This window comes from Furipterus horrens, unplaced genomic scaffold (assembly GCF_987537825.1).
Source record: "Furipterus horrens unplaced genomic scaffold, mFurHor1.1.pri manual_scaffold_4, whole genome shotgun sequence".
Classification (NCBI taxonomy): domain Eukaryota; kingdom Metazoa; phylum Chordata; class Mammalia; order Chiroptera; family Furipteridae; genus Furipterus; species Furipterus horrens.
In genome coordinates, this window is record NW_028327174.1 from 61,243,032 (window position 1) to 61,315,120 (window position 72,089).

At 39.0% G+C, this 72,089-nt stretch overlaps 1 pseudogene; it reads right to left on the reverse strand.

Annotated features, from left to right (window-relative positions):
* Positions 1 to 6,033: 6,033 nt before the first annotated feature.
* LOC150012064 (ribosome biogenesis protein NSA2 homolog pseudogene) lies at positions 6,034 to 46,022 on the reverse strand (annotated as a pseudogene).
* Positions 46,023 to 72,089: the final 26,067 nt, after the last annotated feature.

Here is a 72,089-nt window from a genome sequence, read left to right on the forward strand (position 1 = left end):
TGATTTTGGGTTTGCTCTGGAGCTGCAAGAGGAGAAAGTGACACAGACGTTTGGAATGACCCACCACCACAAGTAAACAGCCAGCACTGCCAGAGAAGCCACACTCAAAACCAATCCCAGAAACCATCCCTGCAGACATGCCAGCAGACAGTTGATCAGAGGCCATTCCCCGCTCCAGACCAGCCACACTTGGTGCTCCCTGCATGTCTGGCATACAACTCTCCATGTCAGCTGGTTGTAACTACTCCCCAAATTTGTCCCAGTCTCCCTCAACTCCTCACCCTTGGACACAGACTCCATAGATGTTAGGTCATCTAATGGGGTTCTCTTACTGTGGCGGCCACTTTCCCGGTGACCACCTGAGATCATGGACTTGTACTGGAACGTCGCCGGCTTCAATATAGGTGTTCTCTTCTGGGCAGGCACACGCCTTGGTCGCCCAAACGGATGGCGGGTGACAGGCACCGCAGGGGCGATCAGGACCTCAAAACTGGTACACACCAGGAGATCATTGTTTAGGTCATCTCCAGTTTGTCCATCGTCTCGACGGAGCTTTTGGGCTGAAGCTGGCGCTGTGATGGGAGAAAGTGCACACACAGACATCTCGAATGACCTGCCACCAAAAGTAAACCACCAGCACTGCCAGTGAAGCCAAACTAACAACCCTACCTGGAACCCTCCCAGCAGACATTCCAGCACATGTGTGTTCAGAGGGCATTCCTCCACCCAGGCCAGCCACACTTCGTGCTCCCTGTCTGCCTGGCACGCAACTCTCTAGGTAGGCTGGTTGTAACTACTCCCACAATTTATCCCAATCTCCCTCCATTCCTCACCGTTGGACACAGACTCCTTACAGTGCAGGCCATCTGACTGGGTTCTCAAATATGGGTACTATGTTCTAGGTGACAGTTGGAGACAGTTGACTTACTGTGGGACCCAGGTGGCTTCAATAGTGGTGTACAGATCCGGCCAGGCACAAGTCCTGGTTGCCCACACTGCTGCGAGATGGCAGGAAGAGCAGGGGCTCTCAGGGCCTCAACAGTCGTGCCTGCCGGGTGGTCATTTTTCGAGATGTTGTTAGGTGGTCCGTTGTCAAGCCGGTGATTTTGGGTTTGCTCTGGAGCTGCGAGAGGAGAAAGTGACACAGACGTTTGGAATGACCCGCCAGCACAAGTAAACAGCCAGCACTGCCAGAGAAGCAACACTCAAAACCAATCCCAGAAACCATCCCTGCAGACATGCCAGCAGACAGTTGATCAGAGGCCATTCCCCGCTCCAGACCAGCCACACTTGGTGCTCCCTGCATGTCTGGCATGCAACTCTCCATGTCAGCTGGTTGTAACTACTCCCCAAATTTGTCCCAGTCTCCCTCAACTCCTCACCCTTGGACACAGACTCCATAGATGTTAGGTCATCTAATGGGGTTCTCTTACTGTGGCGGCCACTTTCCCGGTGACCACCTGAGTTCATCGACTTGTATTGGAACGTCGCCGGCTTCAATATAGGTGTTCTCTTCTGGGCAGGCACACAGCCTTGTCGCCCAAACGGATGGCGGGTGGCAGGCACCGCAGGGGCGATCAGGACCTCAAAACTGGTACCCACCAGGAGATCATTGTTTAGGTCATCTCCAGGTTGTCCATCGTCCCGACGGAGCTTTTGGGCTCTAGCTGGCGCTGTGATAGGACAAAGTGCACACACAGACATCTCCAATGACCTGCCACCAAAAGTAAACCACCAGCACTGCCAGTGAAGCCAAACTAACAACCCTACGTGGAACCCTCCCAGCAGACATTCCAGCACATGTGTGTTCAGAGGGCATTCCTCCACCCAGGCCAGCCACACTTCGTGCTCCCTGTCTGCCGGGCACGCAACACTCTAGGTAGGCTGGTTGCAACTACTCCCACAATTTATCCCAATCTCCCTCCATTCCTCACCCTTGGACACAGACTCCTTACAGTGCAGACCATCTGACTGGGTTCTCTTAATATGGGTACTACGTTCTAGGTGACAGTTGGAGATAGTTGACTTACTGTGGGACCCAGGTGGCTTCAATAGTGGTGTACAGATCCGGCCAGGCACAGGTCCTGGTTGCCCACACTGCTGCGAGATGGCAGGAAGAGCAGGGGCTCTCAGGGCCTCAACAGTGGTGCCTGCCAGGTGGTCATTGTTCTAGATGTTGTTACGTTGTCCATTGTCAAGCCGTTGATTTTGGGTTTTATCTGGAGCTGCGAGAGGAGAAAGTGACACAGACGTTTGGAATGACCCGCCACCACAAGTAAACAGCCAGCACTGCCAGAGAAGCCACACTCAAAACCAATCCCAGAAACCATCCCTGCAGACATGCCAGCAGACAGTTGATCAGAGGCCATTCCCCGCTCCAGGCCAGCCACACTTGGTGCTCCCTGCATGTCTGGCATGCAACTCTCCATGTCAGCTGGTTGTAACTACTCCCCAAATTTGTCCTGGTCTCCCTCAACTCCTCAGCCTTGGACACAGACTCCATAGATGTTAGGTCATCTAATGGGGTTCTCTTACTGTGGCGGCCACTTTCCCGGTGACCACCTGAGTTCATCGACTTGTATTGGAACGTCGCCGGCTTCAATATAGGTGTTCTCTTCTGGGCAGGCACACAGCCTGGTCGCCCAAACGGATGGTGGGTGGCAGGCACCGCAGGGGCGATCAGGACCTCAAAACTGGTACCCACCAGGAGATCATTGTTTAGGTCATCTCCAGGTTGTCCATCGTCCCGACGGAGCTTTTGGGCTCTAGCTGGCGCTGTGAGAGGACAAAGTGCACACACAGACATCTCGAATGACCCGCCACCAAAAGTAAACCACCAGCACTGCCAGTGAACCCAAATTAACAACCCTACCTGGAACCCTCCCAGCAGACATTCCAGCACATGTGTGTTCAGAGGGCATTCCTCCACCCAGGCCAGCCACACTTCGTGCTCCCTGTCTGCCTGGCACGCAACTCTCTAGGTAGGCTGGTTGCAACTACTCCCACAATTTATCCCAATCTCCCTCCATTCCTCACCCTTGGACACAGACTCCTTACAGTGCAGACCATCTGACTGGGTTCTCTTAATATGGGTACTACATTCTAGGTGACAGTTGGAGATAGTTGACTTACAGTGGGACCCAGGTGGCTTCAATAGTGGTGTACAGATCCGGCCAGGCACAGGTCCTGGTTGCCCACACTGCTGCGAGATGACAGGAAGAGCAGGGGCTCTCAGGGCCTCAACAGTGGTGCCTGCCGGGTGGTCATTTTTCGAGATGTTGTTAGGTGGTCCATTGTCAAGCCGGAGAGTACTTGACGTCTAAAATTATACCTAGTGTAGGCTAAACACCATCAAACCTATCATAGGGGGATTTGACTTCCTAATGTAGGAATAACTTTAGATAAACAAACTCATTGTGACACTTTTAGTACTGTACTCAACTCACTTTAGATAAATTCCATTAGAATAAATTATTTATTGAAACCCATCTGTGTACTTGACTCTGAACAGCCATAAATGAAAACCTAGGCCTTCCTCATGGGCCCCCAAGCTAGGTTCTGTTGGTTAATATCCTGGTATTATTGGACAATGGATTGGTCTACAGCTCAAAAAAAAAAAAAGAAAGAAAGAAAGAAAAGAAAACCAACTCTGAAGTTCACATTAATCAAAAACCTCGAAAAGTTATAATTTTTGTATTAGCTCTAAGCCAAAATTAGAATCACTTGTTTTTAAGTACCTACTATGGTTGATGGTAAAGCTCTTAGGTTATGCTTCAGAGTAATAATATACGGATAGTCTTGCTTTACTGATTAATGATTGATGATTAAATGAAAGTCATTTGCCTTCCCAAAGGACAACCACATTAGTGCTATGTCTATACTTTCAATGTATGCAATAAACTGGGCCACCAAGGACGTTTTGGTCAGTGTATCAATACTATAAAGCAAAACATTCCAAGTTCAAATGTGTTAACTTTGGCTTTGTGTCCCATCACCTGCAAAGCCACAGCACAGCAGTGTTCTGGGACTTGGCTATGAAAGTGTGGTCTGATTCACCAGCAACTTCAGCACCATCTGGGAGCTTGTGCAGGCCACCCCAGACCTGCTGAATCAGAATCTGTATTTTTAACAAGATCCCTAGATGATTCATATATACTTTCAAGTCTGAGAGATGGTGTGTCCAGTCAAACCTCAAACTGTTAGAGCTGCAAGAGCATGGAGGTCTCTCACCCTCGCTGCGTAGAAAACGAGGCCCAGAAGGCTTAAGATGTTTACTCAGTTACTATAGGCAGGTAATAAGTGGCAGATACATAGTCCAATCAAGTTCTGTGCCCTGTGCTGCTGACATCTGCTTTAATTGTCTGCCCTCGCAGGTCTTTCTCATCCCTCTGTAAGAGCCTCAGCCCTGCCTCTTTGGGGGAGGTCCCATCTGCATTGTCAGTCAAAGGAGACTTCCTCTCATCTCTCCGCTCCACCACCACCCACAGGGTGTGTGGCTTAAGATGGGTCAATCAATTTTTTTGTCTCCAGAGCATGAAATCTTGAGCCAGGACACAACAGGCTTCAAGGAGCTTGGAGTAAAAAAATCTCATGGCAACTCTGCAGAGAAAGGCTCAGGAGCTCTCTCCTCTTCCCCGGGCCCCAGAGGATGAGCTGGTTCCATCGATAATAGAGTTGTTCTACTCCTTAGAAATAATCAATGTAAATTCTTTCTTTATAAAACACATATATTCCTTTCAGAATTTCCAGTCATAAACCAGCATGGGTCTTCTTAAATTGTGCAAACTGGATCATCTTAACAGACCCTATTTTGCATCTTGTATGTTCACTTAGTGTAGACCATGATTCCTTGATGAGGGTCAGTTGAGTTTAGTAATTCAGAATCTTTTGGGTTTTAGAGTAGTGATGCCGTGCACATACCAAATATCACATAACACAGCTGGTGGAATCTGAGGCAGCTCTCCATAATTAAACACATTAAATTGTTTTTCACTGGAAGGAATGAATATTCTATTCACACCAAGTGAGATCAATTAAGACTACATATTTCATGCCAGGACAGGTAGATAGTTGCTGTCACACGAGTTTAGGACTGGTCAGGCTTTTCCACCAATTATGTCTCAAAAGAAGCTTTTAGTAGTTTCTGGAATGTTTTGGTTTTCGAATTGTGGATAAGAAACAGTAGAACATGTAATATATCTTGGAGAAATGACTTCAAAATTAGTACTTATAAACTTACTTCAATCTTTTTCATGTCTGCAGAAGTATTTCATTTTATGGATGCAGCATAATTTGATTTAGCTGTCTTTCCTTGGGTGAAAATTTGTTTGATCCTGTCATATCATTTAGAAAAGTCATAGCATGCAAATTTTATGCATTCTTGTAAAGTTCAAACACATTACCTTTTGTTGGCAGGTACTACTTTGTAGGAGGAAGGCAAAGGAAAAATGGATTCAAGTTACTTAAGTTCAGAAGCATTCTAATTAGTAGATCTCTAATTGGTTTTCCTTTTTTTCTTTCACTTTTGCCCTAGGTCTGTTGATTAGTTACAATTGCTTTGTTAAAGCGCATCTGAAGACGTATTATTGACCTGGGGGAGGAGAACTTGGTTTTGGGGTTTGGTCTTACAAGATGTGAAAACAGCACCATCTAATAGAAATGTAATGGGAGCCACACATGAAACTTTATTTTCTAGTAGTCACACTGAAAAAAAGTAAAAAGAAGTTACGGCAGAGATCACAGTGAGGAGCGGAGTGCGGCCTTCTCCTCTGAGCTCCTCTGGGCCCTCCAGGCCCTCTGGCCTCTGGCCGGCGGGTGAGCTGGGGGGCCCGGGGACAGGCAGCAGACTCTGTGCTGCCAAGACCCAGAGCCCTCCCTGCGGTTGCCCACTGGCTGGGCCCAGGCTTTGAAGCAGCAGCAGCGAACATCTCCCCCCCAACCCCCTCCTCCATCTCCACGACCTGATGACGGTGGCCTCCGAGCCCGCATCCTGCCGTGCGGACCACTGGGTGTCCAGGTCTACCCCTGCAGGGCCTAAGGGAAGCGGCCTCCCTGGCCAGCCACCGAGGGCTGGACCGCACTGCCTTTGAGCACAGGGCGTGGCGGAGCCGGAAGAATGGCAGCCCCTGGAATGCCGCGGAGGGCCCTTAGGGCCTTCCCGGGCGGCGGAGAAGGCGAGTCTACTTGGACGAAAGCTTGCCCACCCTTAGGCCTTGGAACCGCGGGGATGCGGCACCTGGGGTGACCCTTATGCCCCAGTTGGACGAGACCACCTGGTCCTGACAACGATGGACAAAGCCCTTAACAGGCCCGGAAGGTGAGCGGAGCCCCAGTCAGCGACTGGTGGAATGTTAGCCGGACATCGTGCGGTTGGTCTTCGTTCTACTACAGACCTTGATTTCGGAAGAGAGAAATGGCAGAAGAACATACCACATTTGGCTGAATAGGAAGCGCCCACCACCCTTTGGGAAGATTTACTGGCCATTTGTAGAAGGCCTGTGTATATAATATGAAAAAGCTGCTCTCAACTTTCCCCCTAACCTTTGAGAAGAAAACTTTGCTACATCTAGGCCTTCTAGATGTAAAAAGGTTGCCAACGTATGATAAAGTAGAGTTAGGAAACCACACGTCTTGCAAATGCTCATTTAAAAAAAAAAAAGGCAAAAGAAATGTCTTCTGGAAATGACTTTCAAATGGAATCGTTAGAAATCACATGATCATAGCAATAGATGCAGAAAAAGCATTTGATAAAGTACAACACCCATTTATGATGAAAACACTCAGCAAAATGGGAATAGAGGGAGCATACCTTAACATAATCAAGGCTATATATGAGAAGCCTGAGGCCAACATCATACTCAATGGACAAAGACTAAAAGCATTCCCCCTGAATTCAGGAACTAGACAAGGTTGTCCACTCTCTCCACTCCTATTCAACATAGTGTTGGAAGTCCTAGACACAGCAATGAGACAAGAAAAAGAAATAAAAGGCATCCAAATTGGGAAAGAAAAAGTAAAACTATCATTATATGCAGATGACATGATAGTATACCAAGAAAATCCTATAAACTCAACTAAAAGACTACTCGATATAATAAGTGAATTTGGCAAAATAGCAGGGTACAAAATAAATATACAGAAATCTAAGGCATTTCTGTACACCAACAGTAAAATATCAGAGACAGAGACAAAAAAGAAAATACCATTTACTATAGCAACAAGAAAAATAAAGTACCTAGGAGTAAACTTAACCAAAGAGATAAAAGACCTGTACTCTGAAAATTACATAACATTGAAGAAAGAAATTAAGGAAGATACAAATAAATGGAAGCAAATACCATGTTCTTGGATGGGAAGAATCAACATCATCAAAATGGCCATACTACCCAAAGCAATTTACAGATTCAATGCAATCCCTATTAAAATACCAATGACATATTTCACAGACCTAGAACAAATACTCCATAAATTCATATGGAACCAAAAAAGACCCTGAATAGCAAAAGCAATCTTGAGACAGAAGAACACAGCAGGAGGAATCACAACACCAGATGTCAAACAATACTACAAAGCCACTGTGATCAAAACAGTCTGGTACTGGCATAAGAACAGACATATAGATCAGTGGAACAGAATAGAGAGTCCAGAAATAAACCCAGGCCTCTATGGTCAACTAATATTTGATAAAGGAGGAAGGAACATAAAATGGAGTGAGCAGAGCCTCTTTAACAAATGGTGCTGGGAGAACTGGATTGGGACTTGCAAAAAAATGAAACTAGACCACCAACTTACACCACACACGAGAATAAACTCAAGATGGATCAAAGACTTAAATGTAAGCCATAACACCATAAAAGTCCTAGAGGAAAACATAGGCAAGAAAATTTCAGATATCTCATGTAACAATTTCTTCATGGATACATCTAAAGCAAGAGAAATAAAGGAAAAAATAAACAAATGGGATTACATCAAACTAAAGAGTTTCTGCTCAGCAAAAGAAAACATCAGCAAGATGAAAAGGAAACCAACCATATGGGAAAACATATTTGCCAATGACATCACAGACAGGGGACTGATTTCCAAAATATATAAAGAGCTTATACAACTCAACATCAAGAAAATAAACAACCCAATTAAAAAATGGGCAAAGGACCTGAACAAACACTTCTCCAAAGAGGACATACAGGAGGTCCATAGACACATGAAAAAATGCTCAACAACATTAGCCATCAGGGAGATGCAAATAAAAAACCACAATGAGATATCATTTTACACCAGTCAGAATGGCCATCATCAACAAATCAACAAACAACAAGTGCTGGCGAGGATGTGGAGAAACAGGAACCCTACTGCACTGTTGGTGGGAATGCAGACTGGTGCAGCCACTATGGAAAACAGTATGGAATTTCCTCAAAAAACTAAAAATGGAACTGCCTTTTGAACCAGCGATTCCACGACTAGGATTATACCCGAAGAATCTTGAAACACCAATTCAAAAGAACGTAAGCATCCCTATGTTCATTGCAGCACTGTTTACAATAGCTAAGTACTGGAAACAACCTAAGTGCCTGTCTGTAGATGAGTGGATCAAAAAACTGTGGTACATTTACACAATGGAATACTATGTAGCAGAAAGAAAGAAGGAACTCCTGCCATTTGCAACAACATGGATGGAACTAGAGAGAATTATGCTTAGTGAAATAAGCCAGTCAAAGAAAGAAAAATACCATATGATATCACCTAATACAGGAAACTAAACAACAACACAAACAAAAGAACTAAATAGAACAAAGAGCAGAATAGCAGTCAATAGGGGGGAGGGGGAGGGAGAGAAGGGGGATAAGTAAGGGAAGGGTTTAGTCAAAGAACGTGTATAAATGAGTCATGGATACGGACAACGGGGAGGGATATGATTGCGGGAGAGGGGGTGGGCTGGGTGGGGGAGAGAAATGGAAAAATGGGACAAGTGTAATTGAAAAACCAAAAAAAAAAAAAAAAAATTATTAAACAAAAAGAAAAGTAAAAAGAAATCAATTAGGTTAACTTTAATAATTGTATTTAAGCTGATATATCCAAAATATTTTATATGCAATCAACATAAGATTAATGAGATATTTAAAATTTTTAATACTGTCTTTGAAATCCAGTGTTTTACACTAACAGCGTAAATTCAATTCAGATGTTAATTTTTCAGTGATTAAAGAGAAATATAGTTCTTCCTAAATGATAAATTTATATTTAATGGAAACATTTTATACTATTTCAGTTTTTTAATTTAAATGTAAGTGAATTAAAATTAAGTGAAATAAAAATTCAGTTTCTCAGTCTGCACTAGCTCCATTGTGAGTGCTCGGTAGCCACCTGTGGCTAGTACTCATTGTATCAGAGAGGACAGCTTTAGACTGTAAGATTCATGAGACTTGAAACCAGGGTTCGATCTTCTGCCAAGGGAGTTCAACCTAACAGGGAATTTGATTATGAATAGCCCCACTCTGTTATTGCTTAAATGCCACTCAGGACTTTGCCTCTTGTGTCTCTCTCTTACCAGTGGTTATCTGGTCTGACCCTCCCACTGCAACTGGCCCCAGTCACCCTGCTGTAGTCTTCTCACCTGCACTAGGCTCTGCAGCTCTGCCCTGTGAGTCTATATCTTGCTCTGGTGCAGACTTCATTGTAGTTTGTTTCTCAGGCAATAATCCTGTGACATCCCCAAGGACCTTAAACTTGAAGATTAGCCTATTAAAGACTCTGAGAATTACTACAGCTAAGGCACTTGCTTTACGGTGCTTAACCCAATGTTTCCCAAATTTAGAAGACCTCAAGTTAAGCATCGTTCTGTCATTCAGACTGCAAAGGCCTTTGGACAATAATAGCCATGATTTCACTTCTGTCTCCCAAAACACAAGTTCTTTTAGTTCAGGCTAACTTGAAACCAAACAGGGCAAGAAATTCTGGAAAATGTAGTTTCTAGCTTCACTAGGTTGACTTTAGAACAACCCAACACAAGGTTCATCTCTGGGTGGTGATACCCAGGCCAACCATGAGCTTTCCACTAAAGGCAGCACCTAGTAACAAGGTACGATGTAGAAATGTCACAATTCTGTATTCTGACTCTTGGGGTCTTTAAGTAGATCCTCCATTTAGATTGTCACCACCACAAAGGAGTTTCTGATCCCACCTGTCACCTTGTTTTCTCTTTGTCATTGTATTGTTAAAGCTTGACATCTGGTTGCCTCCTTTTTGTAACAAAAAATTGTTCAGCAGTGATAACTTGCCCAAGCTCTAATCTAATCCTGTTGGTCCTAGTTGTTTAGTCTGGACCTAGAGAGGCTTGGGATTTCCAAGACTCCTGACAGTGGTTCGTGGCTAAATCCCAACCCCTTCCACAGCTATGACTATAGGGCTTTATCACCTCAGTTTCTGGGGAGGCCAGTCTTTCTTTAAGCTTACCCAATGAGTGTACCAACTTTGGTTTGTGTAGTAGCTTTGACATTGAAACCCTGGTATTATTAGTGATTTTTTCCTGTAGTTAGAACTAAGGAACAAAGGAGTATGAACTAAGTGGATTGATTTGAGGAACATTTGGAGCTGAGGAAAGTGTATGGATTTGGTGCCAACAGACTAACTTCCACATATGTATTATGGAAGTTAGGGAAACAAATAAACAAAAAATAAACAAAATGCAGGAACAATACTCAGCCTGGCTCTAGACCCACCCTTTAGATTATTAAGATATGAGTGAGAATTCAGGGGTGGGATTAGCCTTCTAATAGCAGAAGGTGAAGTAGGAAGGTTAAGGAGTAATATCTTGCTATCTTTCCAAGTAATTTGTACCTTCCTCACACACATTTTATTCAAACTAGACTAATGACTAGATTTGAATCACAATTCTAGCTTTTATTAGTATCACAATTTTGGATGCATCACTTAACCTCTCTAGTCTTAGTTTCTTTGTAGAAAATAAAAAGTTCTTACCTTTTGGCACTGTTGTAAATGTTAGATATTAGTACCAAAGCATCTGCAGTGCCAGGCTCCCAGTAGTTTGTGGCTAAGTTGAAGTCCTTATTGCACTGTCAAATTCTAGGGCCACATCCTTAGCTTGGCAAGTACTGAAACTTCATCACTCAATTTAAGGAAGCTTCTAAGACCTACAGCAACAAAAGTTAGTTCTGGCAGGTCTCTTGATTGTGTAGGCTTGTTTTTGTTGAATGTTCAGAGTCTGGAGTAGAATAAACTGCTCTAGTGAAACAAATAACAGAACTCAAAGCCCCATTTTGACATGAATACTCAAGACTTCATTTGAGCTAGTAAACCAAAGTCTAAGAATTAAATGTCATGATCTGGGGTCTCAGGACTTCCCATGTAAAAAACTCAACTATACTCAGAGTATTTCTCCCCACACTTAGCATGGATTGAGCAAAAGAGTCCCAGAGGACTTAATGACACTACAGTACCAACCCTAAAGGGTTACGTCTGGACTTCCTACAAGGAACTGGCTTAAGCCACTGTTTCCTCAAATTTTATTACAAGCAGCTGCACACAAATCCCACATACAAGATGCATGCTGCTGTGATCCTATATAAATTCTCTTATAGCAGCATTCTGGAGCTGAATTCTCCCATGTGGAAGAAATATCATTGCAACTGAACAACATCTGGATCCCAAAGGCTAAGAAAGAACCAGGCTCTGTAATAAATAGTCTACCATACCTATGTGGAACTTTGAGCATCTGTGTACCGTGTGCAAACTCACCCAGCCCTGACCAGTGTGGCTCATTTGGTTGGATGTCATCCTGCAAAGTGAAAGGTCACTGGTTCAATTCCTGGTCAGGGCACGTGCCTGGGTTGTGGGTTTGGTCCCCTGCTGGGGCACATGCAAAAGGCAACCAATTGATGTTTATCTCACGCATCAATGTTTCTCTTTTTCTTTCTCCCTCCTTTCCCCTCTCTCTAAAAATAAATAAATAAAACCTTAAAAAAAAAAAAAAAGCCTCAGTCAGTGTCAGGGTGACCTGTCCTCTGCCTTCAGAATCCAAATAAAAGTGGAATTCTTAACTTGGCCTGGAGAAACTCTGGCTTGATAATTTGGGCATCATCTAACACCTGCAGTACTGGGCAATTTCTCTAAAGGGATGATAGCAGAATGGCATTTATTCATGCCTAGTATTACTGCTTGATCTCATTGTCATTGAATTTTCAATTAATGCTAACTTTTTCTGCAGGACTATCAGAGGATTTTATTATAGGTGGATTGGCCATAAAATTATAAACTGTCATTTTTAGCTTTCAGTTACTCTTTTATGGTTGATACAATTAACTATAAAACAACTTAAAAATATATGACCTTCAAGTGATGGTGTATATGTCAGAAGGTTAGTAATAACTAATATCTAAAATATATATGTCTGTGGAAAATCTTTCAAATGAACACAGTTTCAATATCATGTTTAATAGATTTAAATTATATTCATTCTGGAACTAACAACAGCATTCTTGATAGGGGCTCACTATAAGATACTGTATTGGAAATTTGTAAATGAAGCAACTGTTTCTTATGATATGCATGATTTTCCTAGTTTGCATATTCATCCAGAGATTTCCTAATACAGTTCTTTCACCTGTCAATTTCTTCTCCAGTAATTTCAGTGATAGGGATGATAATGTTGGAACTACATTGTTTTCTCTGGAATCATGTTTTTTTTTTGTTGTTGTTTGTTTTTCAAATAAATGCAGAGAACATTTAGGACTCTGGAGTTGGTTCATCAGTACATGAAACTTATTTTGGGCATCTGTCAAATATACATAATTGTTCCAAGTTAAGGGTTTAATGTTATAAATGCATAATCTGCTATTGTAAGTTTTGCATAAGAAATTTGACCTAGCAAATAGGATTTTCCAGCATTTGAAAATTCCACTAGGTCTACATCAGCTATAAGTTTTAGATCAAGGTGAACTATTCATTTCTGGCTTTTCAATGGTAAGAAATTTGTAAGAAATTTTCCATAACAAAAATTTAAGGTTCTGGAACATTCTGTTTTCTCATTCTAAAGCAAGGTCTATTGACCTGGTTTAATCTGTCTTCCCATTGTCTGATGATGATTCTGTTGACAAAATCAATAGAAATTATCAGGTTAAGTAGTAGGGCTCTTTCCTTTCTTTCTCTAAATAAAATTATAGTGTACTTGTCAGACTTCAAAGATATGATGGAACATGATATAAGTGTTCCCTAGATAATTGTACTGTGGAAAATAAAAGGTCTAGACAATCAAAGGTAAGAGCCAGAAATATTTTGAACCCAAAATGGATAGGGATATTTTTATAATGTAGGTAGTAGCTAGAAACGGATGGGAAGGAACTCCAGGCATAGCCTAGAATTGGGCTGGCCTGGCAGAGGGTGGCAAATTTATTCTTTGGGTATTCTAGAGGGAACAGGCTCTGAGGCAGGAGCCTGCCATTCTTCCAAAACTGTGTAGCTTTTGTATCTTATGATGTTTCAGTTTATAAACTAACTCTATTGAAATAAGATAATTAAAACTAACAGGGGGGAAATGCTAGGAGAACCCGGGTGTTAGAGTTTCACCTTAATTGATAGGCTTAAGTAATTAAAGTTGTATCTAAACAGAGTTTTGCCTTAATTATAGGCCTAAGTGACTAATTCATGTGGAAAGCTATTATTCCAAAACTTCACAGTGTTGTAAGGACTCCTTTCCTTTATCACCAAACCTTTGCCTCTGGAATTCTGCCTAGAGGGTGGAGGCAGGCAACGGGACCCCAATTTCTGTTTGGTAACATGGAACAACGCTCCAACCCACTGAGCAACATGGCCAGGGCTGATGTTATCCTCTTGAGCCTCATCACTTAGATCAAATTATGTTCCCACACAAACATATTTATTGATTACCCATTGCCCTCAAGATGAAACCCAAACTTGGTCTGACATCAGGGTATATACCATTATTGTGAGCATTATATAAGATAACATAAATTGATTCATTAATTCACTCATTCTGTATAGATTTATTGACATCTTGCTGGCCCATTCCTTGTGCTAAACTTTAGGCATACATAGAGTTCATGGTTCCTGCCCACCAAGCAAAGTGTTCACTTTTTACAGAGGGAGAGAGATGAGCAAAACATTGTTCCCAATACAATGTGGTAAGGATGTAATAAAAGTTAACTGAGGATACTGTGGCAGTTCAGAGGAAAGATACCAGCTTTTCTAACTTAACTCCCATTACTTCTTTATTCAAACTCTCTGTGCTACATCAATCTATTTGCAGTTCTCCTAAACACTATGCACACTCCCACCTCTCTGACTTTGATAATACTGTGTTTTTCACACTCCAGCTCTCCATTTTCTGTTTATTCAGTCAACCAACATGGACTGAAAGTGCCTTGCATGCTAGAACCTGTGTGCTATGTGCTCTGCTCTCAGTATTGCCAATGGGAGAAGCACAGCCCTGCCCTTACACAGCTGGCAGTGCTGCCTTTCCCAGCCTTTCCCTCCCCCTCTCCACCCTCCTCCCCGGACCACTCACTCAGCCATGTGAACTCTTTCTTCCTGAGCGCCAGTAAACTTACTGTCTGTCACACATCAAATCTTATAGTTATGGGCAGATCAATCAGTATTTACTAGTTGATTGTGCGTAGTAATAGAAGATGCAAGTATCATGGGGGTAATGAAAATTTTAGATTACTTAAAAACTCTGTTTTTATTCCTTTAGTTGAATGATGGTTGTCAATACTTGTGAGACTCAGCCTTCTCATCTGTTAATGAGTGGAATGAACTGGAAATTTAAGTTCTCTTTCAAGTATGCAATTAAATATTTTTTAATCTACAATTTTTGTATGGAGTTAATAAACTAGATTGAATTTCTTTCCTTTTTATTTTTAACGCTCATGGGGAAGAGCAAGGGGAAGGAGGCCAAGGTGGATGAGAAAGAAGATGAAAAAAAGGAGAAGCAGCAAGGGCTCCATCAGGAAGAGGGTTGGGAACTTACTGAAAAAAGAGACTATTTCCTTTTCAGGGTTTTCTTTTTCGTATTCCTCATGTCATATCCTGATAAACAGCTGTATTTGTAGAAGCTCCCAGTCAAGATGGCAGCATTGGTAAATGCAGTACTTAGAACTTCCCACAACCATATCAGAATTACAGAATGAAGAAGCCACATGGAGACTAGTGAGAGGGGCAGAGACTTGGGATGGGCTGGTACCAAGCCCATGTGTGGCAGATAAAAATGGGAGAAATATGATGGCTGCTGAGGTCCCCTTGAGCAAGGAGGGGTCCCAGTCTAACACCAGAACATCCAGCCCAAGGCTCCAGTGCTGGGAAGAGAAGTCCCCATAACTTCTAGCTGTGAAAATGAGTCAGAATTGTGGCAAGTGAAAACATAGGGCTGTGGGAGTCCAAGGCGTTCCTCTTATATGGTCCATGCAGGGACATACTAGGACTCACTCACTCTGAGCTCCCATGCTTGGACAGCAACTCTAAAGGTGTCTGGGACACTGGGGGTGGGGGTAGGGACTGAATTGTCTGGCTTCAGGTTAAGAGCTGGAGGGGCAGCTTTCTCCCAGACTGAAGTACTGGCTGAATTCATTGTTCCGTTTTGAGCCCTCTTTCCACAGAGCCAGCAGGTGGGTGCTATATCTGAGTCTCCATTAACCTGGCTATCACTGTTATCCCTGCCTTGGTGATTCCCTGAGACTCACCCCTCTCCAACTTGCCGGCCCACCTGAACTGTTTCCAGTGGTTTTCATACAAATGGCCTCTCTTGGATTATGCTTTGGACTTCCCTAAAATCTCTCAGACAAGCAGCATCTGGCCTCAGCATACCCCATATCTCTTGCCAAGTGGCCCCAGCCATGGCACTAGTGGCAGCCAGCCCCAGTTTATAGCTTAGCCTCTCCTAGGCATCTCTAAACCCAGCACAAGTATCAGCCATCTGCAGATCTCTGTAGCTCATGCTACAGTGGCTGACTTTGCACCTCTCAGGAGGCCCCAGAGCCAGGGTACCCAGTGGACAGCTTCAGATCATGCCAGATCACAATTCAACCACCTCCATGAGCAACACACTCAAAGGGTTAACTCAGTGGGCATTTAAACCCCACTGAAGCAAGTCCTACTCCACAGGGTTGGCCTCTGCAGAGCAGTTCCTCCACAGTAGTCACAGTTGGTCCTCTAAATCAATTGGTCTTGGGTGACATGCCAACAGCAATCAAGGCTCAGCTGCAACAGGACAGTGCACATAGCTGACACAGGGATGTATCTTGGAGCACTTAGTTCAGTTGACAGGGAAGGCTGTACACTGGGCCCTACAGAACACCTGCTATATAAGGTCACTATACCAAGCCCAGGAGATGTAGAAGCTCTACCTAGTACATAGAAACCAACACAGAGAGGCTGCCAAAATTAGAAGACAAAGAAACATGCCCCATACAAAAGAACAGGAGAAGTCTCCAGAAAAAAAATGAAATGAAATGGAGGCAAGCAAACAACCAGGTACAGAATGAGAAACAATGGTTATAAGGATGCCCAAAGAAATTTGTGAGAACTTCAGCATAAAAAAGGACATAAAAACCATACAAAGGGACCAGTCAGAAATTAAGGATACACTAACTAGCATGAAGAATAATTTACAGGGATTCAACAATAGAGCAGACAAAGCTGAGAATCAAATCAGTTATTTGGAATATAAGGAAGCAGCAAAAACCCAATCAGAAATGCAAGAAGAAAAAGAATCTGAAAAAAGGAAGATAGTTTAAGGACCCTCTAGAACAATTTCAAGCATACCAACATTCACATCATGGGAATGCTGGAAGGAAAACATAGAGAAGAAATTGAAAACCTATTTTAAAAAAATAATGACAGAAAACTTTCCCAACCTGGTGAAGGAAATAGATACACAAGTTCAGGAAGCACAGAGAGTCCCAAACAACATGAACCTGAAGAGGACCACACCAAGACACATCATAATTAAAATGCAAAAGGTAAAAGGCAAAGAGAGTATTTTCAAAGTAGCAAAAGAAAAGCAGTTATTTACCTACAAGGGAGCTCCCATAAGGCCATTGGCTGATTTCTCAACAGAAACTTTGCAGGGTAGAAGGAAGTGGCAAGAAATATTCAAAGTGATTGAGAAAACAAGGGCCTACAACCAAGATTACTGTACCCAGCAAAGCTATCATTTAGAATTGAAGGATAGATAAAGAGCTTCCCAAATCAAGGAAAAGCTAAAGGAGTTAATCACCACCAAACCAGCACAGTATTACAAAAAATGTTAAAGGGTCATGTTAAAGAATAAATAGAAAAAGAAGATTTAAAAAAATGAATAATAAAATGGCAATAAATACACATCTATCAACAATTACTTTATTTTTTTTTGATAGTTCATTTTTTATTTGCATTTTATAATACATGTGAGATTGATTTTTATACGTTAATTAGCTATTCAAAAATGCTATTCTATGATTGGTTGGTACATATTAGTATTTTCTGTTTTTCTATTTCAACATTTTTCCTTAATCTTTTTTTTTTTTTTTGGTTTTTCAATTACAGTTGTCCCCTTTTTCCCCTAATTTCTCTCCCCCACCCAACCCACCCCCTCAACAATTACTTTAAATGCAAATGAATTAAATCCTTTAATTGAAAGATATATGGTGAATGCATGGATAACACAACAAGACACACACATAAGCTGTCTACAAGTCTCACTTCAGATTGAAAGGCATACAGACTGAAAATAAAGGGATGGAAAAAGATATTTCATGAAAATGGAAATCGAACTAAGATAGCTGGGTTACCAATACTTATACCATACAAAATGGACTTTAAAACAAAGGCTGTAACAAGAGATAAAGAAGAACCCAGAAACTCTACTGGGTATTGATCCAAAGGAACCCAAAACAATAAATCTAAAAGACTTATATATCCATATATTTAGTGCAACATTATTTACAAAAGCCAGGATATGAAAGCAACTTAAGTGCCCATCAATAGATGACTATATAAAGAAGTGGTGCATATATACAGTGGAATATGACTCAGCCATTTAAAAAAAATGAAACCTTGCCATCTGCAACAACATGGATGGACCTAGAGGATATTGTGTTGAATGAAATAAGTCAGACAGAGAAAGACAAATGCCAGATGATTTTACTTATATGTGGAACCTAAAAAACAAAATAAACCAACAAGCAGAACAGAAACAAATTCATAGATACAGAGAACATTTTTATGGTTATCAGATGGGAGAGGGGTTGGGGAATGGGTGAAGAAGATGAAGGATTAAGAAATAAAATTGGTAGTTAAAGAATAGTCATAGGGAATACAGGTACTAATATTGTAATGACTATATGGTGTCAGATGGGTACTAGATTTATTGGGATGATCACTTCATATGTTATATAAATGTTTAATCATCTAAAAGTAAAATAATATTGTATGTCAATGGTAATTTAAAATTAAAAATAAAAACAATGGACTTCCGGCCAAGATGGAGGCTTAGACGGACACGCTAGGTCTCCCTCTACAACTAGAGAGGAATACAACTACTTCAAAACAAAGGATAACTAGAAATTCCAGAAAATAAAACTACACGGAAGCCCAACATATGAAGTTATAAACCAGCGGTGCCATTTGGGCAGGTAAGAGTTAAAGAGGGCAGCGCTGTTTGCGGTCGCACCTGGGACAGTGGTGGGGCGGTGAAAAATCCCGGCTGCAGTCAAGCCCCTGGCAGTGCGCGACCCCAGCGCTGGGGAAAGCAGCCACTGCATCGCCTTGAACAGTGAGGCCCAGGGGGGCGGGAGGACGGATCCCGGTCTCCTAGCTGAATAACTGTGTGAATCCATCTTGGACCCCCGCCCCCAAAGAAAGCACCACAGGGCTGCGAAATAGGTCGCGGACAGGCGCCGGTCGCTGAATTGTGACGCATACACAGGCACTGCCCCGGACAGCCGGCCCAAGAAAACAAAACGCATCTGTCAAAATGAGGCAGACAACTATAGAAATCCCGGTGGCACAGCTCACCAGGCAACAGATAGAGAACCTGACAGATGAACAGATAAGAAACCTGTCAGAGGCTCAGTTCTGGGCCATTGTTATCAGGTGGCTTACAGAATTCACAAAAGAGCAGGAAAAAGATAAGAAAGAAGCGAAAAACTTTCATAACGAAAGGAACAAAGCCACATACGAGACAGATGGTGAGGAAAAAAAATCCAGAGTTCATTTCAACAAACTGGAATATGGAGAAGGAACAAGCAGTCAACCAATGCAGAGAGAGGAAATGGGAAGCAACAATGAGAGGATCAGAAACCTCTGGGACAGCTATAAAAGGCCCAACATAAGAATCATTGGTTTGCCAGAGAGTGAGGAAGATGAACTAGAACTTGAAAAATTGAGTGAAAATATAATAAAGGAGAACTTCCCAGACTTGGGGAAGGGAATAGACTTGCAGGTCCAGGAAGCAAGGAGAGTTCCCAAGAGACTGGACCCAGGGAGAACCACTCCAAGACACATTATAATCAAAATGTCAAAAATTAAAGATAAAGAGAGAATCTTAAAAGCAGCAAGAGAGAAGAAAAGAATTATGTACAAAGGGGTCCCAATTAGACTATCAGCTGACTTCTCAAGGGAGACCCTACAGGCAAGAAATATTCAAAGTAATGAAAATCCAAAACCTACAACCACGAATACTCTATCCAGCGAAATTGTCATTCAGAATAGAAGGACAGAGAAAGTGTTTCCAGGACAAAATAAAACTGAAAGAGTTCATTAGATCCAAACCACTGTTATATGAGATGTTAAAGGGACTGGTTTAAAAAACAGAAGCTAGGGAGATGAAACAAAGGCAAACTAAACAGGCAGCGAGAGTGGAAAAGGAACTGTGGGTACGGGAAGCATATTGGGGGGAGGTCAACAGGGAGGGGGAGTGGGGAGAGGGAGGGAGATGATATAGGAATTGGGGATCATGGTAGGAGGGAATGGAATAGACAGAGAGAGGTTGGGAGGAACTGTATGCACAACTAATGGACATAATCTAAAAGGGGGGGACAACGGGAGGGAGGGGGGCCACCAGGTGGAGGGGAGCAGAGGGAAGGGAAATTGGCACAAATGTAATATTTTAATCAATAAAACACATTAAATCTGAAAAAAAAATAAAATAAAAACAATAAATGTTTAAGAAGCTGTATTTGTTGTTAACCCTTTGTACAGAGTTAATATATTGAAAAGCGATGCCTGGATTGTGGAGTGGTAATTGTATGACTGATCTCCTAAGTCATCCCGCATTTCCCATGCGGCTAAGTGAAAGGCGGCTTTTAAGAGACACCCAGAGTATAGCTTTATAAATATATTTCAATAAGATTCCATTGTAAAACCCTTAAAAACAAATAAACAAAATGTTTTGTGTTCTAACATGTTTCTGATATTAAAATAAAAGTTGCCTTCCATCACCATTTATCCCTGCTATATCCTCCTCCACCGCTTTCCACTCTCCTCCCCAGCAATCACCACAGTGTTGTCCATGTCCATGAGTGCCTTTCTTTTTCTTTTTCTTTTTTCTTTTATGCTCAAACCCTCCCTCTCATCTCCTCACCCAGCCTCCCTAACCCCACCCCTGACTTGGGGTGGTGAACACACAATACAGGGCACAGATGATGTCTTGTGGGATGGTGCACCTGAAACCTGTATAATTTAGTTAACCAGTGTTACCCCCAAAATTCTATAAAAAGGAAAAATAAATAAAATCAAAGGATCATGAACAAATTCCATTTTTTCTTAGATGTATTATTTTAGACGGGATCTACTGGGTAATTCATTTTATTTTAAAGTTTATTTTATTGAGCACTATTTGCTAGGCAAGGTGTTTATATAACTGGCAAATGAAATGTACTTTCTGTTCTCAAGATGTTTATAATCATTGGGAGGACCTATTAGTCATAAAAACAAGAATGTTATAATTTTATATGTCACGCATATTTACAATTATTTTAAATTTCTTCACGTTTCATGTGTATATATATGCACATACTCACATAGACATATACTCATACATGCATAACATTCTAGTGTACATATGCATACACACATATAAGCATGGAGAAAAAGATTTATTTGTGTATATTTATAAACACCATTCTACATGCCACACAAAAAGACAATTTTCATACTTAAGAGAGATTATATCAGCGAGGAAAGTTCTGAAAGTTATAAATGGTGTTATTCAAGATTCTATGTATTTTGAATTATGCCCTCTTTGCAAATTTGATGACAGCTATGAAACCTCTCCTAAGAAAGTACCTAATGATGGGAAAATTTAGAAGGTTGTGGACACCTTGAAGTCTACCTTTGTACTCTGGGTTTGCGACCTCAGACAGAGGCAAGAGCAGTTTCCTAGAAGAAATTTTGAAATTGAAAGGTATTGTCCTGTACAACAGCTCGATGCCAGCTTTTAAAAATAAAATGTTCTCAAATCCCTATTAAAATACAGATGGAACACCTAAACCCTGCACAGTTTTAAAGTTCTGGATGTAAATAGCCTAATAAATTGATCATTCACAGGTATATTTAATATTATGTAGATCAGTACATGTAAATCTTATTTTTTCCTGTAGCAAATCAGGTGGACTCATATAGTTGGAAAAATTTGTCTCCTTAGGGGAGAGGTAATTTCACTTGATGGAATTTTGAGAAGTTGATTTATTGCTTGCTATTTTACAGACCCCTTTCTCATAAATTTCCCTGTATCAGATCTAAGCCCTGGAAATCAAGTAGTTTGTCTTCTGTTTTTGATAGCAGCAACTGCTTTTTTGAACTGTCATTTTAGCAGCTTCGTCCTGGTCTCTGATGTTATGCAAAACACACCTGCCTTTTAACTTGCTTGATCTAAACCTCACTTGCCATATTCATTTTCTACTCTTTGATCCCCCTCTGCATTGCTATTTATCAGTATCAAAAAGCTGGAGCTGACTTGTGGGCAAATTCAAAGGCGCCCAAGATTGCTTTGGGCCCTGGATGCACAAAATCAAGTCAGTCACGCGTCTGGTGTGTTTTCTGTACTTAGACTTCATGCATCACAAAAGCATAGCTTTCCTCTTTATTTACTGAGTCAGGTAAAGGATTGAATGTGAGTTTTACCTTTAAGATAATACGTAACTTTCCCCTACTCATAGCACACAGCAACTTAGTCTTATATATGAGATTCTTTTCAAAATATCACTGTATAAGTTTCCTTAACAATTATCACGGTTTTAATTTTACATTATATTTGTGCAATTATTTCAGTAATAACTGTCTGTAAGCATCATGTGTTGGGAAGCACGTCTAGATGGCTCATCTTTACATTCCTAGCACTGAGCACAGTGCTGGCATAGAATAGGACAATAGGTGATGATTATTATGTGCTGAATGAATTTAGCTTTACTCAAATATTTTGGAAGTTTCTCCTCTGGAATTTTCTTCAGAGCCTGTATCCCAGAAACAAAAGAACGGCTTTCTTGATTTTCTTTGAAGAACATCAAAGCATCCTGGTCTGCCTGCTGTTTTCTCTCTCTTTTTCCTTTGCTCCACTTGGCTCCTCCCATTGGCCTCCTTTCCCTCCCCTTGCAGTGTTGTTGAATCAACCACTGCTGCTTACCTGGCACAGCTGTGCTGATGCTGACCGGGACCCCAGTGAGGGAGGGACCCTGGGCCAGACTGATGGATGCAGGTCACATAAAGCCCTCGGTGAAATGCTCATTGCACTGACTGAATTCATCTGCGTGCTGCCTACCTGCTGTCATTGCTGAAAAGCCTTAAGGGGGTGCAATTAGCCAAACATTGTAAATGTGCATTGCTGAAGGTTTAGGACTCAAATTTAAGTGAGTTCATTATAATTGAGATTGTTTAAAATGAGTTGATGGTGTTAATAGTAATTATGGCGCAGAGTGGCTGAATTTACTCAGGACTGTACAGTAATTGTCTTTTTTATATATTTATATGCCTCATGTATATTTAATGTTAATTTTTTTACACCAGGGTTATGTTCGCTTTAGTAATTAAAAAGATATATAACTATTTTTTAAATGTTATAGGGACTTGATGCCCTTAAGCCATTTAAAGAATTTATCAATTAAAAACATCTTTAATGGCATAATATAAAGTTGAATAAATTTATAATAAAATATATACAGATAATTAAAGTTACTGAGCTGTCACTATGTTACTATTGTTATTGGTTATTTTATATTTCAAACTATATATGCATAGAGATTTCAAAATGTTAATTATCTCTCATAGCTTATTTCTTATATATACACTTTATAGTTGAAAATAAGGAATGATAACTTTCTTGATATCTATAAAGTTTGTCCTTGTCCCATGATTATAGACATCCTTTATTAAGTAGTACTTCAACATATATATTTAATTGTGGTGTCTACAAATATTTGATCAAAGGAATGGCATAGAGGTTAATCATGTACTCAGAGAAAAAATAGTGGTCTGGCATGATGATGATCACAATGATGATGGCAATGATGACATGAGAGGTTAGATGCCACCTCTACTACTTCTGTACTAGCTGTGTGACCTTGGGCAGATCACTCAGTCTCTCTGAGCCCCTTTTCTCATCTCTGAGACCAAGATATTCTCTATTTCATTCAGCTGCTGTGAAGCGATGTCTGTAAAAGTGCTTTGTGAAGTTTTTATTTCTTAGATTCAGTATGCCTATTCCACCTTAGGAGCCACGTGCCCCCTGTTTTTCTCTAGTCCTGTCACCTACATGTCGCCTTTCCCTTTTCTCCCCTAACCTTTCCCTACTTGTCCTTGTCCTCTTTGAAGTTGTATATTTATTTCAGCCCAAGGCATACAATCATGTATTGATGTAATTTGTCCCAATTTTCTTTCTTACTGGTTCTACCACTAGTTTAAGATGTCAAAAGCCAGGGAAGAAGAAACCGTTTAAAAATTCATTGAAACACACCTTTAGACAAGATGACCTATCTTGTTAACTGGAAAACAATCATGGCAACAATCACTTCTTTATGAGCTAAATGTAACAGTGTTCTCTTTAAGTGAAAGCAATATGCAAACATGGATCTTTAAGAGTTATGAACATCTGTGGGCTTTTCAATATTGACATTAGTTTTATTATTCAGGAAATATTTATCCAACAGTCATGATGGTTCCAGGCAGGGGGATCAAATAGAGAAAACTTAGTCATTTGTGCCTTTTAGTATCCTATATTCAGGTGTAATATTTAGAGACACAAATTCGGGTTCACTGTAGAAAGGGCTGTTAGCATATCAGTACACACAGACACACACACTCATATTATTGTTTTTGGAAAACAAAGCCATGTGAACATGTGGCGATGCTTTTGAGTTCTATAAATATTGTTTAACTCCTTGAACTGGTGGTTTACTTTGCATGCAGTACATAGTACAGGTAAAATGAGTCCAAGTTAAAATGCAAAAGAACGTTTTAAAATAGAAAATACTAACTTTGAAAACCTCATATACAGTTTTCTCATTGTCACAACTTAGTCATTAAGATTGCTTAGACTGTATTCCCAAAATAACCTACTTCACAGGCACTTCTTTTACTTAAAAAAACGTTTATAAATTAAAGGTCCTTGCTCTCTGAGCCTCTGGCCGTACTTACTTACCATTCAAACATAAAGACCCTGAATTTTTTAAATAGTCCATCACAAACGAGACACATAATATTTAAGCTTTCTAACACACACACACATACACACATATTTTCAGAATTCTAAAACCCATCAGAACACCCAGAAGTAATGTCCCATTGCACATTTCCAACTTAAAGGGTCTTATAGTTCATTCTCTTGTAAAGTATGCACCACATTATGTGGCTCACTAGTTTCGCTATTTCGTTTCTTTTTTTAGGTGACCAGGAGTCCACACACATTGTTTCTCTGCATCTCCTTAATCAGCCTTAGAGACTGAAATGACCTGGGGCCCAAGAACACCCAGAGACTGCTTGTGACTTGTCCCGTGGTTTGTGAGTTCCGGTTAATAGATTGTCTTCCTCTTTTTAGTAGATATTCAGAAATTTTTTGCTTAGTAAATTGACAATCCTTGAGGAAATAAGTATAGTTTAGATCAAAATCCAGGCTAAGATGATAAAGAAACACTCCCTGACCAGGAGAGCTAGCTAAGAGATAATAGTTGTGTTAGTGAAGTAAAAGAATGGTTTAAAAAATTCTCTCAAATGATACTGGCAAATGTGTCAAGTTTCAAAAGGATTGGTTTAATTCTACTACTTGGTGGGAGCTATAGATATCTGGTTAAAGGCTGAGTCTGTTAGCGTTGCTGGACAAGCAGCTGTGGTTGGATATTTTTTAGCTCATCTGAGTCAGTATTATGAAGAATAAAAAGAACCATTAATGTGAAGTGTACTTTCTAAGAAACTCTTCAGAAGCAGGGGGGAGGGGGGGACAGGGGGGGGAGAGAGAGAGAGTGAGAGAGAGAGAGAGAGAGAGAGAGAGAAGGGGCACGAATCAATGAGTGCTCCATGGCTGAAAATGGATAGAGTAAAAGCAGTTGCTCCTTAAGATGACAGCATCTAAATGAGCTTCTAAATGTTGATTTCTCTTTGTGTGGTTAGTGAGCTGATGAATCAGGACACATTGCTATTACTACTAGTGTTCTATTTTTCCAGCTCAAGGTATCTAGTCTGGTTATTCATGCTTTCTTCTTCTCACTTTTTTATTTTTATTTTTATTTTTGGCCTGTAACAATGGAAATGAAGGTCAAAATCAATACATTTTTTTTTTCATTGTTAGCAAGCTTGTAAATATTTGCAGAGGAGGAGATAAAAACTAACTAAAATAAGGTTTTTCAATTATATCTGACATTATTTGCCAATATATTTTCCAATTATAAACTAGTGGATCACTGTAAGTAGTAGTTTGTGGTTTAATATTTGAGTATATGATATTGGTGTGTCCCAATCATACTACTTACTATTGCTTCAGAGGATCACACAACCCTGCAAAATAGTCTCAAAACAAAATTTAAATTAAACTTATTGAATTACTGTACAACCTAAAAGGCATGGCCTATATCTTATAGTACCTTCCCAACCCCTCTGGTTCTTTTGGAATGGGGCTGAATGAAAGAAGACTGTCATGATGTGAACTCAATTTTGTTTTTCCTTCTAGACCATAGAAACCCTTTATTGAAAATCTCCCATGTGCCTGGCAATGTAAGTACATGAGAGATACAGTAACCCTATAACAGAATTTATAAATGAAGAATCTGACACTATGAAACATCCAGACCTCTGGCCCAGGTCATGTAGCTTTAAAGAGCAGTTCTAGAATTTTAACCTAGTTTCTACAATAAAAGTCTTTACTTTTTTTCTAGTACACCATATTCATTCTCTAGCAACTTAAGTTCAGGGACTATGTATATCCCACAGTATAGAAGTGGAAACCCAGATTCAAAGGCAATTTTAAGTAACTGCTTGAGTAAATCACATGGCATCTCTGGGTCTCATATGCTTCATTTATGGCCAGATCACAATAGTTAACATCTATAGACTACTTACTACTCTACAGCATGTATTGTTAAGCACATTACATACATTAGCTTAATTAACCCTCCTGACACTCAATATGTGTCACAGATATAATTAAACTTTTTATACAGAAGACGAATAAAAGACTGGGAGAGCTAATAGTTTGGACAAATTTGCAGAACTAAAATTGTGGGATTTTAATTCAAGTGTAGGCTCTGTGGCCCTAGTCTAGAGCATGGACCCTTAACCACTGTCTCTTACAGCTTTTTGTTTAAGACAGTCTGTGGCCTCTTCCAGCTCTTCAATCTATGGCTACATAGCTGAAGGCACTCTCATCTTTTGATTCCCTAACCCTTGCTTTTTCAAAACATTTAACTGCAATAATTTTAGAGTGTGGAATCCTCTACAATTAAAAGAATTCTCCACAGGTTAACCCCTAGTGCTGCTCTTACATGGCTATCTCATAGTTCCTATCTAGCACAATTTGCTGTTCTCTCCAAATGACCCACACAAGCTGAGTCTTATATTTGTACCATGTTTCTCAGTCTGCAATGCCCCTTTGAAACACATGACACCTGTACCTCCTATCTTTAAAAAAATATGACCCATTGCAGCACAAAGTGTTGCTTTATATCATATCGAGAGACCACATCAGAACTCCTGTTTTTACATTGACAGGCTGTGACACTGCACCATTAGATTATGCTTTAAAGGTGAGGAGTAAGCACTAGGAAAAGATGATGACTTAACAAACAACAGTCCTGTTTTTATTCCATCTGTGTTAAAATCATCTGTCTTAAGAGCAAAAGCAACTGAAAAAATGATAAAAAATAAAAGACTATGCAAGCCAAATATTTATTCCTTCCCTTTAGTGACTGTAAATATACATACTAATTAGCATTTTAAATATTGAAGACACTTGGCAAATAATACTTTATATTGATGTTTCCAACTAAATGTCTGGTCTTAATTTCCAGGATAAGTACAATTATCTAATTAGAGATGATGAAAACACAGACAAATAGTGGAAGAGAAAAACAATAAAACAGTGGGTAGATGATGAAAAATCGTTTTTGTCGAACTAAATGTTCTATATAATTTATTGAGATTCCTTATTAAACAATTGAACATCATTTCTTACATTTAGGATGTTTATTTTAATGGTTAAAATTTAAAAGATGAAAATTTACAAGTATATTCATAAATATACTACATTATGTTTTATGGCTCATTTTGTTAAATGCTGCCTTTTTCTAGCAACGTATCTGAAGTCAAGGAATTTATGGGGAAAAATACAAGCAAAATTAGAGCATTTACATTTGTAAAAGACAAACAATACTAGGAAATAATGTTTTTCATATTCAATATTTGTCCTTATTTACTATTTATCAACTTAGCTCTTGCTGGTGTGGCTCAGTGGATTGAGTGCCTGCCTGCAAATTCAAAGGTCGTTCATTTGGTTCCCAGTCAGGGCACATGCCTGCATTGCAGGCCAGGTCCCCAGTTGGGGGCATGTGAGTGGCAATGGATCAATTATCTCTTGTATGTTTCCCTCTCTCTCTTTCTCACTCCATTCCCCTCTCTCTAAAAATAAATAAATAACACAATTTAATACTATTTATCAACTTAAAAATAATACTGAGAAACTGACAACCTCGTTTAGTTCCTAAATATTTCATATTGTTTAAAACTGGTCTTTTTCTTTTTACTGGAGCATCTGGTAACGTTCATTTTATATGATCAAACATTTAAAAAAGAAATATCATGGAGAATATTTTTCAGGAGAGCAACAAATTATTAGAATGGGAGAGTCAAGTCCAGGTGAGAAGTGATGTTGTCTTACCCAGGGCTTTGGTTAGAGGAAAAGCAGAAAAATGGATGCTCTGGAAATGATTTGATAGAGAAGACAGGATCAGCAGATAGTGGACACGGAGGGTAATTTTTGGCTGGAGAAACTAGAAGGATGATGGTGCCTTTTGCTGGGATGGGTAAAACTGGAGGAAAATTGGTTTGGGGAAGAGCTGTGGAGTCAAGGGTTGTTTTAATCATGTTGTTTCTGAGACAGCTAAGTGGAGATGTCCAGCAGGCCATTGGATGTGTAAATCTAAGAACTTGAATTTCATGACTAAGACAAACCTAGAGATTTGTTTTGGTTTTCATTATCTTGCAGGTGTAATTTGAGCTGTTGGATTGGATGAGATCTAAGGGGGTTTGATATATAGCCCTAGTGCATGCCAGTATTTAATGTTGGGGAGAAGAGGAATAGTCAGCAAAGGTGTCTAAAATATAGTGGCAAAGTGAGATAAAAGGAGAACCAGAAGGGTGTGATGTCATGGAAGCCAAGAAAGGAGGTATTTCAAGGATGGAGTGGGCAACTGTGTGGACTGCTGCTGAAAAGGAAGGAGACGTGACCTACGGCTTTGGCAAAGTATAGATCGCAGTGGAACCATCTTTGTGATATGGTGCAAGCTAGGCCTACTAGAGTAGGTTAAGAATGTGGAAGTAGAGTTCTTAACTAGAGGCAACTCTCCTAGGAGGTTTAAACTCAAAGGAGTTGTTCATTTTACAAAAAGATTATTTTGCTATTTACTTTTAGAGAGAGGGGAAGGGAGGGAGAAAGAGAGGGAAAGAAACACCAGTGTGCGGTTGCCTCCCACACGACCCCAGCTGGGGACCTGGCCTGCAACCCAGGCATGTGTCCTGACTTGGAACCAGACCGGAGGCCCTTTGGTTCACAGGCCACAGCACTCAGTCTGCTGAGCCACACCAGCCGGGGGGAGTTGTTCATGTTTAAATTAGGAGATTAGCAGTACAGTCGTGCCCCATTTTCCAATGTTTTGCTTACCTTGATTTCAGTTACCTGCCGACATTCACGGTCCAAAATTATTAAATGGAAAATTCTGGAAATAAATAATTTATAATTTTAAATTGCACATTTTCCTGAGTAGTGTGATAAAATATCACACTGTTTTGCTCCTCCCGGACCAGGGCATGAATTATCCCTTTGTCAGCATCTCTAGGCTGTAGAGGCTCCTCCCCTACCCCTAGTTACTCAATAGCTGTCTGGGTTATCAGATTTATTGTTGCTGTATTGCAGTGCTTGTGTTCAAGTAACCCTTATAGTAATCTAACCTAACACTACGTCACAATGCCTGTGTCACCTACCTCACGTCTTCTCATCATGTAGGCATTGTATCATCTCATAGCATCACAAGCAGGGGGAATACAGTACAGTAAGATGTTTTGAGAGAGAGATACCACATTCATATAACCTTTATTATAATATAGTGTTATAAATGTTCTATTTTATTATTGGTTATTGCTGTTAATCTCTACTGTGCCTAATTTATAAATTAAACGTTATCCTAGGTATGTAAGTATAGCAAAAAACATTATATGTGGAGTTTGGTACTATCTGAGGTTTCAGGTATCCACTGGGGTTCTTGGGAACATATCCCCTTCAGATACGTTTATTTGTACATTTGTAAACCAATGGCTGTGTAAAGTAAAATTCAGTACAGCAGACCCTCGAGTAACGTTTTGTTCAAAGTTGTTCCTTTGTAATGTTCATAAGAGAAAAAAATGACTCCCAGCTGGGGCCACCGTCTGTATGGAATTTGCACATTCCCTCTGTGTTTGTGTGGGATTATTCCATGTACATGGTTTCCTTGTGTTTCCCAAAGATATGCACGCAAGGTGAACTGGTGTGTCTACATATTCCGTGTCTGCGTGTGCGTGTGTGTGTGTGTGTGTGTGTGTGTGTGTATGAATACACCCCGTGGTAGAAGGGCATTCTGTCCAGGGTTGGTTTCCACCTTGTGCCCCAGCTGCCGGGATTGACTCTGGTTACCGCCATGATCCTGAACTGGGACAAGTGGGTTGAAAATAATAATCTTACTTATTTTTAGTTATCTTTCTTAAATGCTTGTGGAGCTCACATTACTTCAATCTTTAACATTACAAGTGTTTGGGGTCTTATTTGGTGGCACTTTTGTGCCCAGAAATATGTCCTAGGAATTTAACTCTTATTTATATCAATCAGCCTATGGTAAAATTGGTTCATTATATGTTGTTTTGCTTAAAGTTGCAGTTTTCAAGAACCTATTGATGACGTTAAGTGAGGACTTACAATATTTGGAAACATAGCTTTTGTAGAAATACTTGGACATTTAAAATTCCACTTGATCTCCAGTGAATTAACATTTTTTGGTGGAATTTGTCTCTTTTCAGATGTAAAGAGTTTATTAGTTCTCAAGAAGGTTGAAGCCAAAAAAATACCTTGTGAGAGTATATTTGAAGGATGAGGCTTGGAAGTTCACAGTAGAAAGTAGTTTTTTACACAGATAACAGAAAGAATGGAAGGCTCTAATACTTTTTAAAGATTATGCAGAACTGTAGACACTGAAAAAAGAAAGACGACATTTTCACAAGCAAATCTCTAAAGAGGTTTCCAATTCAAAACCTGGGAAAAGGTACAAATAAATCTAACTTATTTATTTATTTATTTTATTTTTTGGTGGGGAGGGGGCATTTGCTGGCTCATTTACTAATTTATTTTGCTTTCATTTTTTTTCCCCACTAAAAATTTTTGTTTTTCTATTACAGTTGTCCCACTTTTTCCCCCATTGCTTCCCTGCACCCTGCCCACCCCTTCTCCCACAGTCAGTCCCCATCCTGTTGTTCACGTCCATGGGTCATTTATATATGTGCTTTGACTAGACCCTTCCCCTCCTTCCCCTCCTCCCCCCCCCCCTTGTCAGTGTTAGTCTACTCCTTGTTTATGTGCCTCTGGTTCAATTTTGCTCATTTGTTTGTGTTGTTCATTAGTCTCCTGTAATAGGTGATAGCATAAGGTAGTTTCCTTTCTGGTTTATTTCGCTAAGCATAATTCTCTCTAGTTGCATCCATGTTGCTGCAAATGGTAGAAGTTCCTTCTTTCTTTCTGCTACATAGTACTCCATTGTGTAAATGTACCATAGTTTTTTGATCCACTCATCTACAGATGGGCACTTAGGTTGTTTCCAGCACTTAGCTATTGTAAATAGTGCTGCTATGAACATAGGGGTGCATGGGTTCTTTCGAATTGGTGTTTCAGAGTTCTTTGGATATAATCCTAGCAATGGAATTGCTGGTTCAAAAGGCAGCTCCATTTTTAGTTTTTTGAGGAAATTCCATACTGTTCTCCATAGTGGCTGCACCAGTCTGCATTCCCACCAACAGTGCAGTAGGGTTCCCATTTCTCCACATCCTCGCCTGCACTTGTTTTTTGTTGATTTGTTGATGATGGCCATTCTGACTGGTGTGAGGTGGTATCTCATTGTAGTTTTTTATTTGCATCTCTCTGATGGCTAGTGATGTTGAGCATTCTTTCATATGTCTTTGGATCCTCTGTATGTCCTCTTCGGAGAAGTGTTTGTTCAGGTCCTTTGCCCATTTTTTGGTTGGGTTGTGTGTCTTCTTGATGTTGAGTTATATAAGTTCTTTATATATTTTGGAGATCAATCCCTTGCCTGAGGTATCATTGGCAAATATATTTTCCCATATGGTTGGTTCCCTTTTTATCTTGCTGATGTTTTCTTTTGCTGAGCAGAAACTCTTTAGTTTGATGTAGTCCCATTTGTTTGTTCTTTCCTTTATTTCTCTTGCCTTAGGAGATGTATCCATGAAGATATTGTTATGTGGGATATCTGAAATTTTCCTGCTTATGTTTTCCTCTAGGACTTTTATGGTGTCACGGCTTACATTTAAGTCTTTGATTCATCTTGAGTGTCCCAGTCCAGTTCTCCCAACACCATTTGTTGAAGAGGCTCTTTTCACTCCATTTTATGTTCCTTAACTTATTTGTTTTTAAAAAATGAACATATATGTTAAATCTTCTCGATAGATGAGGGAAGGCAAAAGTGAGGCACTGAAGAAGCAGATATTACAGACAGGTGCAGAGAATCAATAGACCTTGGAAAGTGATGAATGAGGGTAAGTCAAATATCTAGGCGGCATGACCAAAACCAGAAAACCATTAGTATTGCATTATTTAGGAGAATGGTGGGTTGTCAAGATTGACTGCAGCATAGGGACTGTTAGGAAGTATGTATAGGAAAATAAGTTTGGGCAGTGGTGTAGTTGGTTTAAATGCCAAGGCAAGAATTTAATTTTGCAAGAATTTTGCACAGCTGAAAGTTTTTGAACAGAGAAGTAGCTTTTTTGATATTAAAATACATACTCTGGCTTAGACTCTCTCTAAGCATTTCATAATACAAGCCTTTAAAGTGATCAAACTCACAAGTGTCTTGGAGAATATAAAAGCTAAAATAATAATAATACTGGCCACCATCTGTTTTTAGAATTATTATATGGAAGGTACTGTGCTTGGTGGTTTACATGTAGCCATCATATCAATCCTGTGATATAAGCATTGCTTTTTTCATTTTAGAGATAAGGAGAAAGGCTCAGTGATGTATAGTAGCTTGCCTATTAAACATAGAGAAGCCAGTATGAAAATTTAGCTGGCCCTGCCTAAAAAGCTGACCCTGTCCTTGAAAAGTTTATACTTTTGTTGGGGAGGTAAGAGATACCTGTATGAAATGGTAATAACTTCCACACTTACTGTTTTTGTTTATTTTTTAATTTGTTTGTAACTTAACAGGCACTACCTGTGTCTCTACTGAGTCAAACTGTGTATTTACTGTTGGCCTTTCTACTTGATTTTGGTCTTAATTTTTAGTTTAAGACTGTTTCTTTATGGACTGAGATACCACCTTAAAATTAGCACACTCTGCTAGGATCTTAATATCTTGTCCAGGCTCATTAGATTCCTCTTGTTCCTTATCAACTCTGTGTGTCTGATCACAGGCAACCACAATGCTCAGGCCAGGCCACTACTTTACAAATCCAGGGAGCATCAGTCACATGGTGGTCAATGCAGTTGATACCAAATTGTTCAGTTTGTTGGCCCCACTTCAGGTATCTTGTGCAGAGATTGGACCCCCACAGATACTGAGGCCCAGAAGCCCCAACCCAAGTTTTCTGTGATCTTTTGGGACCCTTACTTTGTACTGTTGACTTCATATTGGAGCCCCTATGGCCCAGTTTTTCCCCCTTTTTAGGTCATTTCTATGTCCTTGAGCTACTGAGAGCTTAGTATGCCTCCCACCTGAATGTAATTTAATGAATAAGAAAATGCTTTAGGAACCTGAGCAGCTCATTCATATGGAAGTAATCAGAAAGCAATTCAAAGAGATGCATTCACTCACTCAGTCACTCACTCATTCATTAAATATTTATTGAGCACCTAGGTGGGCTAGACAGACCCAGCATCATGGGTAGGTGACCTGTCTTGTTATAGAGGCTCCCATGCTCAGGAGGACTTGCACTTAATTTAATGCTTCGCTATTGTCATCCTGAAGTTCTTAATAATTTTATGGTTGAATATGTGTTTTGTAAGTGAAGTCTGATGGGATAATAAAGCACACACATGAGAAGAAAAAATATACACACACAACATGTGTGTCTCCCTCATTCCTTACTTCCCTGTTTCTACACAGCATACATGATGCCCATGAGTACAGAATTCCAGGAGACCCATATTGAATAGGAGTTCAGTGAGACTTGAAGCAAGTGCAAGGGAAGCATGTTACATCCAGGATAAAGTATGCACAGTGCTCACAGCTCCAAGAGGCCATACATTCAAACCAGAACTTTCAAAGACACATAGACGATCCAGGAAACTTATCATATTCTTTATGAGTTTTGTTTCACTGAAAATGATGATATAGAAAGAGAAAGATAGACCTTTTTCCTTTCAGCCATTCCCTACTCTTCAGTAAACTCAGGTTAGATGGTGTTAGTAGGATGGGCATATATAAAGGAGTGAATTAAGAGTTGAGTTAGTTGTGTGCAGCATTTCTACTATTCTGGAAAGAATATACATTTGTACTTGGGAGCTACAAAATACAATTGTTGCTTTGATGATTCCACATATGCCTCAGATGAATTTATATTTGCATTTAAAGCTGGCAACGCATGATATAAAGATGAATGGTAAAAATTTATCCTAACAAATTCCAGTTTGAATTTTTCTTTGAACAATCATAAATAGCAAATAAAAACACCATGACAAGTTGAGAGAGGGAGAACATGGAAAGAAAACACTTTATAATTTAATACTTTTAATAGTACTTCTGTCCTGCATTTTGAACAAGGAGCCCTGCTTGCCATTTTGCATGGGTCCTACAAATTATGTAGCTGGGCCTGGGGCCAGGCATTGTGCTAAGAAGCAGAAGTATAATGATGGACAAGTAAGATAGACTTTGCCTTCATGAAGTTTACATTTCAAAGAGGTTAATTACATAATAGCAGTTGTTATAAGAAGTACGAAGGAGAGGTACAGGGTATTATCATAAGGACATATAAATGGAAGAACCTGCTGTGGTGGGCATTGTTGATTGCCTGCTCAACAGCCCTTCTCCTTTGCTAAAAACATTGGCCTACTTTGGAGACTAAAACTGCCAGACCCCCACTTCCCTGGCATATAGGGTGTGGGCATATGATTACATCCTGTTCAATGCTGTCTGAGTGGAAGTTTGCAGGGACAGAGACACTTTGGGGAAAGATTTTCTTGCCTGATAAAGAGAGAAACACGTTAGAGAAAACCCTTCCCTTTTTTCCTACTTTAGATATTGTTGTGTGAGAACATGATGCTTGGAGCTGTGGTAGCCACCTGTAACAACGAGGGAAAAGTGAAGAAAATGGCAGAAGCTCACCCCTGGCTCTAACATAACTTGGAACCTCTGAGTCCATCCAGAACTACATGCCTATGGAATATTGTTAGGTAAGGAAAGTCAGTTCTCATTGTTAAGGACACTTTTACTCGGGCATTCTGTTGCCTGCAGCCAAGACTTCCTAGATGCTCAGAAATTAAGTTTTCATGGATTTGAGAAGATCAAGTTCCAGGCAGACAGAAAATAAGCATTTTGGAAGGACCTGAATTAGGAAGGTACTTGGCATGTTTGAGATGTGAAGATCCCAGAGTAGGTGTTCAGCATCCTGGACATCAGTTTCTAGGATACTCCAGTGGTTACATGACTCCACCCCTGACTTCTGACAGATGGTGATCAGTGTGCTGCTGCTACTCTATAAACTGTCTGAAAAACCTCAGGCTCCGGCACTCACTGTATTAGCTTTCCCACAACTGACTGGTAGCAAAGTTTTCATTTTCACTGACCGTCCCACTTGTGGGAAGTGGATGCCTTGTCTGAATAGCTACTGTGAGGAGTGCACAGAAGTTATCAGAATTTTTAGCAAACTGAAAACCCTTTGGCACATACCCTTCCTTGTTCTGGTAAATAAGCCAAACAACGTGGAGGCGACAGAAAGCAGAGTAAAATCTGTGGAGGTATGCATCAGCAGATATACTTACAATATTTTAACAAAACACTTGAATGAGTCCCCATATGATAAAAATAATGAGAATAACCAAGTCATCAGGAGTGTTTGTATAACTGCAGTGTTAACGGTTAGAATGCAATCAGCCTCTGTGACTAAGGTGTGGCCTGGGTGCCTGCTGATTCCTGCAGTAATGACACCTAACAGAATAGGCTCTTGGAGCCATTATCATTATCGTGCTTACCAACATATCCCTTAGTTCAGTGTCAGGAGACAGGGAGAGCTGTGGTTTACAAAACAGGCACTTACCTCCAAGACCCATTGACATTGCAATTATATAATGGTGGTGATTTTCTGTCATTTGTGGGAGGGAGGAGATGAAACCCTGGACCCTGTATTAGAAACAATAACAAAGAAGAAAAAAAAAACAAACAAGAAGAAAAGAAAACAATATTTTCATTATGTTTTAAAAAATTATATGGTACCTGTCAGCATTATAGAAACATGATGTCATTAACACTCTTAATAGCCGTATCAATGCTACAACTTGAGAAGAAGAAAGTGGAGTAGTGGGGTGTCTAAGAGGCTGGTCTGCGGCATGAATGGACTAGACAACAGGGAAATAAAACTGGAACTGTTGATTTAATGAGTGGTCTCTCTCATCTTTTCTTCTGGTTTTTCAACCTTGACCCAGATTGGGCAGGAAATAAAAGAGAATGCACTGAGGCAAAAACTGCTGTTGGCCTTGTGATATTCCAGTAGAAAAATCCAGCATGATTTAGTCACTTAATAATCTTTAAAAGAATAGAATACTGAGTCTATTCCAGTATTTCAGTGAATTTTCAAAGAAAATTCCATGGAAGTGTCTAACTTGAGCTTCAACAGGCATTTTCAGTCTTTCTATGTTAGTGTTCTCTCTCTCTCTCTCTCTCATTCATTCATTCATTCATTCATTCAACAAATATTGATTGAGTGCCTGTTGTGTGCCGGGCAAAGTGCTAGGCACTAATAGCAGTGACTGAACAAGGCAAGGTTCTGTTCTCATGGAGCTCACCATCTACAGGGAAGGAGACAGTCAATATACAAGTAAAAAATAAATGAAAAAGAGAATACCAGGGAGTGATGTATGCTAAAGGAAATGGAACAAGAAAAAACTAAAGAATGTGAGTCTGGAAGGTGGGGTTTCTTTGGATAAGGGAGCCAGGGAAGGAAATTTTAAAATGCGAAATAGTGAGTGGAGACCTGTGGGCAAATTGGGAACAGATTTTTGGTGCAGAGTCTGGAAGTGCAAAGGCCCTGAGGGAGGAACATGAAAGGCCAAAAGAAACCAGTGTGACTGGATTGTAAGGAGAAAGGGTGAGTTGTAGAAAAATCAGTTGGAGAACCATTCATTCATTCATTCATTCATTCAAAAAAGGTTGAATACTACATGTCAGTGCACTAGGTGGTGCTTCAGAGGAAAGTTCTACACCTTTTTGTAGGCTCTTTTTGCAAGATTCCCAGAATTATAAAATTGAAGAGAGACAATGCCCTGCCCAGTGGGCCTTAGTCTCTTGTTTCTCGCCTGCCTGTTTTGCAGTGAGGTGCTTAATGCCCTTCTTTTGCCTTAATGTACTTTCATAGGAAAAAACATATTCCATGTCTGTTTTTAAGGTAGTTTATGAAATAGGAATAAATACCAGCACACTTTGTTCCAGTGAGTCTCTAATAATCAAATGTTCCCTTACTTGGGATATTTTGGTTTCTACACGAGGATTTTAATTGGGAGGATTTTTTTGCCAAATCAGATTTGATGTTCTAAAATACTCATTCAGCAAATGCTTTATTAGTATAATAGACTTCGATGTATAAAGTAATTTGAAGAGTGGTTCTGGAAAAAGACTCCAACCACTCTCTGTGTGAATCCTGAGAAATGATACTGCAGAAAGTGTCCATCCAAATGGAATCAGCATATACTTGTGCATTTATGGAATTAGTTTCTGTGTATAAATTCAAACCACTTAACTTAAATCTTGGATCAAAGGATACATATGACGTCTTATTTTTGCTATGGTCAAAGCATTGGTCATGTACTAAAATTCAGAAATCTCAAAAAAGCTGACAAATCAAATATTTGCTTCTTGTTCCATTCCTTTTTGGTTTAGATTTTATGTTCGCTTGAGCCCATGGGGGTAATGCTAGCTGCACCTATATTATTTTAGCCTAGCTGCATGGGAAGGTTTGCTAGGAGGAGGTGAGGAAGGTTAGCATAGCTGATTGATTATCACACTGGATTTGCAGATATCAATGTGCACTTAATTAATTTTTTTAGTGCTACTTGAAAACAAATTATGTCTGTCTTGTTGGGATTACAGATGTGTGGAGAGTCACATTACTTCATTGTATAGCACATTTGCTAGTCTCCATTTCCCACTACTGTCAATGCCTTGGGTAGACAGAGGCCATATCTTATTCACAGCATGTAGTATACTGCCTGGCATACAGTAGGTGCTCCTTAAATATTTGTTAAATGAGTGAAATGTCAATAAAAATAGGAACCGTGGCGAATTCATTATAATTATGACAATTTTCTCTTTGTGTGGGATTAAACAGTTTAAAATTTTTCTGGTATATTCTTTAGTATTTATTTATTTTTACTAGTAAAAATGGCTTTATATACATACACTAATATTACAAATGTGTAAATTTGATGATATTATAATATTTTCTTCATTCAGCCATTTTTTTCTAAATTCATTTAACTTCTTCCTCCTTCCACCCTCCAGCTCTCTGCTTTCACCTCCAAATCATATTAATAACCTAGTCATGTGTATAATTTAGAGCATGAATATAAGAGGCAATATCAGCTGTGTGATGTTGGGGGAGTTTTATAAGCTTTCTGTGACTCAGTTTTTTATCTATAAAAAGAAGATCATCAAACTTATCTCAAAGAGGTATGAGAATTAGATGAACTGAAGTAGGTAAAGCTCTTAGAAGAGCGTCTGTCACCTGCTCACATACATATGTATGAACTGGCTGGGTGGAAGTCTGCAGTTCCTCTCCATGTGGGTCTCTCACAGCGTGGCAGCGAAGGCCCTCAGAGTGAGTGACCTGAGAGATGGAGAGGAGGAAGTTGCAGAATATTTAATGACCCAGTCTCTAATCTTTATAACATTAAAGTTTTAAATTTTCTCATATTTACTTGTAATTGGCTACATTTAAAATATCTTCAGAGTTTCAAGTCTTGATTAAAAAGTAAATTTGCGTATATACTCACCAACACTTCTTACAAGATTTGTTGCTTTAAAACCAACTCTTTAATCCACCTGCAATTCACTACTGTGTATGACATAAGGGTCTAATTTTATTTCTCCTTAATGGCTAGACAGTTAAATAGCCAAAATTAATTTTATAATCTATTCATTTTTCTTTTTTGGCAAAAAAAAAATCACATCATTAATTTATATTAATCATAGAGATTATTTGAACATATTTATTGAACACAGTACCTGTTAGACACTGTAAAGCTAATCACTTTACATATATTAATTGCCTCATTAATTTCTTTTTATTTTTTAAATATATTTTATTGACTATATTGTTAGAGTAGTCCCAATTTTTTTCCCTTTGCTCCCCTCTGCCCAGTACCCCTCTTCCCTCTAGCAACCCCACCCCCGTAGTTCATGTCCATGTGTTGTGCATATGAGTTCTTTGGCTTCACCCTTTCCTATATTATTCTTACCACTTTGAGTGCCATGTGTAATTTGAAATTTGGATCAACATGAGAAAAAGTTATATCAATATATAACCTGAGGTACAAAAAAAAGAGAACAAAACATAAAATATGAATTATTCCATTGTTATTTACATTTATAGGCACTGAAAAAAGAGTCGCTGGAAGCAACGCTGGCACTTTTGGGAAAATTTGTTAGCACTGTTCACAGCGATGTTGGCACTGAAAGGGTTAACTCCCTCCTGTCTATTTTGTATTAACCAATTATGCTTCTTAATCCCTGTACCATTGCCCCATTTCTTCCTCTTCCCCCTCCCAGCTGATAACCCTCTAAATGATCCCCATACCTATGAATCTGTTCCTAGTCTGGTTTGCTTAGTTGGATTTCGTTTTTATTTTTTAGATTCAGTTATTGATAATTGTGACTATGTTGTCATTTTAATGTTCATAATTTTGATCTTCTTTTTCTTAAGTAAGTTCCTTTGACATTTCATATAATAATAACTTGGTGATGATGAACTCCTTTAGCTTTACCTTGCCTAGGAAGCACTTCACCTGCCCTTCCATTCTAAATGATAGTTTTGATGGATAGGGTAATCTTGGTTGTAGGCCCCTGCTTTTCACCACTTTGAATACTTCTTGCCAGTCCCTTCTTGCCTGCAAAGTTTCTTTTGAGAAATTAGCTGACAGTCTTATAGGCACCCCTTTGTAGGTAACTCTCTGCTTTTTTCTTGCTGCTTTTAAGTTTCTCTCTTTATCTTAACCTTTGGCATTTTAATTATGATGTGTCTTGGTGTGGTCCTCTTTGGGTCTAGCTTGTTTGGGACTCTGTGCTTCTGGGACTTGTATGTCTATTTCCTTTACCAAATTTAGGAAGCTTTCCTTCATTATTTTTTCACTTAAGCTTTCAATTTCTTGCTCTTCCTCTTCTCCTTCTGGCACCCCTATGATTCGGATATTGGTATGTTTAAAGTTGTCCCAGAGGTTCCTAAGCCTCTCATTTTTTTCAATTTTTGTTTCCTCACTCTGTACTGTTTGACTCGTTTTTTCTTCCTTATGTTCCAAATCATTGATTTGAACCTTGGTTTTCTTCCCTTCACCATTGGTTTTGTGTGGATTTTCCTTCATTTCATTTAGCATAGCCTTCACTTCTTCCTTTATGCATCTGCCATACTTAAGCATATCTGTCAAGCCTGTGAGCATCTTTATCAGCAGTGTTTTGAACTCTACATCTGTTAGGTTGGCTATCTTCTTGTTGCTTAGTTCTCCCACTGGAATCTTGATCTGTTCCCCCTTTTGGGCCATACTTCTCTGTCTCCTCATCTTGACAGGCTACTGTGTTTGTTTGCCTCTGTGTTTTAGATAGAGCTGTGTGCACCTGATACAGTTAAGGGGGGAAGAGCCTTAGGTATTCGTCAGTACTGGGTGACCCATTTCACCATGTTGTGGCACTGTGTGTGGGAGTGGTCTGAGGAAACAATGCCACTTGCTCAGCACTTGCCCCTATTCCAGGAGCTTCTCCCACTTTTGTATGGGACTGGTGCCCCTCTAGTTGTTGCCCTGGCTTTTGTTCCCAGGGTGGGTGGGTCTGCAGATGTTCTAGGACATGGGGGCCCTTTAAACAAGTGGACTCTGCTGAGAGACCAGCATTTTCTTCCTCCACTCCAACCCCCACTGGTTTTCACAGTCAGAAGCAATGAGGTTTTTTTTTCTCCAGAGCTGAACTGTGAGCTGTGGGGTCTGGTCTGGCACTGGGAGTGCTCCCCAGGTGTCTCTTCCCACTTTTTAAAATGTGTGACTGCACTTTCCACTAGCCTGCCGCTGCTGTGCTGCTGCCACTACCACACCGCATCCTCTCTGCCCTGGCTCGATCCCTCTTACCTGCCTGGATGACTACTTCTCTTTATATCTTTGTTTGTTGGTCTTCCATACAGCTCAATTTTCTGGAACTTCTGATTGTCTCTAGTTTTGAGGTAGTTGTATTCCTTCTTAGTTGTGGAGTATAATCTATACTTCATTCTCAATTGCATTTGTATCTTTATCACTAACTGCTGTAAAATATACATATCCCCCAATTTCAAAGGCTTAAAATTATAAAAGATTATTTCCTCCTTGCTAAACTCCCTAACGGGGGTGTTTCTGGGTGGAAGCTCTCATGGATTGCCTCTTTCAAGCAATGATTTAGGGACCCAGAGTCCTTCCATTTTGTGGCCTCTCCATCTTTAACCTTAGGCTTCTAAGTCTGCCTTAGATTTTTATTTCTTAATCTTGCCTAATCGCTGTGTCTAGAACCTCTGGTGTAATGGCAAATAGAAGTGTTAAGATGGAACATTCTTGTCTTTGATCTTAGGGAGAGAATTTTCAATCTTTCACCCTTAAATACAGTGTTAGCTGTGGGATTTTTGTACATGCCTTTGATCAGGTTGAGAAAACTCTCTTCTCTTACAAGTTGGCTGAGTGTTTTTTATGATGAAAGAGTGTTGGAGTTCATCAAGTGCATTTTCTATGACTATTGATACAATAATGTAATTTTTGTTCTTTATTCTACTAACATTGTATATTATTATACATTGATTGGTTTTTGAATGTTGTCCCAATCTTACATTCCTGGGTAAGTTCTACTTGTCATTATTTTTATTATTATTTAAAATATTTTAAATTTTATTTTAAAATTACAGTTTATGTTGAATATTATTTTATGTTAGTTTCAGGTGTATAAAATAGTGGTTAGATAATCATATACTTTACAAAGTGTTCCCCTTGATATTTTCAGTACCTACCTGGCACCATACATAGTTATTACAAAATTATTGAGTATATTCCTTATGCTGTACTTTATCACCCCATGACTATTTTGTAAGTACCAATACTTGTCACTGTTTTAAAACATAGGTTTTATTATTCAGGGTGATAAGACCAATAGACCAGGAGACAATTGCCATTGAAAAGGTAGTTTTCCCAGTTAGAAGCAGCGTGCTATGCCATGGGGGGAGGGATGGCACATGGGGGAAGCACCACGGTGAGTCAGGAGATAGAAAAAGGGGAAAATGTGGGCAAGACTCTATATTGAGGTTTCCATGGGAAGGAATGGAAAAGGCAGGGCAAGCAGGTTTAGGGCTGGCTAATTTGAATAATTTAGTGGGCCTGGGGTGTAGAGTCTATTGTTAGTACCAGGCTGAGTATTTGGGGTAGGTGAATAGTGGCCCAGAGTACAGAGCCCTGTGAGAGCTGGATAAAGGAGGTGGTAGACATGTAGCCTGGGTTCCTTGGTTTGTATGTCAAAGGAGCACTAACAGATGTGTTGTTTACTATCTCTAGGATTTGGCTAGCTCTGGGAAGGACAGCCTTTCCAGAGTCAGCAAATCCTCAGATGTCAAAGAATCAGGATAAAAAGGCATACTTCATACAGTTATGGTGCATCATTCTTTTCATATGTTGCTGGATTCATTTTGCTAGTGATATGATATGGGTTTTTGCGTCTATATTCATAGGGGATATTGGACTATATATTTTTTTCTTGTGTTCCCCCTTCTATTTTTGGGAAGAATTTGTAAAAAAAAAAAAAGGTGTTACTTACTTTTTAAAAGTTTGTTAAAATTCACTAGTAAATCCAACTGGTCCTGGACTTTTATTTCCGGTGAATTTTTTGATTATTAATTTAATCTCTTTACCTATTAAAGGTCAATTCAAATTTTCTTTTACTTCTTTAGTCCATTTCAGTAGTTTTTTTCTTTCTAGGAATTTACAGTATTCCTTTCATCCAGGTATCTAATATTTTGGCATACAATTTTTACATTTTATTATTTAGATACAACTTTTTATCAACACACATTTTATAAAATGAATCAAAATCACATGAAAGTCCATGGGCTGTCATCGCAAAATAAATCCTACTGTTTGTGAGGACAAAAACAAAAAAATTAAATTATCACAGTTGATCTGTTTTTTAAGGATCATTTGGTTATCAGAAACCCACTAAAACTGACTCAAGTGAAAAGATGAGACATTGCAAATATAACAGTAAATTAAAATAAAAATTCCAAACACTACAGGATATAAAGTTTAAGGTGCTGAAAATTCAGGAGCCAGAATTTGTGAAAAGTGTTCCTTAGAGCTGTGCTATGTGCTTTGTTCCTCTTGCCCCACTAAGGATAGAAGTAGGTGGTTTCTGCTTCTCCCTTCAAGCCTAGGACAGGCAGTTTCAACAGGATTAACTGATAGAGCAGGACACTGACCATTGGTGTCTGGACTGACTAGTGCCAGAGCAGAATGAGAGGCAGTTAGTTGTTCTGGTGTTAGTCTGCACTCTACAAATTTGCCAGGGCAAAGGTGCACACATGTCTTCTGAGGGTCAAGGGTGAACCCTACACAGACGAGAGGCAGTGTGATGTTGGATTAGGTTCTGTTCAGCAGGACCATCACAATGGGAGATAGGATTGCAGTGGGTAGAGGCTAAAGGTGGACAACAGGATACTTTGGAGCTGAGAAAAAAAAGTAGTGGTGTAATCCTGTTGAGAGATGCATTTATCTGAATCAGAGAAACTGCAGGAAGAGCTGTCTAACTGTCCAGCTTTTTTTTTTTTTTTTTTGGTAAAACCGGGCCATTTTAATGCTCTCTACAATACAATAAATAGTTCTCTTGATAACTGCAGATACGTAAGCTGCTTGATAGCACTCAGAAACATCACAGTAAAGGAGTTTTCCTGATCGATGTGTAGTCTTCAATAATTATAAGGAGTTACTTGTATGAAACTGCTGTCTAACCAGTAAGACTGCATTTATGCATCTACCATTTTCAGAATTAGTAAGCTGGGCACATTTTCCCCAAATAACCTTGCCTCCTTGTGTCACAAGGCCCAACTTGTTAGTACCTTTGGTAATAACCCATGAAGTTGTATAAAGTGGGGGTTGGGGGCTCTCCTTTACACCAAGTCTTGGCAGGAAAAGGTGGCTTTTAGTTCAGGATGTGTGACATGGGCCTTCTTGAAATGTAAGCCCAGTCTTCTAATGAATCTTATTTAGGTGGGTTTCCAGTAGAACAGACTTTAGTAACCATCTCTTCCATACTTCTCTTCCTTCTCTTCCCTGTTTGAATAACTTTTAGTACCTCTATTTCTCCCTGGGCATGAACTTTGGGCAGAGGGACTTGCCATTTTCATGCTTTCTCTTTTTGTTTGTGTTTAATCATATTGGAAAGTACTTCAGCTCAGGACTGGCCCTCTCTGTCCAATAGATATGCAGGTACTGCTCCCTGTGGAGTCTTTTCATTGTTCTTTTGATTTTCATGCATCTTGGTCTTTTTCATTTGCATTTTCTCAGCATGGTGTTGTTTATGGTAGAGCTTAGCCTTCAAACCGATCATCTTTTTTGCCTTCTTTGAATGTTCATGAGCCTCTCAACTTTCCTTCTTTCTGTTTTTCTCGTGGTAATCTAAACAATATCCATAGCACCAAAGGTGACACACAACTTACTCTTTACAGTAATGGTACTTTTATGATAGTTCGCTGAGCCTTAGTTTCCACAGGGTGATGCAAAGAGGGCCGATTTCACCTGAACATGTAGTAGATTATAGAAGAAAAACTCTAAATTGAAGGAGCCTGAATATTTTCTCATAGGCAGCAAACATGCCTGCCCTTTTCTCCAGAGGTAGACATTATCTTTATTATACTGGATAGCCATCAGTCTGCTCTTCTTCAGGGAGACACTATCTCAGTCTTTGAAGTCTGTTCACTAGACAAAGATTCTTGAAAAGATAGTACAGAACAAAGGAAAGTCAGTGCCCCTCTAGCAAGATATGCAGAAACATGGGAGGCCCACGGAGAAGAACCATTTCCTCATCACACAGGAGGCAGCTATAAAACTTTGAGTGAGTTGGAAGCTTTGTCCCTCACTTGGAACAGGACTTTCTAAATAGCAATATTTGAGACTTTTGTTTACTATTTGAGTTGACTATAAGATGTTATATTATATAAAAAGGAGCAGGAAAGATATTTCAAACTGAGATAGTAAGGAACTCTCCCACCCCAAATAAAATGTAGGGGGGAAGCAGGAGAAAAAAATTAAGTTACAATTAATTCCTGAGAGTTATGTTTGATTAGTACACGCATTGCATATAAGACCTTGATAAATAATCCTAAAGTCATCTGTGATCTAGAAATCTGAAAATAACATATAGCCAAACATTTTGCAAACTAAAAAGAATTGCAATGTCAGGATTAGATCAATTCTACCTTCTCTCTTATTTCTTTTTCTCCTTCTGTTTGGTCTCTTATCTCTGTTTTGTTTTACTTTTGGTAGGTTACCCTCCTCTGCTCACTCATATTTTGCAAACTTTCATAATGTCAGTGTGTGACATTGCCCTAAATCTGGCTTTACCTCTACATGAGCTTTCAGTGCTAGATCTCTGTACCATTTTCCAATAGGCATTTTGCTTCTTGATTCAAATTCTCTGGAGAGGGAATCATAGTTATTGTTCAGCCAATGGATTAAATTCCTCTAGTCAAGTGTCTAATTTTATCCAATAACTTGGTGATGAGGCTGGAACTGGGCTCTGGAGAGGTCATGAGGCAACAATAAGGCCACAGCAGCTGCAAACATGGGTATGTCCTGAGAAAAGATAGCTGAGGGAGGGGCAAGAGGCCCAAAACACATTTCTAAATTCTGCCTTGAATATGATATGGATTCAGAAGAACTTCTAGGTGTATTATATACAATATAATCTTAAATAGAAAGTCTAAATTCTTTGTTGATGATAACTATAAAATTTGTAATTGAATTGTAAGTGAATTCTATAAATGACTGATACTTGTCATAAGAGCTTGGTGAGTAGAACTGGGTCAAGTCAAAGTCATCCAACTCATAGAAAACCCAGAAAAGCACATGTGCAATTGATGGGAGTTATGTTATCCCTCATAACAAAGAGCAAATGGCCTAAAACAAGTGAGATGGACATTTAGCCACCATGCCTAAAATGTACACCAAGGACATTTAAAAAATATATATATATTTTATTTATTTCACTACTACAGTTGTCCCAATATTTTGCTCCCCTCCACCTGGTACTCTCAGTTCCCTCCAGAATTCCCACTTAGTTCACGTCCATGGGTTGTACATATGTTTTTTGGCTAGTTCCTTTCCTATACTGTCTTTTAAAAAAAGTATATTTTATTGATTATGTTGTTACAGTATTTCCATTTTTTCCCAATTGCTCCCCTCTGCCCAGTACCCCCCTTCCCTCCAGCAGTCCCACCACCCTTAGTTCATGTCCATGGGTTGTGCATATAAGTTCTTTGGCTTCAACCTTTCCTATATTATTCTTAACTTCCCCCTGTCTATTTTGTACCAACCGATTGTACTTCTTAATTCCTGCACAATATCGTCATTTCTCCCACTCCCCCTCCCAGCTGATAACCCTCCAAATGATCCCCATACCTATGATTCTGTTCCTATTCTGGTTTGCTTAGTTGAGTTTTGTTTTTATTTTTTAGATTCAGTTGTTGATAGTTGTGAGTGTGTTGTCATTTCAGTGTTCATAGTTTTGATCTTCTATTTCGTTAAGTGAGTCCCTCAGACATTTCATATAATAATGGCTTGGTGACGATGAACTCCTTTAGCTTTACCTTGTCTGGGAAGCGCTTCATCTGCCCTTCCACTTCAAATGATAGCCTCGCTGGATAGAGTAGTCCTGGTTGTAGGTTGCTTTTCATCACATTGAATACTTCTTGCCAGTCCCTTCCTGCCTGCAAAGTGTCCTCTGAGAAATCAGCTGATAGTCCTATAGGCACCCCCCTGTAGGCAACTCTCTGCCTCTCTCTTGCTGCCCTTAGGACTCTCTCCTTATCTTTCCCCTTTGGACTTGCAATCATGATGCTTCCTATTGTGGTTCCCTCTGGGTCCAGCTCGCCTGGGACCTTCCGTGCTTCATAGACCTGTATGTCCATCTCCTTCCCAAAATTTGGGAAGTTTTCCTCACTTTTTTTCAGTTCTTGCTTTCTCATTTTGCACTGGTTGACTGTTTTATTTTCTTCCTTATGTTCCAAATTATTGATTTGAACCCCAGTTTCCTTCCCTTCACCATTGGTTTTGTGTAGATTTTCCTTCATTTCACTTAGCATAGCCTTCACTTCTCTTATGTTTTTCCCATACTCAAGCATATCTGTCAAGCCTGTGAGCATCTTCATCACTAGTGTTTTGAATTCTGCATCTGTTAGGTTGTCTGTCTCATCTGTGAGGTTGGCTATTTCCTCGTTGCTTAGTTCTGCCCCTGGAACCTTGATGCATTCCCCCTTTTGGGCCATACTTCTCTGTCTCCTCATTCTGACAGGCTCCTGTGTTTGTTTGCCTTCATGTCCCAGGTAGAACTGTCGCTCCTGTTACGTGATAAGGGGCGAAGCCTTAGGGAATCGTTAGTACAGGGCGACTTGTTTCACCACATTGTGGCGCTGTGTGGGGGAGGGGTCCAAGTGGTAACAACGCTGCCTGCCCAGCACTTGCCCCTTTTTCAGGCACCTCTTCCACTTCTGTATGGGACTGGCGCCTCTCTAGCTGCTGCCCTGGCCGTTGTTCCCAGAGTGGGTGGGACTGGGGACACTCCAGGACCATGGGTACCCTTTAAACAAGCAGACTCTGCTGAGAGACCGGCAGGTTCTGCCTCTACCCCAACCCCCCACTGGTTTGCACAGTCAGAAGCAATGAGGCTTGATTTTCCCTGGTGCTGGGACCATGAGCTTCAAGGTCCAGTGAGGAGCTGGGAACACTCCCCAGGTGTCCCTCCTGACTTTTAAAAATGTGTGACTGTGCTTTCTGCCAGCCTTCTGCTGCCACTGCTGGTGCCACCACCATACCGTGTCCTCTCCACCCCAGCTCCATCCCGCCTATCTGTGTGGATGAGTATTTCTTCTTTATATCTTTGTTTGCTGGACTTCCATGTAGTTTGATTTTTTGGAACTTCTGGTTGTTTCCAGTTTTGAGGTAGTTGTATTCCTTCTTCGTTGTGGAGGGAGAGGCAGCCTGTCTGGCTATGCCTCCGTCTTGGCTGGAAGTCTCCTATTAAGGACATTTTTCAAGGTAGTTTACTTATTGTGGATTAATCTAATATGATTATGTCATTAATGTTACTTTTATAATAATCTAAATCTCTTTAAAAGCTATCAAACACGAAAAGACAGGCATGTTTTTATTCTTGGGTAAGAATTGAAAATTTGGGGTAATCCTAAATTCTCTTATTAACAAAATAAATTTTTATTAGCACATGTTACTATTGGCTTAAGGAAGATTGTAGCTTCTTAAATAACATAAGACAGAACTAGGAGTAAAGATCAGGCTAAAGGTAAAGTAATAGAATGAGACAGGGTGCCAGTTTTGCTAATTCTTCTTAGAATTCTTTTTTATCCCCTATGATTCCCATCTAGTTTTTAAAAATAGTGTAGCAAATCAAACTCGCAGATTGATCTAAAAGAGAAAAAAAAGCTTTGAGAAGCTCATAAATTTGCAAATGTTGGCTTGTATATTCCTATTTTAATCTTTCTTCCAGAGAAAAGCCTTTTTATTGTAAGAGACTATGGTTGAAATTGTTATATTTATTATTATATAAAGGAACAAGCATTTCTTAAAACATTAGGAATCCATTCTCTTGCTTTGGGGTGAATGTTTGTCAGTTCAATATTCTTTTTCATGTCTGTCTGAAGAGTCTACAAGACAGTTTTTCAGGAGAATGACAATCAGTTATGAAGGCATTTTCTAAAATGGTGAAATGTGTAGTTAGCGAATATTTTCTCCAGAGGAAGAATTCTTTTGTTGTTTTGTTTTCTCTCTTCTTGAAAAGAGCTTCTTCTCTGGTATCATATTGTGGTTCACATAAGACCAAGCTGCTTCAGGCCATTTTCCATTTTCTTATAGATTTGTTGGCTATTTTATTTGTTTGTCCAGAAAGAGATTTTGTTCTTTGTCCTAGGGCTGAGTCTGCAAAGGAAGCTAATCACATAAGTAAGAATAATCAATTATACTCATTGGCTAAATCCAATATATTGTTCATTTCTCCACTGCTTAGACTGGCTGTAATACTCCAAATCAAGAGCAGATGTGTGTAAGGAATTTTTGCATGGCTCTGCTGTGTGTGCATATGTGTGAATGTGTGCGTGTGTATGTGAGAGAGAGAGAGAGAGAGAGAGAGAGAGAAAGACTGAGAAGCAGACTCTCAGAAAAATTACAGAATGCAGAACAGCTCCAAATGTAGAATTTCATTTATAAACAAACAATAAATAAAGACAATTAAAATATGCTGAATTAAAAATTAGTCTAGTAATGCAAAATGCTACAGTCACTTAGAAAAGTTTAGCAGTTTTCTTAAAAAGGTAAACATAAGGCTCCCATAATCCAGCCATTCCCTAACTTAGTGTCTACCTAAGAGAAATAAAAACATATGTCTACATATACACTGGTAGGTATTTGTGGATGTTCATGGCGGTATTATTCATAATGTTATCAGACAGGAGACCTGGCCCTGAGTGAGTCTGCCTAGGGCCAGCTAGTGGTATTGGGTTCTTGACTTCATGTAGGAAAGATTTTACAACATGAGTCTAGGTGACTATGAAGGTACATTATTAAAGCAACAGGAAAGCCTAGGCTGGGCTGCCTTAGCTCACTGGGGAGTCAGAGACAAGGTCAGGGGTTAGCCTGAGATGAGTTGCCACTGCCCATTGCTCCCCTGACTGCAAGTCTGCAGGGACCCTTAGAGTTTAGGTGATGCATGCCTGTGAGGGAGGAAAAGGGTAAAGGAAAAGAAATTACGTTGTTTCCTCCCAGAGGGAGAGCATATGGTGTTTGAGGCTTTTATTTCTCTCCTATACGCAGGAATTTCAGGGGAGGACTTAGGGGAAGGTTTCAGTAGAATATTCAATAGTTCTTCAGAAGTGCCCTTTCAGGTTGTGGTCTCCACAGGGTTAGTGACAGGGCGGGGGGATCATCAGTTGCTGCAGTTGGTCCAGGTTTTGCTGTTTTTCTGGGCCTGGAGCTGAAATACAACTGAGGCCTAGATGTTTTCTCTGGGGAGGTGACCTTTTGTATCTGACTGTAAATTGCTCTGCCAGTTTGTGTAGCGATCTGTTTCAGTTTCCCGATTCCACTTGTTAAGAAATTTTTCTAGCTTCTTACTATCCTGCCTTAATAATAGCCTTGAATTAGTAACAACTGAATGCCCATCAACTGATAAATGGACTAATAAAATCTAGGCATTCTTATTCAATAATAAAAGTAAACTACTGATACATACAACATGCATGATCTCAGAAACAGCACACTAAAAGAACGACATCAGATACAAAAGAGTACTTAACAATATTTCTTAGTCCATTTGGGCTCTTACAATATGCAAAAACCTGACTGGTATTTCTCACAGTTCTGGAAGCTCGGAGGTCCACAGTGGCGCCAGCAAGGCCAGGGGCTGGCAGAGTCCCTTGTCTGCATTGCTAACTTCTTGCTGCATCCTCACATGGAGGAAGTGAATGAACGAGATCCTTGGAGCCTCCTTTATAAGGGCACCAATTCCATTCATGAGAGTGGAGCCTCAGAACTCAAGAAGTAATTTTATTTATTTGTTTGTGTCTTTGCTTGTTTAATTATTTTTCTTGGCTCCTTCACCATCATTGAAATACATTTTGCAGTCAGGTTAGCATCTTATATGGTACATTTTTCAGAGTGCATGGAAAAAAGGTTGGAAAATGTCCCTTTAATGATGTAAGGAATAGGAAGAGCTTATTTGTTAAGCTGTAAATATTTTTGCCACAAAATTATTCATTCTTATGCAGAATGTTTGTTCTTAAAATCTGGACTATTCCACATAGTTTCTCTGTAACACTTTTGAGTATGTTACCTTTATTTTTTTGATGTTTTTGGAATCATATTCTACCTTACTTATACTTATAGATAGATCTGTATTTCATTTTGGAAGTTAAAATAAAACATAAGCCTCTAAAATTGAGATATTTCTTTTGGCTTTATTACCTTTCCTTGAAGAAAGTTGGCAGCTGCCTCTCAAATTCTGGATTGTTTATAGGTGAGGGAAGAGAACTTCAGAAAAGGAAACAGACTAGCTCAATACCCCCTGCTGTTGGCTCAGCTAGATCTCCATCCACCCTGTTCTGGGTCTGTCCTTGTCTCCCACTGTATCTTGCAAGGCACTGCTTTCTCCAACTCCCTCAAATTGAATAGATTACTTGGTTTTGAAAAGATGCACTTATTCTTATATGTATGTATTGTTTTGGCCCCAGATTGTAGGACAGAGCAACAAACAGAAATTTCTTCTAATGAACTGAAACTCACTGTGAGATAGTGTATATAGCAGAACAGCTGTAATCGATAAAAGCTATAGAAACTGTCAAGAAGAAGGAAAACCACCTGCTGCCGGATTTATGTTTTAGAACTGGCAGAGACCAGCTGCATCCAACATGGCAACTAATTTCACCTACCAGTAAACATAAGCATGCCAAATGACACACCTGTGCCACTATGACTGGAAATGGAAAGTACACACAGAATGGCTGCAGGAGTGCCTCTGAGAAATCTCCACCCTTTTCCTGGGAAGATCCTGAATATTCCTTCCCTTCATTGCACACCCTACCCTTCAATTAAATGAACTTCAATAAAGGAAGCAAATTTCCCTGAAGGGGGGCTGCTCTGTCTGTGGAGTAGCACACCCGGCCTCACTGCTTCACCAATGAATTCGAACTTTAAACTCTCTGCTGGCTCACGTGTGTCTGAATTCTTCCTTGTGCAAAGCCAGGAAGTTACAGTGGATTATGGACACTCTGGGCCCTGGATCAACACCTGCATCAATTGGACCATTCTGTGAACACGGTGGTTCTCCACACCACTGTCCTCAATGAGTGAGAATGCTCAACAGCTCTGTACCAGAAAGCAGGGCAGCTTCTAGTACTGATGGTAGGGCTGGAGCTGGAGTGTAGGGAGGGAAAGGTGTTAGGGAGCATGACCTTGTGATTCCTTGCAATGTGGTCTTCCCGTCTACCGTTGTTGCTGTTTCTGCTATGTATTGAATTGACTTATTTTTCCTCTCACAGTTCTTCTCTAACACTTTTATGTTTCCACATGTGGTGTTCTTTACACCTTCTTTTTGCTTCCTCACTTCAACATTTCATTCATTTTTCAAGTCTCAGCTCTGAGAAGTTTTTTCTTACCTGCACACATAGGGTTCATGAGTTCCTCTTCTGTAATCCCACCAAATCCTATGTAATGCTCTAAGTATTAATTTTTATTACCTCTTATAAGTGTATATTGACTTGTCTCCCCATTCTTTGAGTATTTGTATTTGTAACACCTGGAGCAATGATGGGCAAATTGTTGGCGCCTGAATGAGCAGACAGATGAAAACCTAGCAAAATGTATTTAGTGGTTGCTCCAAAAATGTTTATGTAATTCAGTTTCTGAATTGATACATAAACACAGAAAAACAGAGTAAGTATTATTATCAGAAACTAAATCTAGGCATTAAGAGTATAATTGAGATGTCTTCCTTTACTAGTTTGAGGGCAGGGAATATGTTACTTTGTCTTTAGTATTCATCATCGTCGGCAGCCGTCCGTCTTGAGAGACGATGGTGTAGCTTCTTAAGAGTCTATCTGCACCGCCGAGAATGGCTGTGCAGTCTGACTCGGGAGTGACACGGTATCTGTCTCCTCCCGTGTTGAATCGACATCTTGCGATGACGCTGGAGTGTCCTCTCCAGTGAAGCTGAAGCTACAGAGCCTGGGCAGGGTGATATGGAGGGTCTGCTGTTGCCCATGCAGCAGACCCCCCCTCTCTTCACAGCTGAAGGGTCCAAGGGAAAGACGGAGTCAATACAGCTTGGCTTCAGGTGTGCCGCAGGAGTTGCCGGTGTTGACTACAACGTCAAACCGCCTTAGGGACTCCGGCTCCGGATTTTCTGTCGGGGTTTACTCCCTTAGCCTTTCCCCTGAAGAGGTATGCCGCAAGGCAGTGGAAGTTTTTTGGAGTCAGAGTTTTCCTTCTCTGATGTACCCTGACTGGAAGATCGAACCAGCGACACTTAGCTCGCAGGCCGACGCTCAATCCACTGAGCCAAACCAGCCAGGGCTTTTAGTATTCAAATGGCAATGATTTATAAATCCTCAAGTTCTTGCTAAGCCCAGCAGTTGGAAGTCTATAAATCATTAGTATTCAAATGGCAATGATTTATAGACTTCCAACTGCTGGGCTTAGCAAGAACTTGAGGATTTCCTCAGGGTTTTCCTCTCCAAATATTCCTAAGGAGCCATGAACCAGTCTTCTATTTGTTTGCCTTTGCTCCTTGGTCTGAACTGTTGAATTTAGAAACACCCTGGAGGTCAGTTTCCTGAGCTGTAGCCTCTGGAAGAGCCTGGGCCCTGGCTTCCATTGTTTTCAGCCACATCTCAGGGCTCGGGAGAGAAGAGGCCTGGGTTACCTCTAGGGTGACCACGGTGGTCCAGCTATTCTGAAGAAATGCCTGGAACATCATTCTGTGCCAAAGATTGCTTATATGCCTAACGAGGATGATTGTTCCAGTGTAATGCTCATTCAGGGGTGTTCTCCAGCCAAAATGATCTGACACTTACGACAGTGTTTCCCAAAGTTCACTCTGGGGACCAGGATGGTGGAGGGAGGAGCAGCTGAAGCACCGGTTCTCACTACCCCGGGATGAGCTCATCCCCTTCAGCTTTGGAACGAGATTCTGCTCTCCCACCTCCAAAGGCTCACATGTTGTTCCTTCAACACTTGCCAATGAAGTTAGAACTCAGACGTGTCCCTTGAAACTGGAGGTCTTTGATGAAAAATGGAGTTTTTTCAATGACAGAAATGTGGTTGCTAATAAAGTTCCATAATAACCGAGCCTTTCTGTGTTAAGTAAGCAAATGTGAATACAGCTCCTTATTACAAAAAGCAAAGGAAAGAAGCTGGCTTTTTGAAGTTGAAAGGTGGATGTATTTAAAGACAGTGACCTGCCAGGAGGCTGCCTGGAAAGGAGAGAGATGGTAGAAAGCTTGTCTGTGAATGATCCAGGCCACAGAGAGCAGGGAAGAGGCAGAAAGAAGAGATGCTTCTTAAAACTTTAAGTAGTGGATGAAGGCTGGCTCCAATTCTCAGAGCCTTCATGGCTCCAGAGAAGGGAGCCTTTCCAGTAATAATGATCATTGTGAGCTTATCAGTGAGATGCCTGTGGCCTTGGGTACTGATTACTTTTTCCATTATTAGAAAGACTTAACTGTGAATCAAAAGTGACATATCTTTTCCCTGTCATTTTCATTTTATAATAAAAAATCTTCCCGGAATTTCTGTGAAAAATACCTTTGATGATGACAACCATCTTTAAAGATGAATATTTTAGGCCTGGCTATAATTTTCAATACCTTCTAAACTTATTTCTTTGTATTTTACAGTGAGAGTGCTATTTAAAACACTAAATAACTCATAAAGATTCATTTTTAAAAATGGGTAATTGTTTTTATTCTGTAGTTTGTAGGTAAAGAGACTAAAGATCAGAGAGGCAGCATATCTGAAGTCATATAGCTGTTAAATTATGGGCACAGGACTTAAATCCAGGTCTGTGTCACTCGAATATTTGCTCTTTCCAATTATCTTATGCACACCATAAGTATTAAAAATAAAACCAAAACATATATACCTCAGAAAAGTTTTAAGCCACATGGGTAGAAACAGAAATAATTTTCCAACAACTAAACAAGTGGGAGAAGATATGTACAAATAATACCTTCAATAAGGGGCTAATATTCCAAAATATATAAAGAACTAGTACAACTCAACAGCAAAGAAAAAAAAACAAACAACAAAAACAACCACCAAATAATCCAATTTAAAAATGGGCAGAGGACCTGAACAGATACTTTTTCCAAGAAGACATACAAATGGCCAACAGATATATGAAAAAATGTTTGACTTCACTAGCTATAAGGGAAATGAAAATCAAAACCACAATGAGGTACCTACCACCTCACGCATGTTAGAATGGCTAGTATCAATAAGACAAGAAATAAGTGTTGGAGAAGATGTGGACAAAAAGGAACCCTCATACACTGCTGGTGGGAATGTAAATTGGTACAATCACTATAAAAACCAGTATGGAGGTTTCTCAAAAACTTAAGAATAGAGTTACCATATGACCCAGCAATCCTTCTTCTGGGTATCTACCTGAAAAATATGAAAACACTCATTTGTAAAGATATATATACCCTTATGTTCATTGCAACATTATTCACAGTAGCCAAGACATCCTAAATGTCCTTTGATGGATGATTGGATAAAGAAGGCGTGGTACATATATAAAATGGAATACTACCCACACATAAGTCATAATGAAATGTTGCCATTTGCAACATCTTGCTAAGTGAAATAAGTCAGAGGGAAAAGGACAAGAACCATATGATTTCACTCATATATGGGACATAAAACAGAAAGCAACAAACTAAAAACCAAAGCAAAGAAAATCATAGACACAGCAATAGTACCAGAGTCTACCAGAGGGGAAATGGGTGTGGGGAGGTTGAAGAGGGTAAAGGGGGTCAAACATATGATGAAAGGAGACTAGACTTTAAATGGTGAGCACACAATGCAACGTATAGATGATGTAGTATAGAATTGTGTACTTGAAACTTATATAAGCTTATTAACAATGTCACCCAAATAAATTTAATTTAAAAAGGAAATAATTTTTCCAGATGAGAAAATTTAATTCACTATATTACAGTCACTAAGGATCCTATTTTACCAATTATTGTTCAAAGCCCACAGACAAAGCACACCTTCAGTAATGAATAAGGCTATGATTTTGGAGTCAGAACACATTAACTGAAGAAGAGTCTGAATGAAGGATATGTACTCTGAGCATCTCACAGAACCTACAATAGATTTAACTGAAAGAGAAATAAAGTCAGAATCTTTTGGTAATTTTTCTCAAATGATTAATCATAATGGCTAATATACTAAGTGCAGACATTATATTAGGCCATGTACATGGAGGATTTTGTTTAATCCTCATTTGAACTTAATGCATTAAAAATATTCTTCATCATCAAGATCCCATTTTACAGATGGGTAAAGTGAATCTTACCTAATGTCATGCACACCCTAGTGAGTCCAGGATTTGACACCAGAACCTGCTCTTTCAATAAAAAATTTACTACAAAAATTTACTGGCAACAAAGTCAACTGATAATATATTATTCATCTTTCAAGTGCAATAATATTTTACAGTGAAAATTTGTTGTTACCAACACTATAGCACTAGGATACATGCTTAAGTTGAAATAAAAATGTCTTTATTTAATACACAGTTGTTTCCATACACCCCTTTTTCCAACTGAAATTGGAAGATTGGTGCATTTTGTGCATAAATGGAAAGTGGCAAACAGAACTTGATTTTGAGTAAAAAGATAGGTCAGACATATGCTATTCAGTGCTTGAAAAAGAAGAGTCTCCAGATACTGCAACCAGAAACTTTCAAAGAGAGCAGAATACCTCAATCATTTCCATATAAAAGACACAGGGGTTGGAATTCAATAGCTATTTTTCTTCTTTGGATAAAAAGAATATAGCTTTTGCCAGCTGATAAAAAGAAGAGGGGCCCCTGTGTTTCTTCCAAGTGGAAAATAGGTTCTGTGACTGTTGCTTTGTCTTCAAGTTTTTCCCATGTCATTCTGTATGTCTAGAAGATGATGTCATTGGCCTCCAGAGTGAAACAACTAAGGGCACCCTAGAGTTGCGTGGGTGTCTTCTAAATTTGCAATACTGAGGTAGAAGCCAAGTTCTTAGATTGTTAGCTGGATGTAGGTTGACGCATAAGATTTGGGAGTTAGAAGTTACTAAGAATGATAAGGCAAAACACTATGGCAGGAAGCTCCCTTAGAGTGTGAGTTCAAGTCCCCGACTTCAACGGTTTGTATCCCAGCTCTCCCTCTTTGAGGATGTTGGTGTTGAAAGGGTTTTAAAATATATGTTGGATGTGTTATATATAAAGCATCAGAATTAATACAAAACTCATTTTAGCTTCATACACACACTCTAGCCCAATTCAATGCAGGGTTTTTGCTGTTCTCCTAGATTTTCATAAAAGGAGTACATCTTTCATGATAGATTCTGTGTAAAAGTTTATCTTCAACTCTCAAGCCAACTGATGCTCCTTATTCTGCCCTCTCTCCAGGCTGCCTCCTACCATGTCAGTCAGGAATAATACAAAGAATATGGCATTTCTCCACCTGAGATTATTTTTTGACCATGTTCTGAGATGTGGGGTTTTATTTTGGTTTGGATCCTTTAGCTTTCTGGGCATATTTATTTATTAGGGCTAGCATTTATTAAGCACTTACTATAAACTAGACAGTATGTTAAGTACTCTAAATACATTTATAGTAATGTGGGTAGTATTATATCTACATCACCAAGGCCTCAACTGATTAAAAACCTATCAGGGGTCATAGGACTAGAAAGTGGTAGCATGCGAGTTCAAATTTAGGCTGGTATGGCTACAAATCCTATACTCTTAGTCAAAAAACCCTATCATGAATCAGCTTTATTTTTGTTCATTGTGAAGGATGAAAGCCCCAACCTTGCACTGGTACCCCTGTAAATACAGTCTACTGCTCACATGGAAAATAAAGAAATAAATATACTTGTGAATGGGTGTAGCTCATGACCACTACCAGAGACACAATTTGAAATCTATCTGTGTTTGGTTAGAATTCCAGAGTGGGCCTTAGAGGAAACGGATTTACAAGTTACGGGTGAAACAAAAGCAAGCCGTAGCGCTGTCCTCTTATCCTCTCTAGGCTTGTGGGGAGGAAAGAGCAAGGATTTAGCAATAGGAGTAAAGGGCTGTGGTTCCTCCTCCTTAGATACCACCACCTGCACACAGTGGAAGAGGGGATGTTGGAAAGGTTCCTGGTAGGGGTCCAAGGAAGACCGTCAGTCCTCATTTTGTCAGGAAAAGCAGCTCTTCTTCCAGTGGGTCTTGGGTCTTATAGTAGGTACAACAGCAGCCACAAGCCCTGAGTATGTGCCCTGTTGCCCCAGGCTGCTCTGGAAAGATTTCTATTTCGGGTAAGCTCGCATAGTCCTGACATATCAAGAGCAGTCTGGCATTTAGAATCTGGGCTGCCCAGGCAAACATGAACCATCCATCTTTTAAATTATAGAGCTAAAAACCCAATCTTGTTCTTTCGTTTCAAAATCTTGGTGCTTGAAATCAGATTGTTGGGTTACTATCAGATTGCATCAAACAGCTTTACAAGTAAGGCTTAAAAGTTAAGCCAATTTGGTGAACAGCCAGATGACAAAGGTGAAGGCAAGCATCATTACAAGGTTGTTTTTGTTTGGTGGAGCTTAAGTGCTAATAAGAATTTTTCCAGAAACCAGAAATGCCTCCTAACACGATACCATTTTGGATGATATGTCAATAACCTTATCTTGTATATAAAGTATGCACATGTATACTTCTACATATATTTGATTGGAGCCAATGGAATCAGATATTGGCTAGCTTACTATACAGTGGCAGTGCATAGTGTCTACTTTGGAAATATTTGTAGCAAGTAAAAATTTCAAAGAATAGGCTTAGGTATTAGAACTATAACTATTTCTTTCCAGCTATGCTTCAGTTATGTAAACACACAGTCTTAGTCAATCTGTGGTTCCTACCTTCCTCCTAGAATATACCTAGTAAGTACCAGGGGGCTTATATAATGAGGTTCAAGGCACTGAAAAGAGAGAAAGGAGAACAATGAATCCTCCATATCATGCAGGTGTCCACTGTCCCTTCAGTTCTTGCATTGATCTGTGCTGGCAGGGCCTTCCTTAGAAGTCTCTAAGGCCTAGGACAACTCAACCAGTCTATCTTGGGCAGACAGGCCCAAGATAATCGCAGTTGAAGTGAAACTACATTGCTGGCATCTTCTAGGGTCTTGGGGATATTATTAAGCACCTACAAAAAACAGAGAGCAGTAAACCCACAAGTATTCATTATCCAGGTACAATAATCATACATTTTTATTTTACCTATATTCCCACTACACCAGATTATTTTGAAGCAAATCCCAGACAATAGACAATAACACTGCATTTTAATGCTGTTCAGAAAACGGGTAAGAGGCAGTGTCCCATGACTCCCTCCTAGTGCAAGGTCCAGGCAGTTGCCCAAGAGATGGGCCTGGTTGCATGTTGGTCTCCACCAGGAAGCTCCTTCTCTGTCCCCTTTAGGACCAAAGTCTCTCTTTCCTTTAGAACTTTGAGGTGTTCATCATCCTCTGGGGCACAGTATTTTTTCCCAAAATTCTCTGTGGTCTATGTGTTACTTATATAGGCACCTAATTCACTCGCCCCACCTCCAACCTGGGAAGTGGAATGTAGGGCCAGTCCCAGATACCCACCGAGGTCACTGCTCTCCGTGCTTCTGTCCAGAGGCTCCTTCCTCGGTTCCCTTTGTTAAAACATGGGAGAGTGGGTGCATAGGGTTGCTGATGGAGGATAGACCTGCTCTTTTTCACAAAGCCTCTCGCAGACGTCTTGTGTATCCTGGACCCCTCAGAAATCACAGTCAGGAAGAGCCTCTTTAGCTCTATTCTACTCTTGCATCTACCATATCCCACCCAGTGTCAAGGGGCTCAGAACTTAGTATATTGCAAATGGGATGGGAAATACTGGGAGGAAGAAAAATATTTTCAAAAATATTGTCCTGCCTAATATTCTGTTTCTGAAACTAAGTGAAGCCAGCACAGCATTCTTTATAGTCTTGCAGGATATCATAGGTAATATAGGGATATGGGTTCTGGAGTAGACAAACCTTGATTGTAATCTCTTTTGCAGTTCAAGGTATTTTGTATTTCTTCCTTATTGTTCTCATCTGTCTACTGGGGATGATAATACCTACTTAAATTAGTTTGTTAATTTTAGTACTAGCTACATATGAATTACCTAATAACAGTAAGTGTTATTATTCTTATTACAGATGCTGTGAATGAGAATGAGAATAATTCTCACTGAGGTTATACAGGAAGATTTCCTAGGGAAGTTGAGCTCAAATTTGGTCTCAAAGAGTGTGTGCATCTTCTGTAGACAAATGTGGGAGTGTGTGGTAGGGAGAGTATTCTGGGAAAAGAAAATATGTTTAGCAGAAATAATGACCAAAATCCCTAATTATTGTCACACAAAATTGTTAGCCACTAAAAACAATATTAACTAAAATAGAATGAGTTTTCCTTTCTTAATATAATTAGGCCCCCCCTTTATTATAAACAAAATACATTTATAGAAAATATTTAGAAATTGCAGACAGTTTAATAAAGAAAATGAAACTACTCCTAATACCTTAATAAAAATTTTAACTGTGGTAAATATACATAATATAAAAATTTACCACCTTGACCATCTGTCTCTAAGTGTACAGTTCAGTAGTGGTGCGTACATTCACATTATTGTGCAACCCATCTCCAGGACATTTTCATCTTTCCTAATGGAACCTGTGCCCATTAAACATCAACTCTCCCGTCCTGCCTCCCCTTGGCCTCTCACAACCACCATTCTACTGTTCCTCCATGGGTTTTACTACCTTTGGTACCTCATATAAATGAATCATTTACTATTTGTCTTTTTGTTTCTGGATTATTTTACTTACAATTTATATTTTAATACAGTTTTATTACCTGTTTTTATATAAAAATATTTGGCTCCATTGTTGTTTATTTAACTATATCCATGCAGTGAGATAGTTAGGGGTTTATAATAAACTAACTGCAATTATTATTCTTATAGTAAATCTTTAGGCACATTCATTGTCAATTCTTTAGAATAAATTTCTAGAAGTCAATTTGCTATGTATGTACATAAGGTATATACCTGCCCTTTCTCTGTCATGTGAACATTGGTTTTCTTCTCCCTTTCGCTTTTCATTTTCAATTCAAATTGGAACCAGTTTTTGATCCCTCAGCGGAGTTCACTTCACAATGAGTATACCAAACAGCTCACTTGCTGTAGCCCAAAGAGTGAGGGAATCAAACTGAGAACTTCATGCTTTAAGAAGTTCAGGGCAGTTTACCTAAATCTGCTTAACCTCAAAACCCCAGACTCCTGGTTTAGGATTCTCTGGGTCTTTGAAAGCACAGAGAATCATGTAATTTCTGGCCTAGGGGTATAGCTGGCATTGACTGAATCTACCTTTGTCATTGTTCTTGAAATTTAAATCCTAGCAATTGCTGTTGTTGGAAAACCTAATTTAATTCAAGTTAAAATGCCAGGATAAGAGAAAACCATGTCTAACTCAACAGATGATCAGCCTACCAAAAAAACCAGTCTACAACAAATTTTCTTGAAATGTGATCTCAGAATGTGCTTTAATCATTTTATCAAGAAAATTAGAGTATAGGCACACTACTTACCTATGGTTAGGTCTTTTATTATATCATGAGATAATTATATTTTCAAATATATATATGTACTGAATTTTCTTGATTATGTAAGTGCAAATTTAGCATATCTTTGGAGGTTTTACTCATTATGTCATTTCTTCAATGTTTCAGAGATTTAGCAAGGTAATAAATTAATAAGCTTGAAAATTAAAAAAATTTATTCTGGAAATTAGATTGATTGGAGCTTATTATTGGGTGAGTTTAATAAAGTAAAAGATACCAGAAGGATTTGAAACACTCATCAGGAGGAAATACCAACTAATACCTAAATTATGCTTAATTGCTTCAAAATGCCCACAACACTGGCACACATACATTAAAAAGAAAAAAAAATCAGGAAAATGTGGAATAGTATTGGTTTGGAATCTATCTCCTTTGCAATTCTTACCTTGAGTTTCTGTAAAGGTGGGCATGGATTTTGTTTTGGGGTTTGATAGTTTGGACGGTGATTCCGTCCGCAGTCATAACTGGTGATTTTTTCCCCTTTGGCTTGTGCCTGTCAGTTAAAACCTTATTTATGAAATTCCACTTGACTTTTTCTTCTATCTTCCTCTTTTTATTTTTTGTCATGTGAAGACAGATTCACTGCTGTCAGCATCTCCTGACTTATGATTAAAGCTGAATATGGGCCAATCCTGCCTTGACTCAGGGGTGGTTGAGAACTAAAGAAACTTTTCTGAAAACTTGGAGTATGTATTCCTGAGGAGGGCAGTCTTGTCCCAAGTGGGGCACAGCTGGCTGATAAAACTTGGGGCCCCAAAATACCATACTGTGTTTATGTGTGAGGCACAAATATACAGTGTATCTGTGGTAGTAAAATTTCATGAAGGTGAAAATTAAGAGAAAAAAAATCTAAGAAAGCTGGATGGAGCATAATAAAAAAGGGTTGAGAAATAATGACTTAGAAGAATAGTAATAGTTCTTTACAAGACACTCAGCCACCTAGGAATGACTACATCTGAGAACCTGCTTTTTTTAAGGGAAATATATTCACCTTTATAGAATAGCTCCAATGATTGTATTTGAAGTGGAGGGTATAGATTAAGGTTCTCTTAATTTCTTGTTTATTTCCACCTTTCTAGGGTTCCCAGTGCAGAGAATAGCACAAGATAAGAGTCAGAATCAGAAATTATAGCCTGCCTATATTTGTCAAAACTTGAATTCCTTCAAAATGATGACCAAAAGGATTGGTAAGAGACAGCATATTCACTGACTTTGTACAATGTGTTCCTGTAAAGTAGTGCCACATCCAGCTTCTCTTTTATTGTTACTTCTCGTCCAGTTAAGTATTCCAGTGTTCATTTCACTCCACATCATCGCTGCTCTGCGTTAGCTGAGCCTCACACCAGAGGCATCAATTGTATTTTTCTAATTGAAGTGTCAGAAGGTTAAGAAATCAAGTACTCAATAGCTACATCCTTTTTGTAATACATATTCTTTTATTTAAGAGGCAATATGTTAGTCATCCTAAGAAAAAAACAGGCTGCTTTTTCCATCTTCAACCATATTTTTCATTATTTTTCAGCTGTGGTGGCCTCTTTTATTTATTTTTGTTTTTTATTTTTATGTAGCAACTGAGAATAGAGTTAGCTAGAGGCTCTTTGAGAAAAGATTTATATACAGTGGGAGACCCTCCCTACTTTTTAAAAGATGGTAAAATAGTTTTCCTGGATATCCACAGCATTTTGTTATTTTAAAAGAAAAATAAATTTTGCAAATATATAAATGAATTCTCTCTCAAACACAATGCTTTGATCCCCAAAAAGTATGATAAAATAAACCAATTATGAACTTCGTAAAATTATGCCTCTTAAATTTTACTTTTCTGCAGCTATCAAAGAAATAAGTGGTTAAATTAAAAGACACATTCAGATATTTTAAAGTATATTATTTAGCTTCATTGAGGCATAATTGACGAATAAAATAAAGTATATAGCACAAGGATTTGATATACATATACTTGTGAAAGGATTCTCCCAATCAAGTTAATTAGCATATTCATCAGTTACTTTTCTGTTTTCTTTTGGTGATAACACAAGCTATACTCTTCGAGCAAATTTTAATTATACAATATAGTATTTTCAACTATAGTCGCCATATTATACATTAGATTTTCAGAACTTACTCATTTTGTAATTGAACGTTTGTATTCTATGGGTAACATCTCCCTCCCCTCCTCCTCCCAGTCTCTTCTATTCTCTGTTTCTATAAGTCAACTTAAAGAAAAAAGTCACATATAAGTGATACCACACAGCATTTCTCTTTTTCCCTCTGGCTTATTTCACTTAGCATAATGCCCCACAGGAGGCTTACCCATGTTGTGAATGGCAAGATTTCCTTCTTTTTATGGCATGTATGTAAATATATATAATCACATCTTTATCCACTCATCCATTGATGGATACTTAGGTTGTTTCCATACTTTGATTATTGTGAATAATGATGTGATGAACAATGGGAGAGCGGATGTCTCTTCAAAATAATGATTTTATTTTCTTTGAATATATATCCAGAAATGGGGTTGCTGGATCATATGGCAATTCTACTTTTAATTTCTGAGAAACCTCCATATAGTTCTCGATAGTGGCATACCAGTTTACATTCCCAACAACAGTGCCCAAGGGTTCTGTTTTTCTACATCCTGGCCAGCATTATCTCTTGTCCTTTTGATAATATCCAGTCTAATAATTGCTTGTTGTGGTTCTGATGTGCATTGCTCTAATTTTTAGTGATAGTGAGCACCTTTTCATGTGTCTGTTGGCCATTTTGCCTACCTTCTTTGGAAAATGTATATTACCAGGCCCTTTGCTTATTTTTAATCAGGTTATTATATTTACCTTATTTTTTGCCATTGAGTTGTATAGGTTTCTTATATATTTTGGATATCAACCCCTATTGGATATGTGACTTGCAAATTTTTTTCATATTCCATAGGTTGTCCTTTCAATTTGTTAATGGTTTCTTTTGCTGTGTAGGAACCTTTTAGTTTGAAGTGGTCTCACTCATTTGTTTCTGGTCTTGTTGCCTTTGTTTTTGATATCAAATCTAAAAAATCATCACCAAGATCAATATCAAGGAGATTACACCTTATGTTTTCTTCTAGGAGTTTTACAGTTTTAGGTCTTATGTTCAAGTTTTTAATGCATTTTGAATTGATTTTTGTGTGTGATGTTAGATACATGTCTAGTTCTTTTTTTTTAAATGTAGATATCTAGTTTTCCTACACCATTTATTGAAGACACTGTCATTTCCCATTGCATAGTCTTTGTTCCTTTGTTATAAGTTAATTGACGATATGTGTGGATTTATTGCTGGGCTCTCTATTCTGTTTCATTGATTCATGTGCCTGTTTTTATGCCAATATCATACTGTTGTGATTACTATAGGTTTGTAAGATAGCTTGGAACCAGGAAGTGTGATGTCTCCAGCTTTATTCTTCTTGCTGAAGAGTGCTTTGGTTATTCAGGATTGTTTATAGTTCTATATGAATTTTAAGATTGTTGTTTCTATTTCCTTGAAAATATAATTGGCATTTCGATAGGGATTTTATTGAATCTATTATTACTCTGGGTAGTATGGACATTTTAACATTACTAATGCTTCTGATTAACTTGGGATATTTTTCTATTTATTTGTGTCTTCTTCAATTTCTTTCACCAATGTTTTATAGTTTTTAGTGTACAGATCTTTCACCTCCTTGGTTAAATGTTTTTCTACATAATTTATTCTTTTTGATGCAATTTTAAATTAAATTGTATTTCTAATTTCTCTTTCTAGTAGCTCATTGTTAGTATGTAGAAGCACAACTGATTTTTTGTATATTGATTTTGTGTACTGCAACTTTACCAAATTCATTTATTAGTTCTAACAGTGCTTTGGTGGAATATTTGCAAACAGAAAATTTTATTCTTAGTTTCTGACTAGGATGTCTTTTATTTCTTTTTCTTGTTTAATTTCTCTGGCTAGGACTTTCAGAGCAGTCCAATGAGAATGGTAAGAATGGGCATCCTTGTCTTGTTCCTGAGCTTAAATGAAGCTTTCAGCTTTTTGCTATTGAATATAATATAGCTGTGAGTTTACCAAATAGGACCTTTATTATGTTGAGGTAGGTTCCATCCATATGTAATTTCTTGAGCTTTTATTATGAAAGGATGTTGAATTTTGTCAAATACTATCTCTGTATCTATTGAGATTATATAATTTTTATCTTTCATTTTGTTAGTCTGGTATATCACATTGATTGATTTGTGTATATTGAACTATTATTGCATCCCAGGAATAAATCCTACATGATTTTGGTGTGTGATCCTTCTAATGTACTGTTGAATTTGGTTTGCTAATATTTTATTAAGGATTTTTGCATTTGAGTTCATGAGGAATATTGGACTGTAATTTTTCTTTCAGCGTTCTTGTCTGGCTTTGCTATCGAAGTAATGCTGGCCTCATAAAATTACTTTGGGACATCTCTTTCTCTTCAGTGTTTTCAAAACATTTGAAAAATTTTGGTGTTAATTCTTTAAATGTTTGACAGAATTCACCAGTGAAGCAATCTGGTCCAATGCTTTCTTTGTTGGGAAGTTTCTGAATACCCATTCATCCCTTAGTAGCAGCTGGTCTGTTCAGAATTTCTATATGTTTATGATTCAGCCTTGGTAGGTTGTTTGTATGCATCTATGAACTTATCTATGTCTTATAGGTTATTTTTGTTGTTTTTAAAACACATTGAATAAAATGGATTCTCATGGCTTAGATGAGAGTAAGAAATAGGCCAAATTTTATTCCAGAGCTTAGATTTATCTACCTCCAATGTCAGTGCTCTTTCCTTGATGCAAAAAAACACCCAAACAAAACAAAAACAGTACCAAAAACAAAACTTTCTATTTCCAGTTAAGACGGAGGCATAGGTAAACATACCTCACCTCCTTGCACAACTATAGCAAAAATTACAGCTAGACTACAGAACAAGTGTCACCCAGAATCATCATAAAATTGAGCTGTATGGAAGTCAGATAACCAAGGATTTAAAGAAGTTATATTCATCCAGAGAGATGGTAGGAGGGGCGGAGATGCAGAGACACCTGGAGACATAGAGTGGAGTGGAGAAGCGTGGAGACCCAGAATGGGTGGTCCCACTTCCATGTGTGGTGCATAAAAAATGGGAGAGATACCTTGGGAGTGAAGGAACCCAGCCCCACACCAGACCACCAAGCCCAGGGTTCCAGTGCCAGTAAAATAAGTCACCATAACTTCTGGACATAAAAACCAATGGAGGTTGGGCAGCGGAAAAAAATGCAGGATTCTCATGAGACTCTTCTTAAAGGTCCTGCCATCGACTTAGGACTTACATAGGCTCATACCCTCTGGGATCCAGAACAGTGAAAAAGCTGGAAGAGCACCAGTGGCATATGAAGAGAAATTGAAGTTACTGGCATCAGGGAGACAGCTTCCTTCCAGGCAAAACTCCAGAGGCCAGGCAGTTGCATTGTCCCCTTTCTGAGCCCTCCCCGACACAAGGGCATAGAGTGGTGACACAGGTTGCCCTGACCTAGCGATTACCTATGGCTCTGTCCCATATAGCTTACATGCATGCTTTCCTATAATTGGTCATGCCATTAAGACAGGGAATCAAAGAAGCTCTACCTAATACCCAGAAATAAACAAAGAGAGGCTGCCAAAATGAGGAGATGAAGAAATATAGTCCAAATAAAATGTAGAATAAAACTCTAGAAAAAGAACTAAATGAAATGGAGATAAGCAATTTACCAGATGCAGAGTTCAAAACACTGGTTATCAGGAAACTTAAGGAACTCCTTGGGTACTTTAACAGCATAAAAAAAAAAAACCCAGGCAGAAATGAAGGTTACATTGAATGAAATAAAGAAAAATATACAAGGACGCAACCATGGAGCAGATGAAACTGAGAATCAAATCCATGATTTGGAACATAAGGAGGAGAAAAGTATGCAATCAGAGCAGCAAGAAGAAAACAAAAATTAAAAATATGAGGACAGACTAAGGAACCTCCAAAAGTGTCAACATCTGAACCATAGAAATGCCAGAGGAGAAGAGAAAGAGCAAGAAATTGAAAACTTATTTGAAAAAATAATGAAAGAAAACTTCCCTAATTTGGTGAAAGAAGTAGGCATACAAGTCCAGGAAGCACAGAAAGTCCCAAACGAGATGAATGCGAAGAGAAGCACACCAAGACACATCATAATTAAAATGTCAAAGGTTAAAGATAAAGAGAAAGTCTTAAAAGAAGCAAGACAAAAACTGCTTTTAAGACTTTGTAGGTTCCCTTAGTATGGGAACCTACAAAGGCGTTCCCATAAGACCATCAGCTGATTTTTTCAAAAGAAATTTTGCAGACTAGAAGGGACTGGGAAGAAGTATTCAAAGTCGTGAAAAGCAAAGATCTACAATCTAGATTACTCTATCCAGCAAAGCTATCATTTAGAATGGAAGGGCAGATAAATTGTTTCCCAGACAAGGTAAAGCTAAATGAGTTCATCATGACCAAGCCATTATTACATTAAATGTTAAAGGGAGTTGTCTTAGAAAAAGAAGACAATCAAAACTATGAACATTAAAATGACAACAAAGTCACAGTTATCAACAACTGAATCTAAATACAAAAACTAAAACAAACTAAGCAAACAACTGGGACAGGGACAGAATCATAGATATGGAGATCATTTGGAGGGTTATCAGTGAGGGGGGAATGGGGGAAAAGGTACAGGGATTAAGAAGCATAGTTGGTAGGCGCCAAATAGACAGGAGGATGTTAAGAACAGTATAGGACAGGGAGAAGCCAAAGAATTTACATGTGTGACCTATGGACATGAACTAACGGGGGAATTGCTGATGGAAGGGGGTTACTGTGCAGAGTGGGGGCATAGTGGGGAAAATTGGGACAACTGTAATAGCATAATCAATAAAATATACTTTAAAATAACTTAATTGGACCTAATTTTGTAACTCATGTACTCAAGAGTCAGTGAATTAAGTGGCATGCCTGAAGTTACACAAGAACCACTAGAAGGGGAATCCCAGTCAGAAAAGAGGAGAGATCAGGTAAGACATTCTACCTTTTTATTGTACTAATAGAGAACCATTTGAGCAAGATTTCAGGACTTTTAATATATGTTTAGAAGATGGTCGAAACCCAGAAAGAATGATTGATTTTTGTTTACAGACAGAGATGGAGATTTCTGTTGAACCTTGTATAAAATCAATATCCTTCCAGGCCTCCAATCTGGATTAAAACCCTAGTTCTGTTCCTTTCTCTATGCTCACTAACAAGTTAATTAATTTCCTAATTTCCTGTTTTTGCATCAATAAAATGGGGATGATAATTTCTATGACACAGGATTATAGTGAGAATGAAATATTATAATGTGTGTGGTATTTATTATTATTATGAGTGGCACATTGTACATGCTTAATGAGTGAGTTTCCTTCCTCTGGTCTTTTTGTACATAGGAAGACTGTGTAAAATAGGCTCAGTCCCCTACCATTAGTATAGTAAAAATGACTGACCAGACTAAGGCAATCTAAAGTGTTAGGTAAGAGAATAAAAGAATAAAGAGAGAACATCTTGAACCTAGGGAAAGTGAAGGGCTCTGTTATGTTCCCATGGCTAGTCTTTAGGGTAGTTTAATTTGATTAATTAGGGTAGATTTCCAATAGAAGAAAAAGGTTAAGCAAGTAAATAGAAAAAATATGAGTCTTTTTGATCATCAGGGAATTATATAATATAAAGAAGTAGAAGCAACATTATTTTAATTAGGAGGAAGAGTTTTAATAGAAACAGAAGGGGGAGGATTTGTTTAAAAATATAAATATAACAAGCCAAATTAAAAAACTTATAAAATAGTGTTGATAAAGATCAGGACTTTTGAGTAAGACTGATGTGGGTTCACATCCTGGATTTCCATTTGCTGTGTAACATGGGCAGGTAGTTAACCTTTAAAAATTAGCATCTATATAATAATGATAACATAAGTGAGGTTAAATCATCAACATTGCCATTTTTTATTAAAACCATTATATACTGGATATTTCTTATGATTCAACCTACTTGTGGGAATAAAAACATAATACATGAATGCTCAGGACTTCTGGTTACTTAGCATATAATAACCTTAGAAATTGACACTCCACCCAAAAAACAAGTAAAAAGCTGAACAAACTAAAAAAATTAACAATTCTTTTTAGATACATAAGAAAAAGTGAGGTCACAGGGCAATCCATTGCCTCCAAAACTGGAAAGACAGGTGAATATAGAGAATCATAATTTACTGGAGCAAAAACCCATAGCAGTAAACTTTGAGGGAACCACTGCTGTGGTATGAAAACCTGAATGTAATTATGAATTGCTGGAGGCTCTGTGGAAAACTCTTGAGTTAAAAACGCCAGAGGATCCACTCATAGAGGAACTCTACACTTTTATGAGTTTTACTTCGAGGGGTTTGACCTGATTCTCACAATTAATATTGGAGAAAAATCATCTGTGCTTCTGGCAGAGAAAAGAAACCAGTTAAAAATATACCAGAGCATTCTGCTCTTCTTAACAAGGTCTACCCTCAGGTATACAAGGCTGGTTAAACATTTGAAAATCAGTTAACATAATCTATCACATAACATGCTGAAGAAGAAAAAGAAGTAATATGATCACACCAGTAGATGCAGAAAAATCATGACAAAGTGCAACACTGATTTATGATAAGAATCTCAGTAATCTGATAATAAAGGGGAACTTCCTCAATTTAAAGAATACCTACAAGAAACTTACAGCTAATGTCATACTTTATGGTGGAAAACTCAAAGCTTTCCCAGTAAGATCAGGGACAAAGCAGAGAATGTCTTCTCTCACCATTGCTTTTCAACATTGTTCTGGAAGTCCTAGATAGGAAGGGAAGAAATAAAACTGTCTTTCATGACAAGATGATCTTCTGTGAAGGAAATCCAAAATAATTGATAAAAGAACTTCTGGAATTAATAACTATATCAAGGTTGCAAGACACAAGGTTAATATAGAAAAGTCAATTGCTTTCCTATATACCAGCAATGAACAAGTGGAATTTTAGGTTAAAAACATGATACCATTTACCTTGGCTTCCCCCAAATTAAATACTTAGCTACAAATCTAACAAAATATGTACCAAGATATATACAAAAAAATTATAACACTCTGATGAACAAAATCAAATAACTAAATAAATGGAGAGATATTTCATGTTCATGAATAGGATTCAGTATTGTCAAGATATCAGTTTATCCTGGCTTAATATATATATTTAATGTAACCCCAGTTAAAATACCAAAAGGTTATTTTGTGGATATGGACAAACTGATTATAACTTCATATGGAGAAGGAAAAGATTCAGAATAGCTAACACAACACTGAAGGAGAAGGACAATATTGGAGAGTTGACACTACCTGACTTTAAAACTTGGTATAAAGCTACGGTAGTCAAGTCAGTATAGTACTCGTGAAAGAACAGACAAATAGATGAACGGAACAGAATAGAGTCCAGAAAGAGTCCAACATAAACACAGTTAACTGGTTCTTGACAAAGAAGCAAAGACAAGGGAGCACAGCTAGTTTTCAAAAAATGGCACTGAATGGTGCTAGACATCCACATGCAAAAAAAAAAAAAAAAAAAGAATCTAGACCCACACCTTACACCCCTCACAAAAAATTAACTCAAAATGGACCACAGACCTAGCTGTAAAATGAAAAATGCTAAAACTTGTACAAGATAAAACAGGAGAAAACCTAGATGACCTTGGGTATGGCAATGCATTTTTAGACACAATATCAAAGGCATGATCAGTTAAATAAATAATTAATAAGTCAGATTTCATTAAAATGAAAAACTTTGTTCTGTGAAAAACAATGTTAAGAGAATGAGAAAACAAGCCACAGACTAGAAAATATTTGCAAAAGAACACAACTAATAAAAGACTGTACACAAAGAACTCTTAAAGCTTAAATATCGAAAAATAAACAAACT